Source organism: Gopherus flavomarginatus, chromosome 1 (genome assembly GCF_025201925.1).
Source record: "Gopherus flavomarginatus isolate rGopFla2 chromosome 1, rGopFla2.mat.asm, whole genome shotgun sequence".
NCBI lineage: Eukaryota > Metazoa > Chordata > Testudines > Testudinidae > Gopherus > Gopherus flavomarginatus.
In genome coordinates, this window is record NC_066617.1 from 208,658,827 (window position 1) to 208,726,201 (window position 67,375).

Sequence of the window (67,375 nt, forward strand, 5' to 3'; positions counted from 1 at the left end):
CGTTGGGTTCTTCGGCGGCAAGTCCCTCAGTCCCTCTTGGAGAGAAGGACCTGCCGCTGAATTGCCGCCAAAGAAGAAAGCAGCACTGTGGAGATGCCACTGATTGCACCTTTTTTTCGCCTCTTGGGGCAGCAAAAATCCTGGAGAAGGCCCTGCTGAGAGGTGGGAGTTTGCCCCCCTCCATGATATAACTTATGGCAACTTAATCACTGGTGTGGACAGCGCTATACCAGCGGGAGAGCTCCTGCCAACATAGCTACTGGTGTTCACAGGGGCTGGAGTAATTAAGCTGACAGAGCTTTCTCCCATCTGCTTAGAGTGGCTACACAGAGAGCTTGCTGCAGCGCAGCTCCATTGGTGCAGCTCCGCTACTGTAAACTCTCTAGTGTAGCCATAGCCTTAAAGTCGGTAGGTCTAAGCCTGCGCAATTGGTGATGAACTTTAGAGATGGTTGAAATATTTTTCCCCTGAAAATTTTTATGAAAACAAAAGAAAATATTTGCACCTAAATTTCCCCTCCCCTCCTCCCCCCCCGTTTTTTTTTTTTTTAGAAGAAATTGAACAGTTTTGCCCAAAACTGAAAAAAAAATCAGCTGAAAATTTAAGTGTTTCTATTTCCAAATCAACATATTTTAGTTTTTGGTCAAAATATTTTCATTTTCAGGCATTTGTTTTTTCAATAAAAAAAATTAACATTTTCTTTGGAAAGCTGACACTTTTTGTGAAAAATATCGTTTAGTCAAAAAAAACCAATTTTCTGTTGAAAGACAATTTTGGTGAGAAATTTTCAACCTGGTGTCCCTGAATTGTTGTTATGTGGTTGGCCAACAGTCACAGTAACCTGGGCTGCTTTATCAGCACTCTCAGCAGAAGCAAAGGACTGAGTGGACATGAAAATGCAACCAACCTTTCAGTGCCAGAGACTGTCCCTTGAATTATGAGTTGAGGCACAGTGGAGAGTAGATTGCACCACTGCTGCCCACAAATGGGCTTTAGGCCTAGCTCCTCAAAGTAATTTAGGCTCCTAAAGTCCATTGAAATCAACAGGAGTCAGATGCCTAAATACCTCTGAAGATCTGGACCTTAGTGTCCGGGGCAGTCAGCCTAATGCTTCCACAAACACTAAATTCACTCAAATGTGTTTTGAAAAATCTCAGACATTGCATCTTTCTTCATACAACACATGAAGCGCATCAGCCACTAGTGAGAGGAGACAGTGGAGAAATGCAGCAATGAAAAAAATGTTTTTGCCAAGGAGCATCAAGAACATGAGCAGAAAGCTGAGCTGAGTTGCCAGGTTGCAGTCATTGGTGATGGAGGCATGCTGTATCAAGACCTGTGTTACAAGAATGTTCAAGCTGTGAGAGAAACTAAACCAATGCAAATAAAAGAAGGGCAGTCCAAGAGGTGGTAGATAAGAAAGCAATTATAAAAATTGAATAGAACCTATCTGACAAAGGTGGGAAGAGCAGTAGGATGAAGCAAAGCTGGAAGGTACACACACACACACACACACACACACACACACACACACAAATCTACTAGTGCTACTTTACCTATTGCAGTTGCTGAGCATCAAGGACAAAGGGGCATTGGGTGGAAGGTAACAAACTAGTTTGTCAAAAACTTCAATAGTGCTGCTATTTGGGCCCCATGAATAATGCAATTAGGTGCCCTCACAAACAGCTGAATAATTGACCTCTTTGCTGTAGTGCCACAATAGTTCTTTTCCAGCTTGTCCTCCTGTCATTCTGCCTTCCCTCCTGGTTGCTTCCTACCTACACCCCCAAAATTCATGGTCTGTACTCAGGATGCCTGCCCCTGCCTTATTTTTCCTGTGTGCTGCTTCTTCCCTGTTGGCTTCACATCTCCTTACTAACATTTCACTTTGTATGTAAATGGATATCCATTGTGTTGGCTTACAATGCTTAATCTGCATCTTGACAGAGAGATGCACAGTCCTTACCTCCTGCCTGGAGGGAAACCTGTTTTCCACCTTTGCTGGTGACTAATACAATGATACAGACTAAAACATGTTTTCAGTGTATATATGCATAACTCCTTCCATAGAATCTGTGCATACAGTTCACAATGATATTAAGTATCAGAGGGGAAGCCATGTTAGTCTGTGTCCACAAAAACAACACAGAGTCCAGTGGCACCTTGAAAACTAACAGATGTATTTGGGCATAAGCTTTCATGGGTAAAAAACCCACTTCATCAGATGCAAACTTAATGATATTAAGGACCAGAGTGACCCCGACTTTCATTTGAGACCTCACATGCCATTCTTTGGTGAGCCTGAATATACACAACAGAATCAAGATATTCCTGTAACCCCTTTGCCAGTTGGCATTAAGCGGTTCTTGGGTCACACCATTATGATTGTACAGTCTGACTTCTGCATAACACAGGCCTTAGAATCTTCCCCAGTAATTCCTGCATCAAGCCCACAACTTCTGTTTGAGCTAGAACATCTCTTACTCTCACCATTAACAGTGTGCACCTTATTTCTAGTTTGAATTTGTCTAGCTTCAGCCAGATGTATGTAATCATCTATTACTATAGTGTGTGTCATCCCAGCTGTTGGCCTTTCCCAGGCAGGGTTTGAAGGAATGACTCAGTCAGTACAGGCTGTATGAGCTGGAAATAATTTATTTTTGTTTCTTGCATCACACCTCAGTATTTGACTGCTACGTGGTCAGCTTGGAAGGCCACCATGCCCTCCCTGCTGACTAGATTCATAAATTCTAAGGCCAGAAGCCGGGGCAGCGAGCTGTATGGGCCAGTGGTGCCTGGGCTCTAGCAATCTTCAGGGCCCAGGGCCCAGCTCCACCAATGTTTGGTGCCAGGTCTCTCCCCTAGCCCTGCCTGCCACCCCCTGACACCTTTTATGAGTGTCCCCGGCCCCACTTGCTGTCTCCTGCACGCCTCCCTTGTGTCTCCCTGCGTCCCTGCCATCCCCCCGCACCTCCCCCGAGTGTCTGCCAGTCCCACTTGTTGCCCCCCGCACACCTCCCCGTGTCTTCCTGTGTCCCTGCCTCTCCCCTGCAGCTCCATGCTGACTCTGCTCTGCTGGCTCCCAGAATTAACTGCCGCTGTAGGGTCCTAGTGCCCCCCCATACAGGAGTGGCAGGGCAGGCTGCCCTTCCGCCTTGGACCCTTTCCTTTTCCGGCAGGACCCTCCACCAGCACAGGGCCCTCCCCACCTGCAGTCACCGCTCCTGACCCACACTGAGCAAGGGGCAGCTCCATCCCCCACCCCCAGTGAGGGGCAGCAGGGGAGGAGGTGCACACGTGATGACAGCCCCCCCCCCCAGCACGCACCAGAGGGAGGCAAGGGGGCTTCCTGGACCTGAAAGGGGCCCTAGAAGCACATGCAGTGACAGTGGTGCAAGGTGAGTGTGCTGCCGGGGGTGAGAGGAGGGCCTCTCCCCCAGAGCTCGCTGTTGCCAGGGGGCAGAGGGCTGGGGGGAGCCCTCCTCTCTGGTCTGAGCCCCAGGGCAGCCTGTCTGTACCCCAAGCGCCTCATCCCCATCCCCACCCCAGAGCCTGCACCCCCAGCCAGAGCCTTCACCCCCCCACACCCCAACCCTCTGGCCCTAGCCCTGAGCCCCTACCACACCCAAAACCCCTCATCTCAGCCCCAGACAGAGCCCTCATCCCCCCACACCCTAACCGTCTGCCCCAGCCCTGAGCCCCCTCCTGTATCATGAACCTCTCATCCTCAGCCCCACCTCAGAGCCCTCACCCCTGCACCCCCTCCCTCTGTAGCCCCTCCCCCACCAAACTCCCTCCCAGAGCCTACACCCCTACCCCCTTCTCACACACCCCTCCCATCCCCAAACCCCATTGCATAGCCTGCACACCTCACCTCCCCTGCACTCCCATCCCTTGCACCAGCCTGGAGCCTGCAACCAAACTCTGTCCCAGAGTCTGCATCCTCACCTGTCGCCCCAGCATGGAGCCCTCTCCTGCACCCAAATTCCATCTCAGAGCCTGCACCCCAGACTTCCTCCCCCACCCAAACTCCCTCCCAGAGCCCAATCTCTCGCTCCTTCTGCACCCAAACTCCTGCCCAGAGCGTGCACCCTGCACCCCAATCCCCTTCCCCAGTCCAGGGCCTGCACCCCAGACCTCCTTCCCCCACCCAAACTCCCTCCCAGCACCTTAGGCAGGTGAGGGGCAGAGTTTGGGGGGGGTTCTGGGCACCACCAAAATTTCTGCAAACCTGCCACCTCTGTCCAGAAGGCACCATCGTGATCTTCTAGTCCGACCTCCTGTATAGCACAGGCCATAGGACTTCCCTGAATTAATTCCTGGTTGAACTAGAACATCTCTTTTAGAAAAACATCTAATCTTGATTAAAACATTTCCAGTGATGGGGGACGATTGCTACCTGGCCTGCTTTTTTAATAGCTTGGATGAAGGGCGAGGGGTTACGAGAAGCTGAAGGTAAGCTGTAGCCAAGGGACTTTTAAAAACATTCTGTAATAATGATGTATTTAAAAAGTGAAAATTATATTGTCCCTAATGTTTTTGTGTTTTGGTATTTTTGAGCTTAATTGTTTTGAAACTGCAGCCACAGAATATAGGGGAGTTTGTACTAGCAACTGACTTAGAACCCAATCCCTGCTCAAATTCCCATTGATTTCAATAAGAGAAGGACTGAGCCCACTGACTCATAAGGCTTAAAAAGTGCTGCTGAACTTTCAAAGAACCATCCCAGGATTCTCGCATATTTCGTTAATCAGGTCATCCCTGCCCCTCTCTCCTGCTTCCCCCAACTCTAGTGCACAGGGTCCCCTCCACAGACAGCCCATTTGCAACATCTGACCGCTATGTTCCCTCAAAACAGGCAACTCTGGAAAACATAAATGGCAAGCACTTATTATTGTTTAGTTTGCCATAGCACCTACATTGTGCCTGGCACTTTCTGAACACAGACCACGACACAGTTCCTGCCCCAAGGAGCACAGGAATGAAAAGGAGAAAGACACATGAGGGGGTGAGGGAAAGAGCCGTGGTGTGGTTTTGAGCAATACTTGAACTGCATGCATAGTTGACATGCACAAGCTTGTTTCCTTGAGTGTGATGAATAACCTGAGTGCAGCATGCTGCCACCCATCAAAGAACACAGCAGGCTGTTGGAGAATCAGAACATCAGACCCTTCATGGAAACTAGGGCTAGTTTTTAAGTGCCTGGCTTTCCCTGGTGTTGTTTCCATCACTTTCTATTGGCCGAACACCTTCAGTAGCAGCTTGAGGACACCAGCTGAAGTGGATTTGGGTACCTTCTAGGAAGCTATCTGTCTTGGCACATGCACTAGCATATGTCCACCCCCTCGCTGTCTGGGAGTGGATGGGGCTTGCCACTACCACTCCCCATTCTGGGGCTTGCCTTGAACACTCCCCACTTGGACAAACATGCAGCTACACCCAAGACTGCAGACAGCAGGCTTACAGTCACCTATGGTTGATCAGATGCCATGGACAGGGCTGAGTAGTGCAGGCATTATACACGTAGGAATACGTAAGGATTCAGGGTGAGAGCCTCTTCTTGTGAAAATTAACACAGCTCCATTGAGAGCAATGGTCCAGCTGGCAAAGGGGCTTTCCTCTTCCATCATGGTCTCCAATTTATTTTGTTAGGATGAAAGGTTGCATTTGGCAGAGGATACAAATCTACCTCTTTAGCAGACAGTCAGGGAGTCAAACAGATTGCAAAAACAGCAGCAGGCGGGGAAAGATTTGATTTGTGAGTATTTATAAAGTTAGTATCGAACATTAAAGGTAAATGTTATGCAGAATTTAACCAATTTTCTTACAGAATGTTAGAAAACAAGTGTCAGAACTCGGACTTGTTTTTCTCATGTCAGGTAGTGGCATTCTCCCTCTGCCTACTGCACCTGGAGTACAGTGTACGCTCCAAAACACATGCCTTTTCAGTGTATACTCTCTCTTCAAAGCCACTTGTGTATACATATCTTTTCTATGGGCCAAATTCTGTTCTCCAATACATACCTGAGGCTTCCGCTAACCCTCCAGGTCAGATGTTGACCCTTCAGTAAGTAAATGTTAAAGAAAAGATTGGAACAATCTGAAACAAATCAACATAAAAAACAACAAAAAATTAATAACATTTTTAAAAAACCCGAAGCACTAACCCTACCTTATGAAGAGTTTTTACCCCAAAAAGGGAGCCATGCCAGAGACTGCACTAGGGACTTCATGTATTGCAGCTGATTTCACAGAGAAACACGCAGGCCCAGATCCTCAAAGGTATTTTGATTCAGAGTTCAGCATTTAAATACCTTCTAGTATCTGAGCCTCATCTAGTATGATGATGGGCACCAGTATAAAACCCTAAGATAAAAGGGGGACACGACAGAGGTTACATACATTATTTTATATCTTCATTACCCTCTTTCATAATAAAAAACAAAACAAAAGGACATTCAGTAACATTGAATGACAACAAATTTTGCAACTGACAAAAGGAAATACGTCTTTATACAATGGATAATTAACCGGTGGAACTGAGCTACAGGCTATTATTGGTGCCAATAGCATAGTAGAATTCTAAAAAGGACCAGGCATTTATGGAGATAATGACAACATCCACACTGACTGACTGGGATGAGAAAGAGAGACAAGGTGGGTGAGGTAATACTTTTTACTGGACCAACTTCTGTTGGTGACCGAGAAGAGCTTTTGAGCCACACAGAGCTCTTCTTCAGGAAAATATTTTGAGGAAGCCCCCCAACCTGAAGTAAATACTCACCAGCAACCACACAACAAAAACACCAACCCAGGAACCAAACCCTGCTACAAACCCCAGTGCCAACTCTGTCCACATATCTATTCAAGGGACACCATCATAGGACCTAACCACATCAGCCACACCATCAGGGGCTAGTTCACCTGTACATCTACCAATGTGATATATGCCATCATGTGCCAGCAATGCCCCTCTGCCATGTACATTGGCCAAACTGGACAGTCTCTACGCAAAAGAATAAATGGACACAAATCTGACATCAGGAATCATAACATTCAAAAAGCAGTAGGAGAACACTTCAACCTCTCTGGTCACTCAATAACAGACCTAAAAGTGGCAATTCTTCAGCAAAAAACTTCAAAAACAGACTCCAGCATGAAGATTAGGCCTACTGTTACTTACACCTTCTTGTCAATTGTCTGCAATGGACCACTCTCTTACCACTTCAATAGCTATTTTTCCTCCCTTGGTATCCTGCTGTTAATTGATTTCTCTCATTAGCAACCCCCATCTTTTCATGTATTTATACCTGCTCCTGTATTTTTCACTCCATGCATCTGATGAAGTGGGTTCTAGCCCACAAAAGATTATGCCCAAATAAATTTGTTATTCTCTACGGTGCCAGAAGGACTTCTTATTGTTTTTATTCTTGAGGAAGACATTTCTCCTATGGGCAGGTTATTCCATAACCACCTAGAACAGGGCTTTCTGCCTCTCTTAAGCTTCTAGTATTAAACACTATCAGAAGCAGGTTACCGAAGTAGATGGACATTGGTCTGATCCAATATGGCAATTCCTGTGTTCCTAGGTAAGGAACCTTAAAATGTAACTGCATTATATATACTTAAAGCATACACAGCCTCATAACTGGCTTGCTTTTGCCAGTCCTTCCCACCATGAATTTCATTTCTTTGATGTGCCTGCTAGCAAGGAAAGGCATCCTGTCTGCATTAAAATAATGGCTGTCTCTCACTGGGAAGGCTTAAAGTGTGCTGTGGTCACAGCAGAAATATATCATGTAGTTGTTGACTTTTATGGTATATGCAACATCCCAGAGTGATACATTCTGAGGCATCTTTAGTGAGTCCAGAATTTGCAGTGGACCCCATGACACCTGGAAAAAAAAAACTTAAGGTAAAGGTATAATATAGTTATGTGCTGAATGCTTCACCTGGCCTAGTTAGATGTGTATCCAGCACCTATTTCAGTACTACACTCAGGTTTCCTTTTGGACTTTGCAGTTCACCTGTAAAAGCAAAGAATGACAACACAGGTTTTTGGTTTGGTTGGGGGTTTTTGCACCAATATAGATACACTAGTCTAGTGTGAAAACCCCCTATGCTGGCTGGGCATCCAAGATGTGATTATTTCTCAACTGACTGACAGGAAATTGGTATGCAGTGTTGTAGCTGTGCTGGTTCCAGGATATTAGGGAGACAATGTGAGTGAGGTAACATCTTTTTTTGGACCAACTTCTGCTGGTCAGACAGAGAAGCTTTCAAGCTTACACAGCTTCTTCAGGTCTGGTAAATGTCAGAGAGTCTCCGTCAAATATAAGGTGGAACAAATTGTTTAGCATAAGCAGTTAACACATATTTCAAGGGTTTAAGAGCGTAAATTCATAACTTTTCTAGACACTAAAAATCAGACTGAATTTATGGCTTATTACAACAATAACCCACTAAACCTCCCCCCTCAGCTTTTATTTTTTCTTCTTTCTCCCCTATGACTGGAGTGGTGTTAACTGGCCACTACACCTTGCATTGTTCCTTGAGATATATGTTAAATATTTATGCAAAGCAACCTGTTCCACCTTGTATTTATCTGTGACACTATGTTTCCCAGATCGGAAGAAGAGCTGTGTAAGTTGTTTCTCACAACAACAGAAGCCAGTCCAATAAAAGATATTACCTCACGCCCTTTGTCTCTAACTGGAAGTTAATATTCAGCTTCCATTATACACAGGGAGTGACCAGACCATCCCTATGAACTTTTAAAAGGATCAAAGTGAAGAAATAGCAACATTTAAAAGTCTAATATATTCAACAAGAACTAAAGTCATGTCCCTGTTGCCTCTGGTTGTGTTACCTCACCCTACTCCACCCTGTCCTATGTCCCTATGAATTGTTTGCAAATAATAGCATGTATGCATGTGCAGCCAGAGCCAGAATTCTATACAGAATTGAACAGAAGTTCTGTTCCTCCGTCTGTGTGCTTTAAAGACCTGTTGTAAATCTCTGGCCTGGTCTACACTGGGGGTGGGCGTGGGACAGGGGGAATTGATGTAAGATATGCAACTTCACTACAGGAATAGCGTAGCCGAAGTTGACAAATCTTATTTTGACTTACCTTCCATCCTCACGGCGCAGGATCGATGGCCGCAGCTCCCCCGTTGATTCCGCTACTGTCACTTGCCCTGATGGAGTTCCGGAGTCAACAGGATTGCGTTCGGGGATCGATATATCGTGTCTAGGTGAGACGGGATATATCAATCCCTGACAGATAGATTGCTACCCGCCAATCTGGCGGGTAGTGTGGACGTACCCTAAGATGCATCTTAGCTAGAGACAACACTCCTAATCAAGCATTGCTTTCTGTATACAGTGTTATTTACACAATGTCTGTACTACAAAATTTAGTCAACTTAAGTTAAATCAGCATACAGCCACCCAAATAATTACATTGCATGGGCATGTCTATGCTTTGCTCCTTGTGTCAGCGGTGAGCATCATCACCAGGAGTGCTTGTTGTATCGATTGTGCTGTCAGTATGGGGCATTGTAGGATAGCTCCTGAAAGCCAGTAATGACGTAAGCAACACAATGTCTACCCCGACACTGCCTCGACCTAACTATATTGACCTTGACTTTACGCCACTCACGGAGATGGAGTTATTGAGTCAGCATAATGGGGCAGTTACATTGGCAGGATCAGGTGGTACAAGGAAAATGGAGACAAATTGGGTAATAAGACTCCCAGCCTTTACACTCATGTACAAAGAGCAAGGAGCAAACCAGTGCCACATGCTAGGACTAGTGATGGGTGAACTTCAGAAGGTACAAAGTTGAGATATTTAAAAACAAGCAAATATCCCTGAAATGCAGGTATTTTCCAGCTGCTTGGCGAGTGTGGGTCTATTATCTCCAGGAGGAACACAGCAGAAATCTATTGTGCAAAAGGGTAAAACAGCAGTGATTTTCCATGAGTTGTTGGGGAAAATGAGGACTCCAGCAATATAAGTTAATGCAGGAGTCAGTGGCTCAGAGGCGACACCTATAGGGATCAGTCCTTGCCCTGACTAAAGGTCGAGAGACAGACAGGTGGAGGAAGAACTGCCGTGTGATTAAAGCATTACAGTGGGACTCTGGAGATATGGGTTCAGATGCTGGCTCTGCCACTGACTTACTGTATGAACTTGGGCAAGCCATTTAGGCTCAGATCTACAAAGATACTTAGGCCCCTAACTTCTATTGATTTCAATAGGAGTTAGGTGCCTAAATATCTGTAGACTCTCAGCCTTAATCTTTAAGCCTCAATTCCCCATCTTCAAAATAGAGATAATAATGCTTCCTTTCTCAAATCCTTTATCCAGATTGTACATTCTTCAGAGTAGGAACAGTTTCTTCCTATTTGCATCTATAGTGATTAGCATAATAGGGTGGGGGAGGGGACTAGGTGCTAATAATAGAAAGTAGGAGAGCCTACCTTTGGGGGGGCTCCAAAGAAAGGAAAAAGTTAATACAATGTTACCAGCTAAACCAAAGCAGGACCATTACTTTTCTTCTGAGCCTTTGTATTTGGACAGCTTCTGATTGAAAACATCTGCTTTGTCAAAGACCACCACCTAACTCATTAATGGAAGAAACACTTCACCGGAACGCAAGCACATTTCACAAGATTGGAGAAAGAACAAAACTTATGCCTCTACATTCTTTTTCATAAACACACCCAGGCAAGAGACAATTAATTATCTAGACAACCAAAGAGCGGCTCAATAGAAGGAAAAGGAGAGGAACAGGGAGCTCCAGCCCCCACACAGCAGGAAAAGTTGATTATGTACCATAAACCCATAGCTATTGAATAATGTTGCTTTGCCAAATTAACTAGTAACTAACCAGTCACACCCCTGATTAACTACTAGGGAGAAAAACTTGGGGGGGGGGCGCGGCTTAATTAAGAAATTGCTTTTGATAGCTAATGGTGGGGAGGGAGAAATGAACTGAGGAAAAATGGCAACATCTGAAAACAATCTACTCATGGTACAAAAACTAAACTCTGCTGGAAAACATTTTTTAAAAAAGAAGTAACCACTGACCCTCCTTTTTAAAGGCAGGATTGTTTACTGTTACTCATAGCCACCTGTTGTATTCTACATGCCAGTACAAGCCGGATATATTGCCAGTGTTAGCTTGCTGCCCAAGTCAAAGGGTTTGTGTGAGAACAACTGACACAACTGTGTGAGGAACTATGGTCTTGTGATGAGAGCACAAAACTCAGTGTCAGGAGTTCTGGGTTCTGTCCTAGCCTTGCGCACGTGATTTTGGGCACATCATCTCACCTCTCTGCTTTAAGGAAGTTTCCCAGTTGTAAAACAGGGCTAGTTATAGGTCCCTACCCATGGGGGCAGGTGGAGCCTTAGTGCTTTAAATTTTGGAAAGTGCTATGGAAGTTTGTACCTTTTTAGAGCAAATATCACATCCATAAAAAGGAGGATGATGATCACCCCTACACAGAGTACCAGCACAAGACCTGAGTGTTTAAGTGGGTCATGGGCATTTGTGCCAGGGTGAATTTCACCAATGCATTGAAAAATGTTAGCACTATCTCATGAACAACAACAAGGGGAGAAAAGAGCAGGCCAGAAGGACTGGTTGGCTTGGAGACTGGTAATGCAATACAGAAGCTTTTGCTAGTAGGTCATTGTTCAAACTTGGACCAGGTCAGGGTGAGACAGAAGGTCATCACCTGATGGCTGTTTGGTGGTCTACCATCACAACTGGCACTTATGGTATTCTTGCTGATCTCTCAGCAAAGAGACCAAGAATGCACAACTACCTACTCATCCCAAGCAAGGTCTCTCTGGCTCTTAGCTGAGACACTTCTGTGGGGGTGTGGAAACTTGCTCTGTTGAATGAACAAACAAAAGACTTCTGTCTCAAGGGCTGTCTTCCACTTTCCATAAGCACTAAAGCCACTTAGTAAATCAATGACAGAAGAAGAGCAACACAGGGCTAGACTGAGCATGACTGGGATTGTTACATCATTTGAAAATCAAAATCAAATGGAAAGATACTATGGAACAAAAGGTCTTATACATACCTTGGGAAGTTAATGGTTAGGTTAAGTCAACCTGAAGCCTTAGTCAGCTTCCTTGTCCAGGCTATGATGATGGCATCTGCTGATTAGATAAAAATATTTAAAAATGTAATACAAACATGAATGAGATCTCTGGGGTTTTTTAAGTTTTACCTCTGTATTCCCCAGGAATGTAAATCTAAATGATCATATTGTAAATACCTGAGACCTGCTACATCTTGTACATTTGGGACCGGTTTCTGTGACAAACATTTGTGCCAAACGTTTAATAGAATTGCTCCATATGTGACTATCACAGATTACACTTGGACTAAACATTTTCTTAGCTGGGTGCCTTTAGCAAACACAAAATAATGGGAAACTAAAGCATGAATTTCACCATTAAGGGTCAGAAGATACTGCCACTGTGTTACATGACAAATGCTTAAATGTCATCCGTCTATCCACTTGTGGAGCAGCTATATTCAAAAATCATATCCAAAATGTTTAATGGCCCAGGGTTGGCCTTTTAAATAAGTGAAGGAAGGCAGCCCCAGAGCTGAATCTTAAATCAAAGTTCACGTGGTCAGGATTCATTTCCATGGACTATTTCTGAGGCATAAATGAACCATGTAAGAATAGGAGTAATTTGCTGGTTGGATCAGTTCCTCCTCTTTTGTTCTAGGTCTGATTTTGCAGCCCTTATCGACCCCAAGCAGCACTTAGTCACATGGAAAATCTCATTGAACACACTTGAATAAGGTGAGGGTTACCCAAATCAGGCTTCCTGTTTAAAAAGAAAAAAAAATGTACACACACAGCCAAATTGTGCCTTTAAGGGACTGGCCTGCATTGAAGCGGGAGGCAGGTTGACCCAGGGAGCACTTGGGCAGGAAGTGTGCCTCAGGAAAACAAAATCTGTCCTTGAGCAACCTAATGAGTGTCCTATAGAATTAGCGCAGCCTGTGCCTGCTAATGCCCCTGGGTTGCTGCACTTCTGGTATCCTTCCCTTCCCTGGTACCTCTGTAATGGCCAGGGACAACCTTGCACAGTCTGCCCTTTGGAGAAGAAAGGCCTTCACCCTTGAAACTTTTGTTTTCCCTAGCAATGGACCTGAGCCATGACATTGAGAAATTCCAAGTTAGATCCAAAGTTGACCGGTGTTTGGGTTTGGGTTCCTGGTTCAGGCCATTAACAAAGTGAAACCCAAATTTCAGTTTCAGTTTGGAGGTGTAGAGGGAATCCCCCAGGGAAGGATGTGGAGGGTTGGTTCAAGACTCTAGCTAGTTGTTTTCCAAGGAAATAACAGTGCTCAGATTTAGGCTCTGGTTCAGTAGAGGGAAACGGAACTAATGAAACCTGACTCAAAAAGAGTGCGGAGAAATTTCAGTGTTGCCAATGCTCACAATTTTAACACAAGTGTTGTGATTTTTGGTGTTTTTTTTTTTAAAGCGTCAGTGCATGGAGTCAGGTGATCACATGGAGATCTCAGCTTGATAAAAAAAAAAAAAAAACGGCCGTAGCCCTCATAGTTGCATAAAAAAAAAATACTTGAAAACATGAACCCCTAAAGCTCAAAAACCAGAAAGCAACTAAAAGGAACCTAAGCTGTAGTACTTGTAAAACCTCCTCCTTGTTAAGAGCTTGGGGTTTGTGGTGCTGTTCCCTACAAAGCTCAATGGAGGATTTTATAGCCTGCATATGAATTTGGTGCTCCCCTGGTCCTGAGGAGTAACTAGCCCTGCCTGGAGTCATGTTTACTGCTGGCAGCTGCTGCACAAATACCTCAAGGCTGAACTTTGCAGCGCTGAGTAGCACCAGTTTCCCTACTCAGCAATTCCACTCCTGCCCTGCAACACGGCTGCTAATTCAGGCCCAAGCCTCACTTGATTGGAGGCAGCCAGTGATGCTGAACTGTTGAATTACTGTCAGCGCACAACAAGTTAGGATCTGCCGTACACTCCATTATCTGTTGAAACAACTTCCTGTGTTATTATGGTCTATTTAATCATTGGGAGCTTTGGGCTGTGGTTCTTTTTCTGGCTTTGTTCAGCACTAGGAGCGGCAGAGCTATTATCCCAGGCCTTGCCACCACCTGGGGTTAAAGCATGTCCCGAAAGGAGATGGATCACATGGAACTGGAATGTCACAGTATGGTAACATCTGAAGTGTGACATTGCATCTCTATTGCAAAGGCACTTGGAGGCACAATGCAAGGGCTAATGCATTGATTGATGATTTAGTTGGTGTTGGTCCTGCTTTGAGCAGGGGGTTGGACTAGATGACTTCCTGAGGTTTCTTCCAACCCTGATATTCTATGGTTCTATGAAATGCTCCAGCTGCTGAGCTTAAGGGAGATGGAGTACGATTTACCCTCATATGGGAGGAGACATGGCAAAGTGCCACCCTCCCTTGAACACTGGCCACAGCTATTTACATATGGAGACACTGCACACCCCTTTCCTTCTTGGGGCACAGCCAGCCTGCAGCCAAACCAACCACTCAGAAGTAAAATAGAAACTGGGATTATTTTCTTATCGCAGGCACTCAGTGCTGTTAACAAGGGAAAAAACCCCTCAAAATACTGTTCTTAGTCAAAGACAACAATGGAGTCCTTAAAAATGTGATGTTATTTCCATATAACAGGAGGTTCAGCCTCCCCCCGGAGGAAATGGACAAGAGCACTTGGGTTCTCTAGCAGGTGAGCCAGAGCACAGGGGGAACAGAGGCACCAGGCTGTGTCAAAGAGGGCATGCCCCTGGAAGGAGCTGTGGTGTCAAAAGAACGGGAGGGAGCAGAAGAGCTTCGGTCAGGAAAAGTGTTAAATTGGAGAAACCACCTTCACATGAGCCAAAGTACCACAGAATGAGGAAGAGCATCTCTCTGCGGGAGGACCCTGCTGTCTTAAATAGGGGGCGTATACCTTGCTGGTCCTTGAGGAAAGGCCTCCCTCTCTCAAATTTGGAAAATATACTCTGAGGGAAGGTGGCTCTCCAGCAGCCAGATTTTAAGGGATCATTAAGATCTAGTCTGACCTCTTCCATAACACAGGCCAGAAAACTTCACCAGTGATTCCGTCACCAAGCCCAGGATGTCCAGCTGAGCTAGACTAAGTCTTTTTATTAAGTCTGGATATAAAACCTTCCTGTGATGGAAAATCTGCCACATCCTTAAGAAAGCTGCTCCTAAGCCTCTCACCAGCCACCATACTGTCTCTGGATGGGCGGGGAGAGTTGACCTTCAACCTCCCCACAATCTCTTCTATAGCACAGCCCTCAGGTGTGACTTGTTTTTCTTGTAACCTGCCGTGCAGAATCAAGATGATGCAACAGAAGGGAAATGAATGGAAGGGTTTAGATTTGCCTGTGGGGATGTTAGCAATAAATTCACATTCTTTTCTGTTACCACAGAGGAGTCAAAGCATGTTTGAACTGCAAGCCTGATGCTTCCTTCTGAGGCCTGTAGCAACAATGTTCAACAGCTTTTTGCTTTATGCAGAAGCTAAAACAAAACTGTCAGTGACCAAGAACAAACTGAACAAGCCTGGACTGTGGATGCTGCAGAGGCCAGGAGACTTCTTAGGCACCATCCCAGTGCAATCAATCCCCCCCTACACAGAGGAAGTGCACATTCTGCATAATTTCTTAGGAAAGTGCAGCAGACTTCATCTAGCCTTAACCCAACCTCCTTCCCATCCGCTTTGGAGGAGTGGGAGAAAGCAGCTCTGTGCTTCGCAAGCTGCAGGGAATGCTCTCGTGCCAGGTCCTGGCATGAGGTGCAAGAGTGGAGAAATGTGCCTTGTACCATTCAGCTCATTCCTAAATACAAATAATTTTCATCATTCACAAGTTTGCATCAATGCCAACAAAAGGAAATACTGAGTCTACCTATGCAGTGCCCAATTTTCAGTGTGACTTCTACCCAGCCTGTTGTGTATGTGCAGCTTCATACATATGCATAGCCCTGAATATGTACTTCTGTGCACTAACATAATGCTTGAGCAGTTGATCATATCTCACATGCATGCACAGAAGTTGGCATGGAAAAGACATTTACAACACAATCCTTCATGAAGAGTTGCACATGTACATTGGGAGACTTTTTTAAAAGTCAGGTGCACCGCCTATGAAAGAAAACTGCTTTGAAATGCTGAGGCTAGTATTCTCTAACCAGAGCATATTTCAACATTAGCAAGATTTCAGTCAGTAACTGGATGAGCCGTTTTCCTCCTTGCTACCTCTTGGAAATGAAGCTTCAGTAGCATTGTGGCCTGAGGATACACAGAACCAGAGGACCATGCATTGAAACTCTAAGGATCACCTTTGCCATTAGCACCATAGCATGAGGTGGAGTTGCATGCAGATAATGCTGTTTCAAGAATTGAAAGCCTGAACTCTTTTGACAGATCGACTAAATAATCTCTGGAGAATCGCAGGAGGATAGAGGTTCTCAGCAGAGGCTCTCAAGCAACGTTTGATTCTAAAGAGTCCAACTTTATTGACTTTCAAACTATCTATTTTCCCAGGTTTTTGGGGAGCCAGAGGGTTGAGTGGGCAGAGCCTCCAATTTGAAAGACTGTGTGTGTTGAAGTTGCACTTGTTTAACTTCCAAGCTGATTTTAAACAGAAGTAATTTAAAGTGTGCGAAACACTGTGTGGATACTTATTTTCATTTTTTCAAAAATTGTTTTGACTTATTAGGAAATCATTTAAGCTAAGCCAAAATACATCCTTCTTAAACCAAGATAAGAGTATTCACACAACGTTTAGCACTAGAGTATTAAACTAGTACAATTTTCTTGTGTAGACATAGCATAATATTGATATTGGACAATCTGTATTGATGATCCCAATCTTTAAAGAGAGAATGATTTTAAAGAGACATTAGTGATTTTGTGCACTATATAGGTGCCCAACTTGACACCTTTTAAAGGGCCTGATTTTCAGAAGACAGGTAGTTGGCAATTACTGAAAATCAGGTCCCCTCAAAGGATCATGTTTGGTATCCAAAAAACATGAGTGCAAACACACAAAAGTTTTGGATATGCACATTGTACTAGCTGAAATATCAAAAAGTTCCCACTCATTTGAACTGAACTTTTCCCTCATATTCCGTTAGTGGACATGGAGCAGCATCTCCGAGTGACAGCACGTCACCCTTAATTTTTCCCTTCCCATAAGCCTTTGCTGAAGAGTTAATTTTGTCCCTCAGGAATGGCTTCAGTGCCAGCCTCACTTACTCTTTTGCAAGGTGTAGCCAATGCCTCTTATTGCGAAAGGCTGCATGGAAAATGTTCATTAGTATGTGGCCTTGTGTTCAATTAGAAGCTGATGCATGATTATTAATCTGTTTGGAAGGAATGTACTGGCAAGGTGGTGGCTGACAACTTGTTATAAGGAGTTACATGAGTGAGCCTTTCCTTCTGCTGCAACTTCTGGTGTTTGTGGATAGCAGCTTTCTAGGCACCTTCCACACTCTGCGCTAAGTGGTTCAGATGCAGTAGGTTACAGAATTCCTTTTCTGTGTAATGAAAAAATAAATAGTTTGGGGACATATTGCAAAATACAGGATGTTGTCCAGTCAGTCAAACTATTCCCAAAAGACAGATTAGGTAACATCAACCCTCAGGGTCACTGCTAATGGGAACTAGATTGCTGAGTAGGTTATACCAAGCTTTTCAAGTCTGACTTGAAATCTAGTTCAGATTTCAGGTAAAAGCAAGTTTGAGATAGCCCCCATTTCTAGTGGACATCAGCAACTATAACCAATCACAAAATGTAGAATGATCACCACCAACACTGTTCAAAAGGATTACAATTTAAGTAGGGTGCTGGTGATTAGGATTGAGGCAAATTACAATGGACCCAGAAATTTCTCTGATAAAAGAATTTTCATGCTTTTGCATTTTCCACAAGGATATCTATTTTACAGGGAACACATTGAAGGGATTCAGAATAATCAAGATATTGATAGGTGCATCTATTCAGGAGAGATTATGAAGAACAGAACAAAGTTAGAACTTGGTTTATTTTAAAGTCAGTTTCTTTCTGGCCTCTGCTTTGAAAGTGCATTCTGAGGACTCCATGCTCTTAAACATGGCAGAGATTTAAAGGCTGCATTGTATATGTAATCCAGAATACTCGCAGGACCGGCGCTAGGGTTTTGAGTGCCCTAGGCGGACGGCAATTTCGCTGCCCCGCGCCCTGGTCCCACGGCTCCGGTGGAGCTGCCAAAGTGGTGTCTGCAGGAGGTCCACCGGAGCCGCGCGAGCAGCCAACCGTCCGCAGGCACGACTGCGGCAGCTCCACGGGAGCTGCCTGCCGCCCCCTCCGGACACCCTGGACTGCCAGCTGCCGCAGTGGCGCCCTGAACCAGGGTCAGTGCGCCTCTGCGGCAGCTGGCAGCCCGGGGTTTCCCTGGGCCAGGGGACCCCCGCCCCCGGGCTGCCGGCTGCCGCAGTGGCGCCCTGACCCAGGGGACACCCTGGGCTGCCGGCTGCCGCCAGCAGCTCAGACTCCCTCTCTGTCCTAGCAGCAGCGGCTGCTCAACCATTTAAAAAAAATTGGGGGGTGCTTTTTGGCGCCCTCAAATCTCAGCGCCCTAGGCAACCGCCTAGTCTGCCTAAATGGTTGCACCGGCCCTGAATACTGGGTAATAAATACTATCCACTGGCATGGAGTAAATAGCTACGCTCTAATATAACCAGCATGAGCAGTCAGTGAAGTATCCCATCCAAGCAGGTGATTTTTAAAAGTGCTAAGCAGCCTGCAGTTCCAAATGTAAGTGCTACGTATGGATTTGGAGCCTAACTTCAGACTCCTGGGGTTTTTTTTTTTTTTGTTTTGTGTTTTTTTTTAAATCTTGGTGTTAAAGAGAAAGTAACAGAATTCTTCTCACTGGTACATTCTCTAGAGTAGCTAACAGTTTGAAACAGTTGAATATGTATTTGGAATGGTTTAGATTTTTTCATCCGATTACTCTGTGAAGCACTTTGCTATACGGCACTAATATAAGCACATTCAGTCATTTTCCAGGACTGTCATATGGCACCTTTTATGAGCAACAAATTCAATCTAAAAATATAAGTGAAGAAAGCTAATATGACTGTCTAGCCTTTTATTTGTTTTAATTAATGCCTCAAGCTTTTAAACTTAGACAGGCAGCATTAAATCATGTATATAATAGCAAAATAAACTGTTATTTTCCTCAGTCAGTCAATAAAGAGCTACTTAACCTGTCCCCGTTGATCAGTTTGGTTTATTGCCCCAAAACAGAACAAAGCCCTACTCCTTTAATAATGGAAAGGTAGTAATTTGTATATTCCCCCCCCCCCCCCCACACACACACACACACACCCCTCCACTCACCCACCCTAGTAAGGTTTAGTAGTTCAGTTTGTTTAACTGCATGATGTACTCTACCTTGTTTTTCTACTAATTACAGCAAACTTTGCCTAAGTAGAAGAATTTACATGCAATAGATATAGAACATTATATTTATTGATAAACAGATCACATTTGAACTTTGAAAAGCGTGAACATTAAGAGGCGTATTAAAACATACCCAAGCCTAAACAGTGTCAATATTTTCTGCTGTAGAAAATGTATACAACTGGTAGAAATACTATATACACAGTATATTTATATTAGACAATTCACCACAGTTCATTCATTTAGGACACATAGCGTGCCACTGTACACGTGGTTCTATTACATACTAATCTAAACAAACTGCTTGTGAAGAGTTCTATAATGTTATTAGAATATAACAACAACATTTAACTACAGTTCATCATGAATTAATTTCAGCCAAACAAAACAAAAACAAAAACCCTAAAACACTTAGTTGCTTCTAGTTTCACATTACACACTAACAGATCCTTATTTCACAACTGACTGGTAACAAAAAATAATCTTATATTTTACTGATCTTACACTATATACAAGTTACTATTGTATATCAAAAGTGAACATCTGTGCTTCACTCCACCAGCCAGTCTGAGAATTCTTCTACCATACGCATTGACTGAAGATAGTCTCTTGACCATTCTGAGTAAACAGAAATGTGTGGCTTTATAATCAACATCTCTATATTACAATGAAAGAAGCGGAGCATTTTCATATATTCCATTTTGTATCTTCTGAAAATGAAATTATGACACTCAGCCATGTGGTCCAGGTTGAAACAGGTCTATCCTAAAACACATTTTAAATAAATAGCTTGCGTCTTTCTAACAATGCTCATTTCAAATTGATTTGTGTGCTGTCAATGCCTCTATGGTAACAAGTGATATTAAAAACACAGACAAAGGATGGATTATGTAATAATCCAATCATCTGAAATAATATGCTTGTCCCACCATGTGCCTGAAGAAATCAGAAGCCAGGAGGATAATACTTAAATTTGGGTATGGCACATTGAAAAAATTAAGGCACTATTTAAACCCCATCTAATTAACCCTCACAACATCCCTGTGAGGTTAGTTATATAAGTACTTTCATCTCCACTGTACAGGTTGGGAAGGAAACAAAATGCCTTGCCCAAGATCACACAAATGACAGACCTAGAATCAGTACTCAGGAGTTCCTGGCTCTTGGTCCTACACACAGTTCATTAGGCCATGCTACCTCTCTAAAATGCAGTTTCTGATTGGCTGGAATTCAGACTTATCTGCAGACTGAATAGAAAAGCAGGTCACTGCGCAATTCCAGGACAACTCCCCAAGAGAGTCAAGCTCCAGTAAAAACCTCAAGAGTCAGAGTTTGTTCAGCTAAGTCTCACTTAGCAGCATGACAACAGAGCTATTCCCACTTTGCTTAGCCAGCTGCAGTGGAGTCTGAAACTTGAGGCTTTGCAAGTTATCAAGGGCCCCATGTTTTAATAGAATCTCAACTGTTTTTGCATGTCCGCCTCTCGCTGCCAGATGAAGAGCTGTCAGCCCTTCCTCATCAGAATCATTCACATTTTCCAAATTTATGAGTTCCTCGACTACTTCAGCATGTCCATTTTCAGCAGCAAGGTGGAGCGCTGTCCTGTTCAAAGGGCCTCTAGCCAGAGCATTAGCCATTTCATCTAGCAACAGTTTGGTAGTTGCTAGATGTCCATTGCGAGAGGCTAAATGAAGTGCTGTGCATCCCTCCGCTGTCGCTACCTCTATTTCTGCGCCACGATTAAGAAGCAGCCTTGAAGTGCTGGTATGGCCAGTTTCAGCAGCTACGTGGAGAGCCGTTTGCAGAAGCATGTTCCGTACGTTGACATCGGACTGTAATTCTATAAGAATGCGGGCAACTCTGTAATGCCCTCTTTGTGCTGCCAGGTGTAATGGGGTCCTTCCATCCACTGTCTGCGCGTTCACATTCACACCCGGCTGTTTTGCCAGAAGCTTTACAATGGAGAGATGACCTTGCCACGCAGCATAGTGCAGTGGTACCCAGCCATCCTTGCCTTTGATATCCACATTGACACCTCTTCTCAACAGTATCCGCACTATGTGCTCTTGTCCATGCTGGCAGGCTATGTGTATGGGGGCTCTTCCTTCAAAATCCACTTCATTCAGGGATGCATTTTTATCAAGCAGCACTCGGGTACTGAACTCATCCCCATTCTGTGCAGCAAAGTGAAGAGCAGTCCACTGATCCTCGTCTTTGGCATTCACATTGATTTTCCGTGCCAGAATAAGTTCCACAATGCTCTTCATTTTCTTCTCTATGGCCACATGGAGAGGAGTGGACCCTTTCTTGTTGGTCAGGTTGGGGTTGGCATTATATAGAAGAAGCCACTTGACACATTCTTCTTGACCTGCTTCAACAGCCAAGTGTAAAAGGCTGGAGCTTCCATCTAAGACAAGATCAACATCCTGGGGCTGGAGAATCTTCATCAATTTGCTCGTGTCTCCAGATATAATTGCCTCGGCCAGTTTTCTCTTCTGAATATCTGTTGTGCCAATATCTGAGTGGGTAAAGAGCATCAAAATTCTATTACAATCAAGAATTTTATTTTCATGACTGAAACAGGCTAACAGTGAATAAAGTCATTACCTTTCCTTGCCTAGGAATTAAACTGCAGTTTAATCCACAACACCTTGCAGTATAGTTAGGACAAATTTTAAAAATCAGATTGGGAATGTGTGCTAACTCTGTTCTTGTCTTCTCTCATGAAAGTAGGCAGGAGAGCATGATGGGGTAGGAAAGACATTCCGCAGGTGATCTATCCTCATCCCTGCAATTATCTCAATTTAATCCAGGACTAAAATAGGGTCTTTAGGACCACTAGCTTGGAAGTGAAGAAAAAAAATCTATTATGGTTCTCATCATGTCTGTATTGAACCAACTGTATGACGCTAGGCTCAGATATTAAAAAAAGGAGCCCAATTATAGGTAACTGAAGTCTGTATTTAGGCAACTAAACAAGTTACTTGATTTTCCATAGTAAAGTAAGTGGCCAGACGTCTCCCATTAAACCCATATTTAGGCACCCTGGAACTCAGGTTTAGGCACTCATTTTTGAAGAAAAAATAAAAATCTTTGCCCTAGTTTCAAATCACAATGCTTTCCCATTTCAGGCTGAAGGTTTATACAACATTTACAAACATTGAACAAATTAATAGTGCTAAGGGCAAAACAGTCAATGCTCTGATTTATGGAACAGTGGGGTTTATAAAATACCCCTCTCACTCCCCACCTTGTCTCCCATGGCTCATTCCAGTAAAATCACCAACACTTACCGCTTCCAGAGTTCTCTCTCTCAAAGGACAGTGACAGGGAACCTCTAGAGGAAAAGGCCGAATCCACAGATGAAACCCCTGAAAGCCTCTTGTCACTGGAAGCAAGTTTGGACTCAGAAGCGCTACGATTGAGTTCTTCAGGGCCTTCCATTGTCTGCGAGATCCCTGAATCCAGCTGGGACAACAACTCAGAGAGGCTATAATCCTTAGCAGATACTGGAGTGGACTCCCGTTTTGGCTGGGATAACACAGGGATTCCCTTCAAAAGAAAGGAAAAACACGTGTTTTAAGAGTTTCAATTTCACTTGGCAGTGGGGAAAATTAACAGCATGAAATCAAAATGTGTTCACTTGTAGGTATCTTTAAATGCTGTTAAAGACAAAACAAAATGAAAAGATGTCTGGGAGACTTCAGTACTAGGAAACAATGACAGGGTTATCAGTATTGTCTCCAAATCCAGCTGTTCCTCCACAGCATTTTGAAGATCAAACCTTTCTCCCATCCAGATAGTTAACACTCTCTCAATCAGGCCCTCATCACCTCAGTTACTTCTCTGGCTTTCCTCACACTATGTCTCCTCTCCCTTCCCCCGCCCCACACACCACACTTTAATCTACACAAGAAGCATCCACTGAATTTTTTTTTTGCCCAATCTGCCCTTGTTATCCACCTTTGAAGCCCTTCCACTGACTCCCTCATCCCCCCCCTCCGCCTAAAAAAAAGGTCTTAGCCTTCACTGCCTTGCATAATACTGCCCTCTCAAGCACACTCACCTTGTTTCTAATCACATCACTCCTGCTGTTTCACTAATGGTCCCAACCTCACCCTCCTCTTATCCTTTTTTCCCACAGCAGTTTTTGTGCTTCCTTACAAGTCCAGCCCAATGCATAGAAGGTCCTTTCTGATCTGCAAGTCTGCTGCTCCTGTTTGCATTCAAATCCCTCATTGAGATCCACTTCTACCACAATGCATACACAAAGTTGCCCAACTAAACCACTAGTGGAGGGATACTGGGAGTATTACAATGGTACTATAGGGGGTTTAGGTCAGGGCAGTGTTTGACTCTTGTAGATTTCACTTCTGGCAACAATTTAAGATTTGTTTAGAGCGCATTTCATATTAAACTTTGCATTAAATATGGAAACATGAACTACCTCTGAATGTGGTTCCGGAGATCTTTTGGTGGTCAGGTCCTGAGCTATCATTTCCTTTGTTTCATCTTCTGGTTTTTCACAGAGGTCCTCTGTTTCTGAGGTGATTTCTTTGAAAGAGGCAAGAACAATTTAATAGACAAATCAGTGGTTACTTGTCGGAGAGGCATTTAATGCTAGTGAAAGGTGCTTGGGTCAACTGGAGATTTACTTCCCCTCTCTTTCACCCCGCAGCACACACATCGAGGGCAGCAATGTAAGCTTCCCCCCCGACACTGCCCACTATCAGTGTGCTATTTTCACCTTATCTCAGGTCTTCCTGGACACTGAATTATGGCTTTATCGAAATGCCAGTGGCCAACTAGCCACTAAAAACTGAACAGAGCCCAACAGTAACTCATTACACATAAGCTAATGATCAGCTGTGAGATGGTAACAAATCTGTCAGTACCCTCCTGGTCCAGATTCAGACATGTGACTAAGATGTGGAAGTCTCCTCATCCTCAGGGCTTGTCTACATTTGAAATGCTACAGTAGCACAGCTGCAAAGCCTCCGTATAGACACTACCTCTGTCAACAGGAGGGGTTCTCCCATCAGCATAGGTAAATCCACCTCCATGAGAGTTGGTAGCTAGGTCAACGGAATAACTCTTCCATCGACCTAGCTCTGTCTACACAGGGTGTTAGATAGGCTTAACTACATTGCCCAGGGGATGTGGATTTTTCACACCCCTGACCATTGTAGCTGGGTCAACCTAACTTTTAAGGTGTAGATCAGGCCTCAATCATCATCCAGTCCTGTACTTCATCTGGGCCGGGAGGAAAGAGGGGAGGGGTGGAGATTTAAAAAAAGATAAATCACACTTTAGCAATTAGCAATAAAAACATCTGTAGAGGATTACTGCATTCTCTTATGTGTTTACAGTTGGAGCACATGTGTGTTTGGTTTTGGATATGCTGAAGGCTTTTTTTTTTTTAAATTAAAAAACTGCCAGAAATGTGTCAGTTGTAGAAAGACCAATCCCATTCATTGGTTTATAACATTATGCATCATGGCCCAGGGCATCCAATGCTCTCCTTCACCACACCAAATTCAATCTTGGCTAGGATATGTGCTTTAGGAAGTCAACCTACGCACACACTCCCCAGGCAATGGCTACAGGGATTACCCAGTTCAGTACACGTCTTACTTCTAGGACGTTTACACAACATTTCTTCATGGTCAGACTTGTCTTCATATAATCCCTTCCCCAAGTGAATAAGCTTCCTGTATCCTTGTCTTCACTATACAATATGCTCAATGCATTGTGTTACCATCAGTTCATATAGGATTTAGTCCTCAACACTTAATGATTCACAGGAGAAATGGGTAACTGCATTATCAGGAAAGGTACCTTGAAATGTTGGCCGTTTGCTAGGATCATCCTGCCAGCACTTTTGCATCAGTTTGATCAAGTTATTACACGAGCGAGGTCTGGATTTTGATATGGCAGGTAGCTCTGGGCGGTGGCCTTTAACCACTTTTACCATAATATGCAAAATGTTGTTTTCCTCTGCAAAGTAAGGGAACACAAATAGAAACAGTTTAGCAAAACGAAGAGATTCTTTTCCTTGAGCTGTTATATGAAAGTTCAGTTGCTTCAGTTGAAACTTGGGTTCTTCGCATTTTTTCCAGAGTGGGGAATGTATGTCTATTATGGTATAAAAACTGAAATTTGAATTTAAAATCTAATTGCTAGAGAATAAGTTGAAGTATCCAACCATATTTGCTTTCAGAACGGATGGTGATACTGATGTCACTGAATGACAGTGCTATGTTTCTACCACCTATGTCAGGTCACTTTACAAAACCGCAGGTTAGAGAGAAATACTGGTCTGTGTTACTGTACAGTATTTTGCTCTTGCCTATCTGCAGTAGGCAAAGAGGAAGGAACTTGTTCTCTTATTCCTATGCCTCAGCTTTTCATACAAGGTAATAAGAACACAGCAATTCAGCCTCCAGACATATTGTATATAACAGTTGGTGAATCTACCATGGTCTCCATGCTAATGTGCATGATCATGTGATTCAAGTGATGAAAGCGTGCACTTTTAGATCCAGTGATCCAAAGCAAAGTCCCTTCAGATGATCCAAAACAGCAGTTTCATTCAACACAAGTATGCTTCGTCTAACCACTGTAACATACGCTGATCCCAGGAATAGAATCAGGATTCCTGATACCCAGTATTCCAGTCCCAGTAACTCTGAGGTTCTACTGTATGTTGAAGTTAAGCAAATAGGGACAGAGAAGATCTTGTTCTCCAGAAAATGGATTGGTTGGGGTGGGGAGGGGAGGGTGGAGGAAGAGAAGAGTAACCTGCCCAAACAAGTTTGTTATAGATTTGCATTTCAGTACATTTATTATGGGGAGGCAATTCTAAAAAAGGAGTAGGGGTGGCTCCAGGCACCAGCACGCCAAGCGCGTGCTTGGGGCAGCACGCCGCGGGGGGGGCGCTCTGCTGGTCGCCACGAGGGCGGCAGGCAGGTTGCCTTCGGCGGCATGCCTATGGAGAGAGTCTGCTAGTCCCGCGGCTTCGGCGGACCTCCCACAGGCTGCCACAGAATCCACGGGACCAGGGACCTCCCGCAGGCAAGCCGCCGAGGGCAGCCTGCTTGCCATGCTTGGGGCAGTAAAATACCTAGAGTTGCCCCTGAAAATGGGCGGGGGGGAAGAGAGGGGTACATCAGGACTTGAACAAAAACTCTTCCTCTGGGGCCCTTTTCTTGCAGGATGGATACATATCAATTTAAAAAAAAAAAGTAAACCTGCTAAAAAGTAAAGCTAAAGCTAAATGTAACACTAGTTATGTTAAGGCCAAAAATTATAATCTCTTAACACATTTAAATAAATAAATAAAATAAAAGCTGAATCCATGAGCCTCTATCAAAAATGCTGAATTAAAGGCTGCTTTCCTACATAAAGCAAAAATTAGAGGGAAAACCAACTTGTGAGGTCAAGCTTTACAAATATGGCATAATAGGTCAACCTGTACAACTTCAGAGACTTCTCATTTTTCAGGAGAGTTAGGCAAGTAGGAATTTGTGCTCTAGTCACTTTCACTTAGGCTCATGTGAAAATTTTCCCCAGGCTGATGTGAAATAATCAATTTAATTCATTGACTACAGTCAATCCCTTTGTTTAATTAGTCAAATAGTTATAAATGTGAAATATGTTTTGATGAGAAGTTTATATATTCAACACATTTGAGGTTGTTTTAAATAAAAATAAATTATATACGCTGGTGTGTGTGTAATTTCCAGTTACCATCCTAATGCAGCTTGACAAAGTCATGAGCAAAATAATTATCTAGTAAATTAGAAATATATCATTCATCATTTTCTAATGTACTTAAAAAATGTATAAGAAGAATTGGAAAATATTAGGTTAAATAATTGCTTACATGAAGGTATATCGTTAGGTAGCACAGATGTACAAAATCTAGCCTAAAGGCTCCATTTAGCTGTAAATCAACATTTTAATGGTTATATCAACCAATGAAAATGCATCTCTCTTTAAAAATAACTGAAGTACAAGTTCGTTTTTTTTCCCTTTTTTTTTTAAATCAGTTATTTAAAAAAAAAAAAAATCAATCCACCCTGGATTTCTTGACAATTGCCTTCCATGAACTTCCAATAGCAAAGCCAAGGATCTTTTAGAATACACTGGATCACATGCTACTCTAGAACTGTATGCAAACTCCCATTGGGTCACTGATTGAGGGCAGTCTTACGGGTTACGCTTTCAGAATACAAAGGGGAAGATGGACTTTTTTTTATAATCATACTTGAAACGTGTGAGCTGAGAACTTTAGTTAGGGACCAGCCCATTGACATGCTGTAGAAATTGAGGTTGGTCAGTCAAGACACCAGACACGACACCTCATTTTGGGATATGCACACAGAGGGAGCAAAGAATCCTGTTTTTGTTACATACATCCAAAATACGAAACTCATGAACAAAGTAGCATTGGCTTACCTGCAAACGGCTTTTTCTGCGTGAGGACTCCCCAAATCACTATAGAAAAACTGTAAATAGATATTATGTCTGTTAGTCCTAAGGAAGAAAAATTAGAAGTTCACCTCATAAAAACAGGCTTTTTTCCCCCCATTAGTGTCAATCCAGTGCTTTTGAGTCTTTGAGGCATGCCTGAGCTGCTAGTGTACAGATGGCCCCTATGTGATTAGGTGTATTTATAGGCTGGGCCAAGAACCATGCCGGAATGGCAGTTAAAATGAAATTATGGATCTTATGGCGAGGACTAACAGTGTCCAGGCATTAGTGAGTGACCTGAGAGGGTCAGAATCACGGCTTCATTTGCTACTAGTTTATACCAAGTCACCACATATGCCAAAACCAAGGAAATCTGAATGCAGGCAGGAATTTCTAAGAAAGTTGCTAAGTAAACTTAAAGATTTAAACTGAAGCCCACAGTTTGTCTTCCATTTGCTTAGAACATGTATTATTGTTAGAACAAAATATTCACTGCCAACACACTCATAGCAAACTGAAGATGATTTCACCCCTTGTGTACTCTGTCCTCACAGAAGTCAGTGGTGAAACTCTCACCCAGTAGGGTCAGGAACCGAAGGATACATCTACACTGATAAGGCACCCTGCCACAGCGAGTCTCATACAGACTGGAGTTCAAGCCTCAGTGCTAAAAATAGCAATGGGGACATTACTGCTCAAACTGAAGTTTGGGATCTAAAACCCAGCGATGTGAGGAGAGGGAGTCTCAGAGCCAGACCTCCAGCTGCGGGGGGGCGCTCTGCCGCTCGCCGGTCCCGCGGCTCTGGTGGACCTCCCGCAGGCGTCCCTGCGGGGGGGTCCGCTGGTCCCGCGGCTCCGGTGGACATCCTGTAGGTACGCCTGCAGGATGTCCACCAGAGCCACGGGACCAGCGGACCCTCCGCAGGGACGCCTGCGGGAGGTCCACCAGAGCCGTGGGACCAGTGGAGCCTCCACAGGCACACCTGCGGGAGGTCCACCGGAGCCGCCTGCCGCCCTCTCGGCAACTGGCAGAGCACCCCCCCAAGCATGCGCTTGGCGCGCTGAGGCCTGGAGCCGGCCCTGACTCTACTGATATCTACTGAGAAGTATGCACTGACCTGTACACATCATGTTTAGTGTCAAAGTATCTGTTCTTCTCTTTTATACGTTCTGGAGGCAGATATGCAATAGTACCACACAGACCATCTATGCTGAGATCATGGGAATGTGAAAGTCCATTGCACTTTGCTAATCCAAAATCAGAAATCTGCAAAAAGTAGGAAAGAAAAAAAAGTTACCCATAAAACCAACAATTACACTTCAGATGATTTCACCTAAGCTTCTCTAATGAGTTATATCCCTACATTACAGTGAATTGTCATGTGGAAATATCAAACTAATAAATTTTGAAAATACTAAGATATGGTAGGCTTGCTTTTTTATTGGCTTAAGAAATAATAATTTAAAAGGTTTTTCTATGAAGAATAAAAGATATTATTAGCCCATAAAAGAAAAGTGTCTTTTTAGTTTTCCAGTTAGCCCCATAACAAACATTTGCACTTCTATTACCTCTGTAGGGCTACTTCACATGATTCAGATTGTGAGCTTGGCTAATGGAGCCCACAAATTGATACAACTATCACTTTTTCCCTTCCAAGCAACATCAAGCTAGAAGGAGTTCTGATCATGTATGTTTCAGAGAAACTTTGTAGCTTGCTCAAAGCCCAGAAAAAATTCACAAATGCTATTTAGAGAATGGTTATCAGGATCATCTATGTGATAGTGATTATATCTACGTAGACTAACAAGTGACATGTGCAGAGGAAGACACAATAAATGTAAAAGAAGTAGGGATTTTTCTAGCCAGTAACACACGTAGCAAGTTGGAGTGAAGCAGTGGAGCCAGCTGAAGAGAAAAGAACAAGTAACAGCAAGTTCTTTTTAAGAGGAAACACCTCCAATGTAATCTGAAGGATCAAACAAATGTGCATTAATTTGTCCTCCAAGGTACATCTCAGTCATAAATCAAACACAACTAGATAAAAAATTCTCTCGTTGATATTTTCCCAGCTATTTTAAAGATTCTAGAATATAAGTGAGAATTTCAAAGGCAATTAAGTGATTTATGAGCATAAATCCCATTGATTTTCAGTGGAACTTGTGCTCCTAAGTGACGTTTATGCTTTGAGGGAAAAGAAAAAAAAATTCATGTAACATCTTTTGGCTCTTTATAGCATCTCCCTTGAGAAAATTCTATATGTTTATCATTGATTCGAGGCAATGTTAAAAAAATATTAAAACAAGAAGTCTGTGGGAGATTCTGACCTATACTTTGGGGACTCCTCCTCCCGCCCTATATACATTATAACCAGTTTTATGCTGTTAGAACTCAGACTTCAGTCTCAAAGAACATTTGATCTCCCTGTTAATTTTCAACCAATTTCAAAACATTCCCTTATCATAAGGGTTAAGAAAAGTTTCCCTCTGGGAGCAAAGAATCAGACAGACATTCTTACTCCAGAATTGTCTGGAAGGGTAATTTCTAGTATTCATAATGGTGTAGTAATGACAAGTATGATCCTAACCCACTTAGAGAGCCAATACAACAGTGGAATCAAGCTTGGTACCTAGGAAGATGCAGAGCAGGAGGAATAGGGAAGAGACATCCCTAAAGAGGCAAATGCTCAAAATCATGTTGAGTTTCAGAGGAGCTGAGAACCTGCAGCTCCTATTAACTGCATAGGAGTCCTGATTGCTCAGTGCTTCTGAAAATACAGCCTCAAAAATGTATGTTTAATCAGCGATCTGACTATGCAAGTCTGAACAGATCCAACTTGGAAGAGTCCTGGTACCTGGTATTATATGACTAACACAGTGCAAGGTAGTAGATTGTGCACTTCCCATGAGATTTACAGGGCATGCGAGTGTTTGCTCATAACAGAAGTAATGTACTACCTTAAAATAAACAATGTAAAAATGTAGTGTTCAGCTGAAGTGAAAAGTGAAATATAAAACAGCACACGTGTAAAAGTTCCCAAGTTCAGAACAGCTCCTCATTCACCTTTTCTGTATAGATCCAAGTCAGCAATTCCCAGAACTACAGTATAGATTAAAGGTCTTAGAACCAACAAAGGTAAGGAAACAAAGGTACCATTGGAACTGTACAGTGCATCTCTGTGGGTCTGTTGGGTTTCTGTTTTGTAAACATATTAGCATCAATGTACAAAAGGACAACACAAAGTCAAATGTATATAGATAAAAGGAAAATCTAACAGCAAATTTCCACCTTGAACGTGCTAACGTACTGCAAAGGGCACTGAAAATTAAAGTACTGTACCTGAGGGCTGCAACACCCCAATCAAACAGGCATTTTCTGGAGGGAGCTTTTGTGGGATTAAATGCGGTCCTTTGAAGTAAGTTTTCAACAGTGTGTGGGGTATTTAGTCACCCAGCTCTTATTAACGCCAGTAAGGAGCATACGGCAGGTGGAAAATGCAACCATTCAATGTAGGTTTTCCCCTTTAATTAGCTTCTTAGAGATGTCCCCCAAAACACACCTATTAAGTTATGCAAAATGACAATGTTAAATGTAGTGATTCAGAGTTTGGCATTTGTGTGTGTTCTTGGAATGGATATCTTCTCTAACTAGGAAATACACACAACTACAGGCATCTGGAAACTCCCAAACGGAATTTGTGGGTGACGTCATTGTTAGAGGAAACCTTAACCTTATTCCTTAGAATAGTAATTTACTTTCATATGGAGCCTTTCATTTCAATGTGATTCATGAGCTTATATAATAAAAGCAGTTAAAAATTGCTGCCACTTCTGGGGTGGAGGACAGCATTCTACACAGCATATGTATTGAGATGAGAGACATCGAGAAACATTTTCCTACTCCCACAGGATCTTTCATATTCAGAGCGTTTACAGAACCTCTTCCTTTGAATTTCATATGGACAATGAGGAAAGAGTAGCTAAAGTATTTATACATGTGTTCCTGTACATATATCAGAATAGCATTTGGTCCTGAACTTGAGGATATCAAATCATTTCTCCTCCACTGGTTTCAGTTTGTTCACGGACCTCTGTCGTAGCATTTTTTGTTTGTTCAGCTCACACATTTCTATTGTGATTATCAGTATAATGTGCTCAGAATAACTTTCAGAATACTGGTCTGGTCAAACATGATTTCAAAAGCTACTTTTAATGACCATTCTGGAGAAACTGATTCTCAAAAGAGACATAGTACATTGGCATACCTGGTATTAATCATATTTGCAGATCATTATCCATAATGCACTCTGAGCTGTCAGCTGTTTCATAACAGTACTGAGGTCTGAATACTGGGAATTAAACAGTGAGTTTAAATTGTGATTTTTGCACACAATTTTATGTATGTTATACAAGCCAGAATTGTGGAAGGCACTTGGTGCTTTGAGCCTTTAATCTCATGTGTGTTATTTTCTGTGAATAAAACCAAAGCATTTAGTCATCAACTGGGGTTCATTGCATCACACTAAGTGACAGAGTTCATAAACAGGTTAGGTAATCTAAAACAAGATTAAATATTATCTCTGTTGGCGTGCCTGGTGTTTACTTCATTGTTAGATATGAACACACACCCAGAGAGCTACAGAGATGCTATGTTTTTCTTTGATTACTTTTGGAAACAGATGGGTGTTTAAGCTTGCATTGAATTAGTGCAGCAATCTGCACTTCAAAAAAATTAAACTTTAGTTTTTTGCATTTCTTGCGAACTATCACATATGATGGAGTCAAAGCAAATTGCTATATTAACTAAAACAATCTATCTAGCTATACAGCTCCATTTAACTTCTGCTTTTGTCTCCATTTTCCTGAAATGTCCCCAATTTATTTAAAGCCTTTGTTAACAGAAATATTTCTTAACTGTATGAAGGTGACTAATTTTAAAAGAATCCCAGTTTCTGATATGGCATCCTTTAAACAATACCCTGAAATGTTAAAAACCCTTTGGAAAAAAATTTTTTCTGTTCCTCAGTGAATATTTAGAACAATCTTTTCAGCAAAGGAGAAGCTGACAAAAGAACACTAAAACTAACAGAAAGTAAACTGCAGAACAGACAAAACTATTCTAACTTTTCAGTTCCAGTAATTTGGGACATTACTTGTTACTACAGTAGGCACGCATGACATTGCCAGGCAGAAATACATCTTCCAACTTGACTGTGCCCCTTTAAAGTTCACATTCACTTCTTTAATAGAACAAAATTAGCAAGTGACAGGAAAATGGTAGATGCAACAACATTTAAATGTTTGTGCAACATTGTATCAAAGGCTTGACTAAGTCTCACTCCTAACATTTGTCTAGATAGGAACACTAACGATACAAAAGAAGTGTGTGGGGGGAAGAGGGGGTACGTTAAGGTGGGGTCTAGCTAAATAGTTGTCCTTAGATCTGGTCTTATTAGAGATCTGGAAGGAGGAATGAAGAGTTGACCAAAGAATCCTGTGGATTGTGTTGAGAGAAGTTGTAAATACCAGTCAGGGTAGAAAAAAACCCAGAAGAATCTAGACATAGATCAGGAACTGAATCAGAAAGCAGCAAAATGAAGTTAGCCTAGAGAGAAAAAAAAAATATGAGTACTACATCCAGAGAAAGTGATCCGAAACTGATATTTAATGGGAGGAGAAACCTGGAAAGTGGTAATGCTGAAAAAGACCTAGGAGCAGTAGCTGCCAGAGAGTTAAGAGTAGGTACTGCAGCACAAGATGCCAATGCACTTTATGGATGAACATGAGGAATCAGATCTATTCCAATGGCTCTTTATGGCAGCACCTGAGATATTGCATTTGTTCCTGGCCACCCAATTACTAGACATACTGGGAAATCACAGGGAATGCAGAGAAGAGTTATTTCAAGCCATCCAAATCATAAGATCATCAAAGATTGCCAGAGCCAAATTATGTCTAGCTTGGCTAAGTGGAGACAAAGTCTACAGTCTACATTTGAAGGGGGCAAACACTACGCAGAGAGAGGAATTATTTAAGTTGGTACAAGTGGGAACAACAAGGAGTAATGGGTCAGAATTAAGAAAGTGAAAAATACAGGCTGAATATCAGGAAACGATTCTGATAGCAAAGCTTAATAAGGTGGAATCATCTTCCCAATGGAAGTATCGGAAAGACCCATTGCTTGGAACTGAACAAGACACCAGAAAAGGTGGTACAGGAAAACAGTCCAGCATGAGCAGAGAACTGGACTAGATCTACTGGGTCTTTTCCATCTCTAACTTCTAGGATACTTGTAAATAGCTGCACGAACTAAAAAAAAAATGCTTAGCAAAGCTTTACCATAAATGCATCATTTAAAGATGACAAGACATCACTTTGAACTCTTTGAAATAGATTTCTTATATTCATTTGTTTCCGGCTGTGGTTTACACCACCCTGTTAATTATTCTTCAATAATAAAATTAAACAAAAATATTATGCAACACTTCAGAAATAACTTTATTGTACAAAGGCATCCACTTGATGACTAATGCAATAGTGCTGCACAGAAGTTAATATCATCCCCACATGGAATTTTTAAAATAAATATTGTGCTTGTAAAAAGAGACTGGTAGTTTTTATTTTAGAAAGTCGAAGGACATACAGGAGCATTTCCTATTTACTGAATTTGGGAGCTGTTTTGTTTATTTCCTGGCTTAAGAATACATACTTTGTAAAGAACCTTTTCCCCCAGAACATGAATCTATTCTTCTTTTGCAGCCTGCAACTGTCTGTTCACTCAGGGCAGGCTACACTTGCAGATGTAGAGTGCTGTGTGTTAAACCAGCCCTCGGAGAGCGCAGTAGGGAAAGCACTGCAGTGTGATCAGACCGTCAGCTGCAAGCGCACTGGCTTGGCCACTTGCAGCAGTGCATTATGGGCAGCTATCCCACAGAGCACCTCTTCCCATTCTTTGGAGTCTTTCAGTCGGTGATAACAAGGATGACTGAGATCTCAAGGTTGCATCTCTAAAGGCAAAATGCAACACTTAGAGGCAGCATTGTTCACAACAGACAGAGCAGGGATTCACCCGTACTTAAAGACGAGCATAGTCTACACAATAGCAGAATTTGCCAGTCCCAAAGTGAGTGCACATAACCCACAGGAGCCCCAAAATGGTAAGCAAGCACGGGGCAAGGGGGACTGATTGTTTCATGGCCATACTGTCCTCTGGGTTTCTGCGCCTTGGGGAAAGCTCACAGCTGCACGGGGCCCCTATACTGAACACTGTCCCCTCCTTTTCCACAGCAGTTCGACCTGAAAGATCTCACTGCTGAGGGTGACCTGGGAAGCAAGGGAAGGTCTTTTACTGCAATGCAGCTTCCGCCCTGGCCCATATGCAGCTTGCCTGTGTGACACGGCACAGTGGTGCAGACATGTTAGCCTTACTGGGACAAGGAACACAGTAGCTCTCCCAAGGAACCTGTGCAAGCGCATTTCAAAGGTCTCATGCAAAAGCTGAGCAGAGATCACTGAGGCCAGTTACTGCGATGTGAGGGCACATCAACGCCCTATTCCGCATCTAGGCATGCATGCAACCCTAATCCTCCTCACCCCAAGAGCCCACACCAAACAACTTCCTTCCCACAATAAAAGCCACTTAACAGGCACCTCCTCTGGTGTTTGTCTTTCCCCAAGAACCAGCTACTGCTACTGGCTACCTTCCTCTTGGCTTGAGAGCAGCTCCTGGCTGCATGTATCTAGGGATGCTGGGGGTGTCTCCCTCCTCCTCAGCACCCTCACTCCCACTTTCCTCCTCCTCCTGCCTTGTTGAATTGGGCTCTGAAGTGTCCATGGTGGTCCTTGGAGTAGAGGTGGGGTCATCCCCAAGTATTGCATCCACCTCTTTGTACAAATGGCAGGTCATGGGGCAGCACCGGAACAGCAGTTTGCCTCGCAGGCTTTGTAGTAGGCATCCCGCAGCTCCTTCACTTTAACCCTGCACGTCCCGGTCATGGCCCCTTTCCATCATGTCCCTTGACAGCTGCCCGAAGGCACTGCAATTCCTACGGCTGGAGCGCAGGTGGGACTGGACAGCTTCCTCCCCCGCAAACGCTGATGAGGTCCGGCACCTCGCCATTGCTCCATACTGGGGATCTCCTGCCACATGGAGGCATGGTTGCCTGGAAAAATTTGCTGAGAGCACTCCACGCCTGGCTGAGCGAACAGGAAGGGGATTTTCAAAATCCCCAGAGAATTTAAAGGGTGTGTCTGACAGCTGGTCACCTGGGGGCAGGGCAGTAGAGTTCAAAGTGATGACCAGAGTGGCTAGAACAGGCATTGTGGGACACTTCTGGAGGCCAGAGTGCATTAATAGACCAGGATATCTACACTGGTGCCATGGCACTGCAGCTGGGGCACATCAAGCGTTATGATTCTCTTGGAGGTGGATTACTAGGAGCGCTCCAGCCATGGAATCCGGGTGTTCTACATGCCTTGCCAGTGTGGACGCATCATGACTTAGGGTACCCGGGACGGCTTTAAATGTGCTCTAACTCTTAAGTGTAGCCATGCCCTTATTTTAGGATTCCATCAGGAACCATCACCTGCTAATTATGCTGCCATTTAAAAGGAAAAGCACCTGAATCACAGGATCCATTAGCCTGTCAGGACAAAAAATGCATATTAAGTCAGGCTGCAGGGTGTGTGGCTATGTCTACACTTAAAATGCTACAGTGGCACAGCACCTGCACACTGTAGTATTTTAAGTGTGGACACTCACTACAGCGAAGGGAGGGGTTTTCCCTTTGCTGTAGTTAATCCACCTCCCTGAGACGCGGTAGCTAGGTCAACAGAAGAATTCTGTCTACACGGTAGGGAGGCTGGCATGGCATAGCTACATTGTTCAAGAGTGTACATTTTTGGCATAGACCAGCCCTGAGATTCAGTGAAGGGTTTCACCCCACATAAAAGGGAGCTTTGAGATCACATTTTCTTGAGTGCAGGAACTCACTTACATACTCATGAATTAAGGCATCTTCTGTCTCTCCAATTGATCTGTAGCTATGTGTGTACCACATTTGCATTTGCACGTGCCTGAAAAGTATGGCTTTAACCTTTTGTGTCTGCCTGCTCAGGGTGGAATCCAACTCTCACCGAAGTCACTGGGAGCCAGATTTGGCTCTCAGCTTGCTAAACTGTACTGCATCCTCCAAGCATAGCATGTTACGGACATCAGCACCATCCTCATTTGTTAATGCCTTTAGCACTTTGCCCCCTTCTCATTCTATCATCATCCAAATACATGCCAACTAGTACCCGCTTACTATGCATCTTTCTAGTAATCCTTACATCGAGAAAAAAAAATGCAAAAAACTTTCAGACTGATTACAGATGAGCCAAGAATTTGGGATTCAATAAACATAGGCAACGGAGAACTTTACACTTAATGCTTAAATAAGTAAATGCTTAGGAATAACCTCCAAGCATTTAATAGATATGCAGAGCATGCTTTGAACAGCCATGTATATAGTCCTTTATGTTACCATCCAAGCACCATTGGGCCACTATATTGCAATCTATTTCTTGGGAAGGGGCCACCCAAGAAGTAGGTCACCAAAAGGCTTAGCTACCAGTGAGATGTTTAGACCTTGCTTCAAGTCTGAGGCCATGTGAGCATCAAGGTGCTTTGCAGGCAGGAGGCTACTAGTGTAGTCACAGTTTATATGGGCAAAATTCATTTTTGCCAGCATAACTTATTCCATCACCCTTGAACTAGACAATCTATATTGGCCAAAGGCGCAGTTTGTGGATACCACTGCAGCTACGGTAGGGGCTTTTGCTGGCACAGCTGTATTGCTCAGGATTCACATCTCTTCACACCCCGACCAAATAGCTGTTATGCCAGAAGTCTGTAGAGTAGACACGGCCTGACTTACCTAAAAACATGTTTCCTATAGCTCTGAACCTCCATCCCACCAGTAAGGAGATTTGGGGGGGAGGGGGTTTGCAACATTTAAAAACTACCAGATTTAAAACAAACAAAATCAAAGCCTGACTTTTGTAGGTCTGCCAAATGATTTTCAGAGGAGAAGTACAAGTAAGATCACAATCACCACTGAAGTTATTGGGAGCTGATAACGTTCCACACCTAGAACATATACAGAGCTGGCCTAGTGCACCACTCACATTCGCAGCATATATACAAAGATCTGATTGGGTGAGGAACAGCAAGGAGCTGTGCATGAGCATGTCCTTTAAATGATTTTGTACTACAATTATTGATTTACTATTTAAGAGTTGGGTTCATTCCAAGGTAAAGAACTCAAAAAGGAGCTGACAGACTAGAACAAGCTGTTTATCCATTTGCGGGAGCAGGTCACCACTTTGATACAAGATACACATGACCACCAAACTAAATCCTGCACCCTTGAAGATTAAAAAAAGAGTTTTACCACTAACTTCAGCAAGGGCAGAATCGGGCCCAAAACTAGATAACAAGCACTGAGCCCAAATTCCAAACACAAGGAAAGCCCACATTTTTAACAGAATGGATGACAAGACTAGAAAAATCCACCTCAAATGGTCATGACTTGGCTGATGATTGGGAAATTAAGCAAAAGAAGAGTTTCTTAACACTAAGCCCATGAAAACATCCGAGTGAATGTTATGATGAGTGTGGCTGGCTAGGGGAGATTCACTTTTCACTGTATCAAATCCTAGAAAACCAGTTGGGCGGGTGGAGGGGGAGGAAGAGCACCTCCAGGAATTCAGTCATTCCTGCAAATTCCAGCGTGAAGCCTGCTAATATGACTAGACTTGGGCACTCATGGAGAGGCCCCAGATGGAATAGGGTTGCTAAGTGGGTGCTGTGGAAGATCTTGGAATATACACAAATTACTTGGAAGTCATCCCTTCAAGGGCCACATCGCTCTTCTCTCCCTGTTTGCTGCCTTACCTCCATCACCGGAGTCAGCTATTTGCTAAAGACCTAAAAGCCAGAGAGCTTTCTGCTAAACTTTGATGCTGCTATTTTTTAACTGATCAAGCCCTAGATCTACTGTAACTTGTCTCTTCTTCAGAAGGAGCCCTTATAGCCTGTACCAAGTCAGTTGTGCAACACTTCAGAATAGGGTGGGGGAAAGAAGATTGCTAACTGAACCCAAAAAACAGGTTTCACATGGTACAAACCAGGCTTAGAAGTATTTATTTTGAACCCTCTGGGCACAGTTTTGCTCTCACATACCTGTACAACTCCCTTTGAAATCAGACAAGTCATGCAAAGATACCATCGGACAGAAGTGAGACTTAAAAAGCACACTCAAGTAGGGGTACACCCCCGGCATTACCTTCACATGGTAATGAGCATCCAGCAGGATGTTGGCAGGCTTGAGGTCCAGATGGAGTAGTGGCGGGGACATGCAGTGCAGGAAGTTCATACCCACAGCTGTCTCATGGATAATTCGGAAGCGTAGCTCCCATGGCAGTGGTTCTGAGGCCAGGAGCTTTTCCAGTGATCCTGTCTCCATGTATTCCATGACCAAGCCAACAGGTTCTTTACAGATGCCATACACAGGAAGAATGTAACGAAACTTTGCCATTTCCATCTTCTTGGCCTCTTCCAATAGCTCCAGACGCTCCCTAGATGAAATGGAACATACCATACAGGGTTCAATGGTCATTCAAAAACACTCATACACACAAATGGTTCTCGTTCTGACAAAGTACCTCTGCGCATTAGCTCACACACTGAATAATGCATTTAATCATCCTTATTTGGTTGAGCCTCAGATGATGTCCAGTATCCACAATTAGTGTTAAGTCCATTCGTCCACTGATTACATGCACAGCACTTGCTTTTAACAGAGCACATTTAATGCTTAGATTTACCATAATCATAACTCCCTTGGCTATTAAAATCATTAGCCTTTTGTGAATCATAAGACAAGTTCATTTCTAATCATGATAGGACAGTATTGCTCAGACTGCCTTGCTACATTTAAGTAACCAAAGCTGTATTAGGTCTGGGGACAAATGCCTCAAACTAGCTCCTTAGAGAGGGGAGTTTTTCCAATTAGATGAACACAGTACCATGAAAGTCCCATTTGTTACTACAGTTCTCCAGCTAGCACTGAAAATGTTGACCTTCATTTTAAGTTAACAGGCCCAGTAGAGTAGGTATCTAATGTATCCAGACTTATCACCACACTGTGCAACACAAGCATTATTTACAAATCATGTGCCGTCTGACCCCATGAGTTGCTCCTTTTAAAGTAAACGGGAGTTGAGGCCATTCACTACCTCCCAGAACAAGATCCCACTGCAAGCAATGAGGCAGAAGACTTACTGCTGATTTCACAATCTAGTCATTCATATTTGTTTACCTGAAGTTAAGACCAAATCTGACAATACAAGGGTCCCCATTCTAAGTTTATATAAAGGACAGAGAACCAGAAATAGAGAGGGTCACCTTTTTAGAAAGGAATACAACCAAAAATTAACAATAGGACAACATACCGTGCAACTTTGGCTCATGGATAACAATAAAACCAGGTTGCTTCTGTTCTCCAAGCAATAAAGAGAGGTATAAAAAAAGTCATGTATCATCTGAAGCTCTTATTCCATGCAAGCCCTTGCAACATACACAAGCCATCCAAGTTGGGAGGACTTAAACTTTCACTCCTTAGTGCAGCTAGAGTTCAGTCATTTCTAAAATGAAACATTATATGTTCTTAAAACCTCTGTGAAGCATTTTGGAAGATAGGCTATAAAAAAAAATAATAAAACCAACATTCAAGAATAGATAAAACTTCTTCATTTTGGTTCTTCAGCATGGTGGATTTGACGCACTAGTTTCCCCTTAAAATGCAATGAAAACGTGGACTTAGTTTAGACATACCCTAATTCTTGTGCAGTTCGTCACTTCAGTCAATTAGAACCAGCAGGTCTGATAAATGCCCAGGGCCAGATCCCAGAGTGATGGAAGTCAAAGCTCTGTTGACTTTAATTGAAAAATACCACAAAATTTCTATGATCTGATGATTTGGTCCTAAGTGTGTTGCACACCTTATGAAGCTATTATATAGAAACTGACTTTTTTTTAAAATCACATGATTCAACTACTACTTAGAAAAGTTAAGTGCTGATAGAGCTTATAAAGAAAAATCACAAAGAAACTTTGCTACTTCTTATGCTCTGATCTGAAGTGCAAAGAATGGAAAGATCCATAGAATTCCACAGCAAACACCACAGCTGCTAATGCAACCTTGTAAAATTTGAAAAGAGGTATTGAGTTGAGAAAGATCTAGTCCACTACTCTTCTACAGTAGGAATTTAAATTCTTCTGGCACAGAAGAGGATCATTATTCTGCTAGAAAAAGGACAGTTACTTTATGAAACCAGTTTAACAAAATCAAGACAACATGCCAAACACTTTCTGTGCTCCAAGTATTTACCCACTGATTTTATGAATCAACTTCATAAGTAAAAGGTGTTTTACACTGTCCAGTATATCACAGCATAAGGCTGTGTTGAACCAAGCATTCTAGCTACGTGAGCCATGTGACTCTCTTTGCCCAACATTCTCAGCGAGCTCTGGGAGGAAGTTTGGGTGTGGGCTCTGGGGTGGGGCAGGAGTGCGGTGTTTACCTTGGGTGGCGCAGCTCCCAAAGAGACCAGCACACTCCTCTGGCAGCAGCTCCTAGGTGGAGGGTGCGGGGAGACCAGGGGGTCTCTGTGCTTCGCTGCCGGCAAGCACTCCCCCCACAGCAATTCCCGGCCAATGGGAGCTGCAGAGCCAGTGCTCGGGGCAGGAGCGATGCAATGCACGGAGACACACACACACACACCGCAGGGACATGCTGTCTGTTTCTGGGAGTGGTGTGGCGTAGAGTGAGAGAGGCGGCATGGGCAGGGAGCCGCCTTAGCCCTGCTGCTGGCATGTCTCTGCATGCCCCTTAGGGGAAGGGGCAGGTGGTCTCCCTGCACTGCCTGGGACAGAAGCAGTGCACGGAGCTGCCTCCCCTCGGTGCCAGGGGTACGCAGAGATGTGCCAGCAGCCAGCCGCTTCCGGGAGCAACATGAGTCCACTGGCCAAGGCATGCAGGTAGCCTGCTTGCCTGAGCCCTGCTGCACCATTGGCCGGGACTCAGGGGCAGGTTGTCAGATTATATTTGTGCTGCATTTTGGGGGTCCCCTGTCATGGTAAATCCACCTCTGGACCCAAGCAAGATAAACATCCACTACAAAATTAAATATCAACAATGTTTCTTAACAGATTTCAGATGCTAGCCATCAACCTACAAACTAAGCCTTGAGGCTTAGCACTTTTCAGTTGAAGAGCTTAACATTTTATCTTGAAGTATTTCTCCACACTCTGGGGCAGGAAAAGATTCCAATGGGTCATTCATGGGAACGATATGTGAATCAACATCAGTCATTAAAACTAAAAATGCAAGTGGTAACTAAAAATCCTGTCTAGCAGATGTAACAATCTGGTGTGGTACTGTTGAGTGATGAGTGACTCGCAGTTAGCAGGAAGACACTAACCTAATAGCCAACTTTTTAGAATTGGAATCCATGAGAATTTTTTTTTTTTTGGGGGGGGGGAGGAGAAAAGTGTTGTTTTTTTTGAGACGAAGGAAGGAAAAGCTGGAGTGTGGGCAGGAACCTCTCCTCTATTATCCATGTTGGCTCTTGTTGCTGCCTTCAGCAATTTTCCTTTGAAATAATTGCCTTTGTAGAGAAGCACGGAGGCTCCTCTTTGGCATGCTGGAAGGGAGCTCCCATGAACAGAACCACCAACTCCTTGCCCTCAAGCCACATACATAGCCAGCATAATTCATCAGGCTTGAGCTAGCTTTGGAGTCTAAGAGGTGTAAAATCTGTCTGAACACTCAAAGGTGGAGTTAGCAAGAATCATCCAGCAACCACTTAACCATGTAAACGGAGCCATGTGAGACACATTCACAAATATGGGGTTTCTTGGTTATGAAGGGGTCTGAAGTTATAGCAAGATCAAAGATTCTGCCTTCCACCTCCTCCCCTACAGGAGAGTAACCTCCCTATATAGTTAGTGCTCAAAAAGTTTTTAAAGAGTGACTAGTAGATTTGAGTGCCCAACTTGAGAAGCGCTAAAGGATTTTCAGAGGGCAGGAGCTCAGCATTTCCTGAAAATAAAGTGCCTAAAAGGGTCTCTCAGTGCACCCAAAATCATTAGTCAGTTTGAAAAATCTTGGGCAGTGTTTATAGTTAGCCCATTGATCCAAATAAGTTCTTTTCAATAACAGCAGTCAAAGATGAGAGATCTTTAACTAGTCCTTTCTGATAGTGCAAAATTTGATGGGCAATCAGAATACAATCCTCAGTGTTCTTAAAGTGCTTATCACCTGAATATCTAGGTGCTAACAGTACCACACAGAGCAGTAGGTGGGGGGGGGGTTGGATTAAAATTTTTTAAACAGATCAAGAGGGTCTTTTATACATGCTCTTAGTTATTCAGCTAGACATTTAGTACAAGTTGCTGGTGCCGGGGGAACACCACCACTTTTAAATGCACCTACATGAAGAAACAATGTTCATTTTAACTTATTTAATCATAGGGCACAAGACTAATCCCAATTTATTATTACCCTCATCAGCTGCAATATTCTACATTACAACCTGGGAGATCATTATCCTGCCGTAATGATCTTCTTTATTCAGTGTTGTGTTGCTTGTCTCCCTATATGCTAGTCACTACTGGGGGTAGAATAAGAAATGAGCTTCCATCAAGGACTCTCTCACATAATTCCAGTTAATAAATATATATTTTATAGTACTGCTCAAAATTTTATTATTTTTTTATTTGATGTTCTGTAACTAGGACTACCCCAGCAGAACGCACTGTATCAAAACAGGTTTCAGAGTAGCAGCCGTGTTAGTCTGTATCCACAGAAAGAACAGGAGTCCTTGTGGCACCTTTAGAGACTAACAAATATTAGTCTCTAAGGTGCCACAAGGACTCCTGTTCTTTTTGTATCAGAACAATATACTAGCAGCTAATTAGATAAATATGCATACTGCTTGAAGGTCTACTCTAACAACTTGGACCTTTGGCATACCTAAAAAGGTTGTTGCTGATTTGCCTAAAGGTCTTTTTCAAGATATCAATTAGAGAGATCAACTCTGACGTCACTTCACTATTTAAGTTTTATTTTTTTGCAACCCACTCCAAAAGGAATGAGGCGGTGTCAAATACTTCCTCTATCACAGTAGAGACCCTCCTTCAAAAACACACAAGAGACAGACCCAGATGTTAATTGACATGAGCCCACAAGGGCTGATCAAAACCAGAAGTGATCGTCAGTGATTTGAAGAAACCTGATAACCCATTGTTCAGTTTTGTAAGTCTCCCTCCCAGTCTTCTTCTAAAGATAACCTTGATTATTTCCCTTGTGTTGTAGTCAGGATGAAAGCCATTTGAGAACCTCTACATTGGCATTTATCTCCTTTTGTTATGCCCCAAGGATTGCACTCTGAAGAGGAATACAATTTTAACATTGACCAAGTAATCCTTGCAGTTATGCATTTCCTGAGAGGAATCTAAACAAAGTTAACTATTACTCCAGACATACATACTGATCCAGAGGGAAGTCAGAAAGAATCAGGAGTATTAATCTCTGGACAACCTCACAAGCAAAACAGCTGGAATGCTCTCAGGCAAGGAGAGACCCGTCCCATTTACAAAGACTTTCACCACACAACTCTCTAGCAAGGAATACAAGTAATATCAGAACCAACTGCCACTGGCTGAGCAGTGATCCAGAAGCAGGACAATTACTGAGCAGCTTTTCAAATTTGGGTTTTACATACTAATCCTTTCAACTGTGTCATGCCACAGTACCCACTTCTGACACATCCATCTTCCACTGCTCATTACAAGCTTCTCCACCAATTTTCAGCAACAATGTTTTCAAGGACACTTATGATTGAATAGATGGTATTACTAACATCTTATTGACCCTCAGAATGGTATGTGGACAAGGTAGATAATACACACTTTATTGGGCTACCACATATTTGCGGCCAAAAAGATTCCTTCATTCACGTTAATATAGTTCTCAGTCCATTCTACACCGGCAGACAAACACTGTTGACCATACTGGCTCACTATGGCATTGTAACTAACCCCCAACCCCCCTACCCCGCAACTTAGTGATAGTTAAAGATAGGAGACTGAACCGTTTATAAGCAGTGAGAGAACATTAACTAGGACATTTAGGTTCTCTCTCAAGGAGCCTTACATGAACATTGAATTTATACCCACACATTCAGCAGAGATTGACAGAAAGGAGCTTTTTTCAAGAAGTTAACTTTTACATCCAAGCAACAATGCAGCATTCTCTACCAGTAGGATGTTTCTTAGTACTATGAGGATCCCACTGTAGGATGTGCGTGTGGTTTAACTAAGGTTCCTTTTCCCCTAGAATCCACCACAAAAGAGTCAGATACCAATATGTTCAGTCAAAAAGTCCCCTTTCATGACCTTTACGTACACAACCTAGAATGGGAATGAGATATATTCAACAAGAGCATATAAGAACTTCTGGATTTCTCCCTGTGAGTTTGTTCCTCTTTGCCTCTGATATCCCCATATAAAAGCCATTCTAGGCACAGGGCTAATAAACTTGCTTCGTCCATCACTAGTCCTTCAGATTAGCTTGCTTTTACTTCTCTCTGGTGCATACCCTCTTTTGATGCTTTGCTTGGACTTCCATTGATCCTCTCCCCTCTTTAGAGAAGAAAGTCAAAATAGGCCCAGTTCTACCCCCAGATACATAGGTGTCTTCCATGAAAGTCAACTGGGAGGCTCAGACAATATGTTTCTAGGAATGGAATTTGGCTCAATACCCCCAAGATGACTTAGCTTTAAAGGAAAAGTGCTTTTGGCTGCACACTCACTCCTCATTAAACCTCACCTAGAGCTCAATAATCAGAGAATTGCCAACTACCACCACCAGAATTTGTCTACAGAAATGCAGCAAAGACCGAGATGTTCCTAATAAGACCACATTCCATTACTACAGACCCATGTTCTAAATTTGGTACCAAGCCAGCTAAAATAATTCTATATTACAGACATTTCCTGGAGCTTTTCCAAGGTTATTTTTAAGATTTCAAGAAGATGACTAGACTAACTAACAACAGTTGTTGATCCATGGATTACTCAGGCTAGTTTGAAGTAGCCTTAAAATCTATAGCTGAAGAGTTAGTGTTTATTTAGTATTGCCTCCACCCAAACCCACCCCAAATTTCTGAGCAGTACAGCTACTTAGAAAAGCTTCAAAAGGAAATCCATTCGTTTATTGGCAGCTTCTACAAGCTCCTGAAGGAGATTTGGTGGCATGCTGTGAGACTCAAAGGAAGTCAAAATTCAACTTTTATTTAAAAAAAAAAAAAAACCCACACAAATCAATCTTTCAATACCCTAGCCACCATAAACATTTCTACAATTCATTGTAGAAAACTTGCAATGCAAGAAGAGGTTCTAAAATAAGTACAATCCATTGCAACTGTGCGTACCATCTAGGAGCACTAGTCCTGACCCATGGCCCCATTGTGCTAGGCATAGTTAATCCATTTCCCTGAAAGCCGGTAGCGATGGGAAAGCTTCTCTCATCGACTAGCACTGTCTACACTAGGGGGTGGGAAAAATGTCTGTATAACTAGATTGCTCAGGGATGTAGATTTTTCACACTCCTAAGCATAGGGTGATCAGAGAGCAAATGTGAAAAATCAGGAGGGGGAGGGGAGGAGTCTAATAGGAGCCTATATAAGAGAAGACTCAAAAATCGGGACATCTGGTCACCCTACCTGAGCCACAGTAATTATACTGGTGGTTCCCAAACTTTTGTACTGGTAACCCCTTTCACACAGCAAGCCTCTGAGTGTGACATCCTCCTCCCCTTATTAAAAAAAACAAAACCACCCAACACACATTTAACACCATTATAAATGCTGGAGGCAAAGCGGGGTTTGGGGTGCAGGCTGACAGCTCATGACCCTCCATAAAATAACCTCAACCCCCTGAGGGGTCCCAATCCCCAGTTTGAGAACCCCAGAGTTATACCAATACAGGGCTGTAGTGTAGACCTGGCCTAAGTGACAACAGATAATTAGCTAGACAGACAGCCAGAGGATTACAAGTAAACAATGAGACAGTATTGATCGGCATTATAGACTGTGATCTCAGCACGTATCAGCAGCCTAGTTGTTAAGTGTTTTTGTAGGCATTGCGGCAAAACATTGAAGCACTGAGAACCTGAAAGTGAAACTGACTTCATATATTTTTACCTTACAATATGCAAAGATACAGCGAGGAATAGAAATTAATATCCAATGTAATAATCTAAAAAGATGTTACTACTAAAGGCTGAGGTTTTAAGATCTAGCTAGGAAATACATCAGCTTTGAAAGGCTTAACCAATACACATGCAACTTTCATTTACAACATATTTTTTAAGTTAAGAGCATCCATTTAATTGTTTAACGACTTTGAAATCACTGGATGAAAGATGTTATCCAATTGCAAAGTATAATATTAAATATGAAGTCCAACTTAGTTAAAACTCATATTAAGCTAAGAGATTTCCCCATGTCAAACCAGGAGACAATTTTGTTTATTGTTTCAGGTTCCTTAAATCTAATATTTGAACACTGCTTCTCTCCACACTCCTGAGCGCCTGAAGAAAAAAGCAGTAGCAGGTTGAGTAAATGGAAGTGACAGTCCTTTAGCCTAGTCCAATATTGAAAACAAAACAGGTTTAGCAAATTCACCAATTTTAAGAGAAAGTTATTTTCACTTCAGCTGAACACAAAATAAAAAAGCCTAAGCAATTGTTTGAGTATACTTAACCAAATTTACCCTTTTAAGTTTTTTGTTGTTCTCTTTTATTGAATCATCTGCAACTTTTTGGCCTATTTTAATCTTAATTCTTTTTTTCTGACTTAACAATTACCACATCAGGACATTACTTGATGGGGGAGACCATGGGCTTCTACCCAACACAGGGCTACCCACCTCTGGTCTCCTCTCACCATGCAGAATCTTCTGCAATTCCTAGGAAGGGAGAGAGTGCCATGGAGGTGGCTGGTGACCCTTCTCACAAGAGAGGAGAGTGCTCCCTGCACCGAGGGTCCACACCATACACTGATCGTAGGGGCAAAAATCTGGCCTAGAACAGTTGCAACACTCCAGCTAAGTGCCCTATACTATGTTACACCTAAGCTAGGGCCTTTTCTACAGAAGAACCATTTTTATTAGGGAACAAATTTGTTCCCTAATGAGGGCATGAAACAACCAGAATAAAAGGAAACAAAACAAAGCACAAGAGACAGCTGACCCCATCTACCAGGTGGGGCTCTGTCTTCTTCTATTGCCAAGAAATACATTGTCCTTTTTCCCAGGGGATGTGGCCCCTAATCATGCATAGACCCCAACCCTGCAGACTTGTGCATACCAGTCCAGTGAAGCAAAGCCACATTAAGCAGATTTAACGCTTAACAGCAGCTCTCAGAAGTGGCTGCAGCTAGCACAGTTTACAGCTGTAACAAACCACCACCTGAGGTCCTATCCAGACTATAAAGTCAACCATGCAAACTAACCCGGTTACAACATGGTAAGTCAGACCTAGTTAAAATATGGCTTGTCTTGAAGCTGGATGGGAACAGATTCTGCAGTAGACACACCCTAACCCTACCCTAGTCACAATCAGGTCCCTCAGCACAATGGGTTTTACCAGGAAAATGAGACAAAAGAAGCTCCACCTCACATCCTGCTCCTCCCTCATTTGCACTTTGAATGGAAAGTGTCAGAGCACTTCCCGTTAAATGCCGCCTTTTGTTGATCTCTTGAGCATGGTGGGTGGAGCCCATTAGCAGTACTAGCCAACACATGCCTCATTAAGGCAGGGCAGAACACTTTGGCAATGGCTCCCAGCTAATAGGCAAAAGCTGGACTGAATTGGAGCTAATGCAATATTCTTAGCCTGCCTCAAGTGGCAAAGCAGCATAGGCAGTGTCTGAAGAGGCCAGCCCAGAACAGCGCACACAAGACAAAAGCTGTTGGCCTTGTCCTCTTTTAAGTATGACAACGGCCACATATACTCAGGGAAAGTTTAGCAGCTGGAGGTATGTCTTCACTGTGTTTAATTACAGTCTCTACATACACTGTTTGCACACCAGGTTACTATATAGGCTCCATTCACATTTGTTGGCCACATTCACTATATTATAGCCAAGTTTTCAAAAAAGTCAGTATTCTGGCCCACAGCTCTGGCCTAAATTGCTTTTCATTTAATATCAATTTACAGTGGTAGAGCAAACTGTGTGATAAATCCAGTCTGGCCACAGCAGTACTGAAATTGTGCTTAAATGCAAGTATGGTTGTTTATCCTGAGTAGCCCAAGTCAAAAATGTAAGCTCTTAAGGGAGCTAGAGTGTCAAATAGGGTCTTCCTATTTCCTCTTATGTTTCACCACTACATTACATACTGCACCTGCAAAGTCCCAAGTTATGCTCTCATTCATAGCAATAATTTCTATATACAGGAAAATATCAAGAACTCTTATTCATTACAATAAGCCTGATGCCTATACCAAAGAAATTCTGTAAGAGCTATGGCAGTCAACCTCTAGCGGACGGGAACAGCTCTCAGCCCTACTGAAATTGCTCTATATTTTTAAAGAGCCAACCTGCGTCCCTTATTCTGAAGCCTAAGTGATTCACTTCTCCCCCCATGGGAGATTCACCCCGCCAAGACCAGGGCTGGGTCTTTAACATGCAAAGAGTTAGTATGCAAGCATTCCACAAGGACCCTCACTTTCCTAGTCACATGCTTAAAATACCTTCACAAAAAAAGGGACGGACAGTGGAAGCATCTCATGGAAATAGAGAGGAGGAAGCAAGGATAAGAAGCCTGCTCTGGATGTTGAAGAGTTAGACCAGTGGTTCCCAACCAAGGGTACACATACCCCTGAAGGGGTACATCAACTCATCTAGATATTTGCCTAGTTTACAACAGGCTACATGAAAAGCACTAACAAAGTCAGTACAAAACTAAACCTTAATACAGACAAAATGAGAAAGCAAGCAATGTGTCAGTACTAGTGTGCTGTGACACTTCTGTATTTTTATGTCTGATTTTGTAAACAAGGAGTTTAAGTGAGGTGAAACTTGGGGGTACACAAGCAGTGGCGGATTAACAAATCTGGCGCCCCTAGGCCCTCAAAAAATTGCCAGTCCCCCCCTCACGCCAGCTCACCTCTGCTCCCCCCGCAGCAAGCCTGGGAGGGAGGGGGGAGAAGGGGAGTTGCAGCACACTCGGTGGATGGCAGCGGTGGAGCGCAGGTGAGCTGGTGCGGGGAGCGGTTCCTTGCACCCCCCGGGTTACTCCCAGCGCCTGCAGGCCCAGCTCACCTCTGCTCTGCCTCCTCCGAGTGCCACTACTCACTTCTCCCTCCCAGCACGTTCACACGGCAAGCCTGGGAGGGAGGTGGAAGGAGGGAAGCGCAGCATGCTGGGGGAGGAGGTGGCAGGTCAGGGATTTGGGGAAGGGGCAGAATTGGGGAGAGGGTGTGAGCAAATTTGTCGCCCTAGACTTAGGCCTAGGCGATAATACGCCGCTGTACACAAGACAAGTCACACTCCTGAAAGCAGCAGTGGTCTGGAAAGGTTGAGAGCCATTGACTAGAGCATCTAAAAGGCTGAGCCACAGGAGTGGACATTACCAGCTGAGGTCAGTGTCCCTATTCTACAATATCTATTGTTTCAGAAATACTGGTACTCAGCCCACAACGGCCCTTATTTCTGACAAGCGCACTCAAACCTTGCAAGTTAGAAATAGTGACCAAGAGACCAGCTAAGCATTACTAAATAGCAATGTAACCAACTCATGATTTTAATTACATCTCATGCTTTGTTTCTTCCTAAAGTCCTAGCTCAGAGGCTCTCAAACTTTTGTACTGGTGACCTCTTTCACATAGCAAGTCTCTGAGTGTGACGACCCCCCCCCCTTATATATAAAAAAAATGTATTTAACACCATTATAAATGCTGGAGGTTTGGGGTGGAGATTGACAGCTTGTGACTCCCCCATGTAATAACCTCATGACCCCTTAAGGGGTCCTGAACCCCATTTTGAGAACCCCTGCAGTCATGTGATTATTAGGGCGGTAGATTAATCACAGTTAACTCACCAATTAACTCAAAAAATTAATTGTAATTAATCAGTTTTAATCACAATGTTAAATAGAATAAATTGAAATTTATTAAATATTTTGAATGTTCTTCTACATTTTCACATATATTGTATTGTGTTGTAATTGAAATCAAAGTATTTTTTACAAATATCTGCATTGTAAAAATGATAAAAGAAATAGTATTTTTCGGTTCATCTCATACAAGTACTGTAGCGCAATCTCTGTTGTGAAAGGGCAATTTACAAATGTAGATTGGGGGGGGGTTACATACTTCATTCAAAACAAAACAATGTAAAAGTGTAGAGCAGGGGTAGGCAACCTATGGCACGCATGCTGAAGGTGGCACATGAGCTGATTTTCAGTGGCTCTCACACTGCCTAGGGCCTGGCCACTGGTCCAGGGGGCTCTGCATTTTAAATGAAGTTAAAATGAAGCTTCTTAAACATTTTAAAAACCTTATTTATAACAATAGTTTAGTTATATATTATAGACTTATAGAAAGAGACCTTCTAAAAATGTTAAAATGTATTACTAGCATGCAAAAACTTAAATTAGAGTGAATAAATGAAGACTAGGCACAGCACTTCTAAAAGGTTGCTGACCTCTGCTTTAGAGCCTACAAGTCCACTCAGTCCTACTTCTTGTTCAGCCAATTGCTAAGACGAACAAGTTTGTTTACATTTACAGGAGATAATGCTGTTTTCTTATTTACAATATCACCAGAAAGTGAGACCAGGTATTTGCATGGCACTTTTGTAGCCGGAATTGCTAGGTATTTACATGCCAGATATGCTAAACATTTGTATGACCCTTCATGCTTCAGCCACCATTCCAGAGGACATGCTTCCATGCTGATGATGCTTATTAATAAAATAATGTATTAATCAAATTTGTGATTGAACTCCTTGGGGGGAAATTGTATGTCTCCTGTTCTGTTTTACCTACATTCTGCCATATATTTCATGTTATAGCAGTCTTAGATGATAAAATGAACAGCATGTGCTGGGTCAAGGAAACTTTCACTGCAGATTTGACAAAATGCCAAGAATGTGAGATTTCTAAAGATAGCTATAGCACTTGAATCAAGGTTTAAGAAACTGATGTGCCTTCCAAAATCTGAGAAGGATGAGGTGCGGAGCATGCTTTCAGAAGTGTTAAAAGAGCAGCACTCCAATATGGAAACTACAGAACTCAAACCACCAAAAAAGAAAATCAACTGTCTGCTGATGGCATCTGACTCAGATAATGAAAATGGACATATTTCGGTCCACACTGCTTTGGATTGTTATTGATCAGAACCAGTCACCAGCACACATGCATATCCCCTGGAATGGTGGTGAAGCATGAAGGGGCATATGAATCTTTAGTGCATCTGGCACAAATATTTTGCTACCCTGGCTACAACAGTGCCATGCAAATGCCTGTTCTCACTTTCTGGTGACATTGTAAACAAGAAATGAGCAGCATTATCTCCTGAAAATGTAAATAAACTTGTTTGCCTGAGCGATTGGCTGAATAAGAAGCAGGACTGAGTGGACTTGCATATTCTAAAATTTTACATCATTTTTAATGCAGGTTTTTTTGTACATAATTCTACATTTGTAAGTTCAACTTTCATGATAAAGAGAGATTGCACTACAGTACTTAGTATTTTTTAATTCACCTAATATATTTCCTTTGTTTTATTACAGTGCAAAAACTTGTAATCAAGAAGATAAAGTAAGCACTATATACTTTGTATTCTGTGTTGTAATTGAAATCAACATTTGAAAATGTAGAAAATATCCATAAATATTTAAATGGTATTCTATTAACAGTGGAATTAATCATGCAATTAATCACATTTCATTTTTTTAAATTGCTTGACAACTCTAGTGTTTACATGAAAATCTCCACTTCATTTAAAAAAAAAAAAAAAGTTTTGAAACCTCTAGTTGTGAAGAAAAGCTTGAGTGACATGACATGAATATAATTTAAGGGCTCCATGACCAAAACAAAGCACACCTTTATCTCCTCCCTCCCCCATCTCATAATTTTTAAGCTAATCACATGGTATTTTGGTGTCTGACTCAGGATTTCTATATGCACTACAGCTGTAGCTGTGTCAGTCCCAGGATATTAGAGAAACAATGTGGGTGTGGTCATATCTTTTACTGGACTAACTTCTGTAGTGAGGGAGACACCAACAGAAGTTGGTCCAATAAAAGATATGACCTCACCCACCTTGTCTGAGGATTTCAGAACATTTGAGGGTGACAGTAATGCAACAGTTACTAGTAAGTTTTCTGCAGTACATTTTCAGAGTAATGAAGTCTTTGTAATGAAAACCTACTACAGCACTTTACTAATAATTCACAACTCACTCAACAGTAAAATTCTTCTGCTGCACTCCCCCACACCCCAATGTTCTCAAAGAGAGTAAGATTTCCAAAAGTGACTGGTGATTTTGAGGGCTCAACTTGTGCTTTTAAGGACCATGATTTTCAGACAACTTGGAGCACCAGTGACCAAAAATATGGTCCTGTTAGAATATCTGAATTTGGGCACTTAAGATTTTTGCCCATCTATCTACAAAAGCAATCAACCTAATGGTGGGTAGCTCTTCCTAACATATTTGACTCAAGCAACTTACATTTTGTCAGTAACTACACACCAACCCTTTAGTACTCTAAGTGGTATGAAAATTACCAAGTGATATATAGAACCCTTTTTTGTAACAAGATAGGCCAAAGGTAGATTTTGAAGCAATTTTTAAAACCTGCACATCCTTCACCAGGAGACTGTGAACAAGGAATGTGAATGGCTACCAAATGCCCCTTGAGCGTAAGGACAGAGAAGTGCCTACAGGATATGGACTGTCACACACAGCTGTCCAAACAGGACTTTTTTCTAAATCCCAGGCCTTTTCCTCCAGCACAAACTCCTTCCTGCCAAAGCCACCCCATCCCCACCTCTTTCCTTCCAGCTCTCAAGTGCCCTGCTGAAGGGGCAGGCAATACTGTACTGCACTGCATGCTAACAAGCTTTTTCCTTTTAGCATCTGTTGTTCTCCTCAAAACATTTTGCTTATTAAAGCAAATTGGACTTTCCTATTAGAAATACTGTTGTAATTTAACTACAGTATTTACACTCTTGCCTCGCCCTGCCGACTCTGTAAAGCTGTTTCCAGTGATTATTTTCATAGGTTAACATGCACAGCAGAAGCACTATACCAAGAACTTCATGCAACAAATAAATAAAAAATCCAGGGAAAACAGGAGGGTGTGGAATTCTCTTGCAAATCACTTTCCGTTGCTAATCAGACATTTCATCGGAGATAAGATTTCCATTTTACTGTCAGTTAACAGAAAGGAGTTAGATTTCAGAGTAGCACCCGTGTTAGTCTGTATCCGCAAAAAGAACAGGAGTACTTGTGGCACCTTAGGGACTAAAACATTTATTTGAACATAAGCTCACGAAAGTTTATGCTTAAATAAAAGTGTTAGTCTCTACGGTGCCACAAGTACTCCTGTTCTTTTTAGAAAGGCGTTAGATAGCTTCAGGTACTACACTTGCTCCTACAATCCCTGGCAGTTTGTGATTTTATAGTCATTTTTCTGTTTTAAGCCTGGTTTTTCTCTCCACTCTTGCTGCGTTGAAGTCACACGCAAACAGGAGAAATTGACTAGAGCCAGAGGAAACAGTGGAATTGAACTATGTATGAAGGGCTTTGCAAATACACAGAGCAAACAAACTCAAAAGAGAGATTAGAGGGAAAATATTTCTCTCTTTCAGTCCCAGCAACCTTGGGTGTTACTTTGAACAGCAGCAGAAAGATTGAGAGAGAAGTGTGAATTGGAAGTTGGCTATCCCCCTTTCAATGGAAGTAATTGCACACACCTTTTTGTAGACTTGCATGGCAAAAATCTCAAACTACACATTTCAGCAGACGAGTCACTTTGCGTGCGTCAGTGCAAAAGAGCTGCACTGATAAACTGGCTTCATTTGTTTCCAAATCAAAACGGGCGGAAAAAACCCCGATCGTGCTCTACCTCCCTTACCGCCTTCAGCTTAGCGCTCCAAGTGCAAGTCTCAATCAAAAAGCATTTCAGTTTTTAAATGCATTGGTGAAATGAAGAACGTGCTCCTCGGAATAACACAAGCCCCAAAATTGTCATTAAAAAGCCCTTCTGGATTTTTGCATATGAACTGCAACGCCTGTAACTCCTAGCTTCTGTAGCGACTATATTGCAATGAGAAAAAAATTAAACTCGATGCACAATTTTTAAAAAAAAAGTCACATTTAATCTACTTTGTTTTTGGCTAAAATAATACCAGCTCTTTTTCATTAATCATCGCAAATCCTCACTTACTACAAGTAAACCTTTTATTTGAGAGAGCCCGCTTAGGGCTTTTCAGCTGTCAGCTAGAACTCTGCATGCCAATTTCCACAGAGACGCCTCATCCCGTGCACTTGTGCATACACATTTAATAGGAAAGCATGAACAGTACACATTGTAATTGGGACAGGCACTTACTTTTCATCCACATGAAGGCTTGGGGAGCACTTGATTGCTAGCCATGTTTTCCAGTGTATATGTCGCACTTTGTAAACCTGCCCAAATCCACCTGAACCAATCTTCTCCCAGCTAACAAATTCACTGGAATCGAAGGTTTTCAGCAGCCCCATTTCCCAATGGGAACTGCTTTCCTTTTCCATGGTGTCCTCTTATTCCTCCCAGGGTGATTTCTCTAGTCACTTGAGAATTTCTGACAGACTGCTTCCCTCTCTTCCAGTCCCCACTTGTTTGCTGCTCTGCCTTTCCCTACCCAGGTGACTAAGGTGTATTCATTAACCAAACAATTACATCACTTCCTGAGTTCACTTCTTGCTGCTGTGCTATGTAATCTGAGCAGACACAACAGTTCCAATCAAACAAGCCGTTCCAAGTGTGGGTGTAGTTAGGAATCTTTACTGGACAAAGGTTATAAAACTGTTCTGGAAAAAGTAAATTCACAGCTATCCTTTTGTGTATATTTGCTTTATCTGTCTTAGTTATAGACAAACATCCCTACATTTCCCTGGAGCACTAAGCAACTTTTTCTCCCTCATTGTCACATCCCTAAAAACAAAACAATACTGAATAGCCACCTCAATCCTAACTCATCAGCATAGTTCCAGGTGTAATTTATAACTGTTATATAATTTCTCCCTCACTTAATAGAAAACTACATGCAGTATGCATGTGTACATCATCTGAAACCAATAGAGTATATTAAATATGAAAAAGTAACTTCTTCCTCCTTAGATTTCAAGGCTCCTTATCCCCCAATAGCAATATCAGTTAAAAAAGAAGCTTCTGATCTTACAGTCTTACACATTTGCTTAACTTTACGCACTTGAGCAATCCCATTGATTTAAACAGGATTACTCATGTTTAAAGGTAAGCAGCTGTGTTAGTCTTTGCAGCATCAGTACCAGATATATTAAACAAAACTGATTTCCTTGCCTAAATTACACACCTTATGCTATTAAAACTTAATAAAACTAGTTCAATGTTCACTTTTTATGTTGCATGTTTCAAAGAAAATGTATTAGTCTATTTTGTGGATTTTTTATAGCCATTTTCTAGAACATTTCACTTCCCAGTTCTCAGGTAAGAGCACAATGCTGAAGTGTTTGGTTTGCAGATATTGCAAGGAATAGATTTTCTTCCCACAGATTTTATGGCCGGAAAGAACCACTGTGGTCTAGTCTGACCTATTGCACAACACAGTCATTGTTGCCAACTTTTGTGATTGTATTGAAAATCACACATTATTTGCTGTTTCATCTTATCTTAAAGCCACAGCTCCTGTAGTCAGGTGGTTACATCAGAATCTCAGGCTTCATTTTTAAAATAAGTTAAGTTTGCAACCCTCATGGTCCTGGAGAAAAGTTTGTAAATGTGACCCCTAAACACTCAAAAACTAGAAGGAAATAAAAAGAACCCAATATTTTTAAATCTCCTTATTTTTAAGCCAATGATGATTTGGGGAGTCTGACACATTAATTTTTAATAATTCGAGTTGGTAGTATTGTAACAGAGCATACAGTGTCACCCAGGGAATTTTGTTCACCCCTGATTCTGCAAAGCTCTCCATGATGTATCCATCCATGAACAACAATTTGTTGGATTAGGTGTTTAAAAAAATATATCAGGCTGAACAATGTTAAATATTATTTAACTGGTCTTAGGTTTCATTAAAGCTTATTTTTAAGAAGTGTCAATTTTGGCCAAATTTGATCTGCCAATGTCAGGTGAGAATGTTTAATGTTTTAAACCTCTTATTGCCAAGTACAATTTAGCCAAATTATATTGTAAATACTCTATCATTCATAAGATATCTCATCCATTACTTACCAAAACAGAACAATTGTCATTGATATGTCTGCATATACATTTCCTAGGACCAACCCCGTCATTTTAATAAAATTGTGGGTTTGGTTCAGCTGAGTTGTGACAAAAATAAATTGAGATGCACACAAAAATGTAACGTTTTAATCATAATGGGACAAATCCTGAAGTTGTTGCTCATGACCTGATCCTGCAAAGACTCTGAGGAGCACCATTGACTTCAACAAGCATAAAGTTAAGCCCTTTTCTGATTAATTGTGGTCAATGGAAGTTTTGCCTGAGTAGTAAAACTGGGAACCAGACAGTAGCTGTCTCCTCTGAGTCCGGTCAACCAGGTGGGATGCTAGGTGCCCCAACAGCCCCCATGGGAGAGCCACCCACAAACTTACAACAGTATGACTATGTCACTGTGGATTTGACAACTCTACTCCTCTGAGTGACATAGTTATACCAACCTAACCCACTATGTAGACAGCTCTATGTCAACAGGAGACGTTCTCCCATCAACTTACAAGCATCTTCACTAAAGTGCTACAGTGGCAGCTTTTTAAATGTAGAACTGCCCTCAGTCAGTCTCTGGGCTTTCCCGAGGGCAGAGACTGCTCAGCTCAAGGGGTAGGAAGCAGGGTCATGCTCAGTCCAGCCGGGGAGAATATGAGCTACACCCCCGAAGGAGTACAGCAGAGGGCGTGTTTTCATTGCTTGCTTAGTCACTGGAAACAAAGGGCTAGATCCCCAAAGGGACTTAGGTGGTGTTGCAACACTGCATGGGAGGACAAGGCAGGAGTCACTCATTTAACCTTTAGCCCAGTAGTTGGCGTATTCACTGAGGATGTAGGAGATCCTGGTTCAGTCCCTTCTGCTGCCTGATAAGGAGAAGGGAATTGAATAAGGACCTCCCACTCTCAGGGAATGCCTAACCACTGGACTACCAGAGTGAGTTTTGCTCTGCCTCAGTTAGAGACGAATGGCTTCAACAAGAGACACGGAGACCATGTCTACAGTAGCACTTACGTTGGCAAAATTTTTATTGCTCAGAGGTGTGAAAAAAACACCACCACACACCTGAGCAACAGATGCGAGCAAAACTTAGGTGCTTGTGTGCACAGAGCTATGTTGGTGGGAGACGCTCTCCCACCAACATAGCTACCGCTGCTTGTTGAGCTGGATTTATTATGTTAATGGGAGAGATTTGTTGATGGGAGAGTTCTCTCCCATCGGCATAATGCAGGTACATGAGCGCTCTTACGGTGGCACAGATGCATCGGTACAGCTGTCCCACTGTATGCTTGTAAGCATAGACATGGCCTGAGAAACCCCCACAATCAGAGTATCCCATACCCCCATGGTTGGGGCACTCACCTGGGAAGCAGGGAACCCTGTTCAAATATGTTCTCACCAGGGAAATTGAACTGGGGTCCACAGGCACTGACTTTCATTTTTCTGGGTGGGTGCTCCACCCCCACTCCACCCTGAGATCCTGCCCCAATCTTCCCCTTCCTCCACCCAAGACTCCACCCTTGTTACATTTCTTCCTGCCCCTGAACAGGCCCAAAGCACCCACAGAGTCACTGCTTAGGCTAGGATCTCCCACATCCCAGGTGAGCTCTCTAACCACCAGCCTAAAGTTTATTGGGGTGGGTCTTGCCTCCCCCCACCCCTCCAGCTGTTGTGTAAGGAGCTAAGTATGCCCCACAAGCATGGTACGTGGAGGCACACCTATCTTCCCCTGATTTGATGATTGCAGTGGGGTTTAGGAAGGAGACTGAGAATATGTACTGCTACCTTGGGCAGGCTTCCACATGCCTGAGGCAGAAATGTAGGTGCCTAGAGAACTGTTATAGCAAAAACTTAGGTGCCAAGAGAGTTTAGGCACCTAGAGTTAGGTGGCAGCCAAGCAGGAGTTTTGTGGATACCAGTGGCGCTTAAATCTGGCCCTTAAGCACCCAAGTGCCTTTGCAGATCTAGTCCCAGTTCTCTCACTCATATTGTTAAACTCAACGCCATCTGGCAAAAAGCTACCAGTAGGCCCAACTAAAGTCCTTAGAAACTGGCTACCAATTTGGTTATTCTTCAAAATGTCCTGCTTTGTTTTCAGTTAAAAAAAGCAAGGGTCTGTTCAAGTGACAGCAAAGGTTTTATGGTCAGTCTCACACATCCACCCCTCTCTCATGGAGAGGTAATCTCCAGATCCAGCAGGGATATTATCTTGCAACCTGACTGGCAAAGGGCCAAATCTTGTCTCTACTCAAGCAACATTCTCAGTGAACTCACTGAGAATATGGAGGTTTTGCTGGAGGAAGGGCAAATACTGTGGGATTTGACTCAAAGGGATGAAGGAAAAGATATGAGGCAGTAGCCTTAATCCAAGCAGTGATTATCTGAGATATTGGGGGTGGAAGAAGGCAGTTGGTAACCTTTGTTATAGATTCTCTTTACTGTGGTGCTCTGCACATGAAAAATATAAGAGGTGTGAAGGTCACATGATGCAGGGCAACAATCAACATGCAAAGTCTTCTCACAAAACAAATCTCTGATTTTTAAAGTGAATACCAGACTATTGAGGCTATTGTTCTGGCAGCTAGTGTTTGAACTATTTAATCTGGCAAATTAAATATCAAACAGAAAATGTGTGCTACGTCTATTAATTAGGGATAGCAGCCCAGTAGTCACCCAAATGAAGCCCTTTTCCATTTTGTCTTTGCAAAGATCTGTGTTTAAAAGGCAATTGTTTAAGGCATTTTAAAAAACAGCCTTAAAATGATTCAGAAACATCAAGTTTGGGATTTAAGGGCTTGTCTATACACAGAGTAGTTCTTGACTAACTCCACATGTGATAAGCTCATTCTGAAATGACAATGCCTTATTTCTGTGGCAGGACCCTAATATTGAATCCAGGCCCCCAAAATGGCATCCCTAGACTCCATGTCAGAGCGGTAACACTTTGCTTCTCCCCTTGATCAGCAGCATTAATGCTAAAGGTCTACAGCACCACAGCAGCCAAGCCCCCTGATTGGCTGGGCAGAAAGCATTACCAGTGGATACCTGGATTATACAACATCCCAACAGGCAGAGGAAGTTGTCTGAGCAACAGGCTATTGCTGCCCAGACCGTCTTGTTGTCCTGCTGTCTCGCCTGACTGTGCCTTGCCAGCTTGACTGACCTTGTCTCCCTGTCCTGCAACCTGGTCACTGACCCCTGTGAGAATTCCAGCCATTGCCCCAGGCTGCCTTTAATACCAATTGATCTCCCAGCTTCCAGACCACATGCACACCACATGACCATGGCTCCAGATTGACTCTAGCCTGCTTTGGCCACTGGGCGTTACATCCTGTTACTTTCACAGCATCTAAACAAAGACATTGGATAAAAACAAATACTTTTACTGGACACTTGCAACATAACAATACTAATTACTTAGAATTCAGAACATCACCTGAAAACTCCAAAACAGAGAGGGAGAAAACAGCCTGCTCTCCAATGCAGGGAAACATCAGTCACCATGCTTTAAACTCCCTTTCCAGACTGCCTGCTGGACAAACTTTGCTACAAAACCTCTAACATGCAAATAGGACCCAGAAACCCCTCCCCTCTTAATATGATAGCTTGTAATTCTAACCGTCCACAATGCTCCACAGTTCCCGCTTGGATTAAGAGTTAATCAGGAACAAATCCATGTGTAGACAAGCTGTTATCCAGCCTATGTAACCACATTATCTTATTAGTGTTACTCTTGCCCTCCATCCTATTGTTTGTTGGGCTAACTTGTTTCTTGTCTTGAATTGGACCACAGTCATGGAATCAGATAAGACATTTGTGCCCTAAGAGAGCCCCAGTAAGTCAGAGCAATTTGCAGAATCAGGGGCTTAGACTGACTGTACACTCTTTGTGCAGCACTTAGTACAATGGGGCCTGTGGGCCCCAGTCCAATAATAATAAAGTAATATACAAACATTTGCCTGACTGGAATAATTGAGAACATTGTTAGAACTAAGCCAGTTACGATATTTTAGCAAAAATACGAGTTAACGGGGGGGGGGGGAGAGAAATCCATCCAGATGTACTTAGCTGAGAGCTAAAGAATGGCATACTGCAGTAGTGAAGGGTCAAAGCCTAAAAAAGCAGCCATATGAAACCAGGTCCTGTCTATTTTGGGATCAGGTGCCTGCCAGCTCCAGTATTGTTTAAACAGGAGTGTTGCTAACCAGGTTCCATCAGCATTTGTCTGATCAAAGCACAAAAGTCTTTTTCTGCAAAGAGCCATGTTATAAAATCATGCCAATAGAATTCAGTTAGCATGACTCTGAACCCCATGCAACCAAAGCCCTAGAAAACTACACATACACACGATTATTATGCACCAAAGCGGCTTTATTGTTAGTAGAAAGCTCTCTAAGGCCTGATCCTGCAACAGCACCTGCTTAACTTTATGGTGTGACAGTTACAGCAATTTCATGCAATATCTTACTACATTAAGTTTGTGTAAAGTTGTGGGCCAGAGATTAAATGTAAACCCATGGGGGAGGGTGATTGCAGTCCTCCAGGAACTTAAAACAGTGGGGAGTGATTAGGCAAATTCATTCAGGTTGTAACACCTCTAGAAAGATACCACCACCTGGAGAGGTTCACGTATATTGGTTTGAAGTGTCTTCTCCAGATACCAACAGACAAAGAAAGGACTTTTGGATAAAGAGTTTGAATTGACTCAGGACCTTCTTTCTGATCCAGCAAATGGAAAGAATTTTCTGTCCAAGGCAGATCCTGAATCCTTAATGAAGGGTTGGAAGGACTGACACTTGCCAGAACCTGAGTTTGGCGTGAGGGGTAGGTTCTTGCATTATTTTTAAAATGTTCTCTTTGTAATGCTTTTTCCTTAAGAATAAGTGTGCTTGCTTAGAAAGGCCTATGTGATAATTTATAACCACTGGCAATTACAGCAGTTCATAGCCTTCAAAGAGAAAGCAAACCACAGACACGGTCCTGTTTAAGCAGTCTGGCTTGCTGGGGAACTGCCAGCATAGGCAAGAAACTGTGCAGTCTTGAAATACCCATCAAGAAGAAGAAAAATGAAGGTCTTTGTCCCCAGAAAGGTGATGCCAGAGGAGCCAGAAACCTAGAGCAGATGCCCTTGCTGCACCACAGAGGTGAATACAGGTGCAGTTGTTCTGAACTGTGACATATGCACTGTGATAACTTTACACACTGTGAGGCTAAGCACATGCAGGACTGGAGCCTAGAGAGCCAAATAATTTTGTGCACTCTAATTAATCAAGATTCATACGCCATAACATTACTAGTAAGCAATTACATTAAAATTAGCAAGGAAAATTCCTCCACCTTACTCCTTACAACACATTCATATTTCACTGTATCCAAAAATAAAAAGTGATCTAACACTGTTCTGCCTCGACTGACTTATTCCCATATTGGCTTTATCTTGAAGATCATGATGGGTGAGTTAGTTGTATAATATTGTTTCCTCCTAAGTAAAAGCCACAGTAGACAGCTTCGTCCTGGTTTCTGGGTAGGGTACAGATGATGGTATGTGCCAGTGAAGGTTTCAAATAAGAGCAAAGAGATTCTATTTTTTTGCCACCTAAAAAGGGAGCATTTTAGTCTTTTGGGCAATTTCATATGTACAATGTAAATATTTGTATGTCTTAGATGAGCATGATATCCTTTAACAAACACTTCACATGGCATTTTGCTGATAGGAAAGGGTACCCTTAACACCCAGGTAATGCACAGGAACTCTTTGGCCTTAAAGCACTTGAATTTTCCAGGATGCCAAACAAGTGAATTCTTTAGGGAGGGGAGGGAAAGGTACATTCACTAACTCTAAAGTGACAGTAGAGCTACCTCACTGCAGTCTGGCCATGGTTCTAGAACTCAGAAACCCACCATTTATGCTGTCAAACCAGCTACTACCTCCAAATTGTCCCTTTCTGGCAATAACCCTGGGAGATAGGACAAGAATTCCACATGGGTCTGGATCTCCTAGGTAACCTGTTGAAATGTCCACTCACTGAGGGCCCTAGCTCCTTACAGCTGCCTGATAATGAGCAGAGGCATTTGAAATCAAAGGTGCAAAAAAAGCCTGGGAACTTGATTTGGGCACTTTCTGCCATTTAATGTTTTGTACATTAACTTTTTTCTTTTGAAGAAAAGCTTATGAATCTAGAACAACGTTCCAGGAATCTCACTCTGAAGCCTAAAATGCCAGCTGAGTCAGTGTGAAGTGATGGAAACGTCTGCAAGTAGGGTTGAGAGCTCTTTGTGTTCAGAGCATCACCAGGTTGGTTCATCATTGGGTTTCACTGTCTGTTAACATCTAGTTTTTAAGTTCTTAGCCATTTTCACTTTATGAATTACACCTGTGCACTGTACAGCTACGATAAGGCAGGTATCCATGCTATGCAAAAGTCCCAGACCACTGTGATATCAGAGGTAACTCAGCCCATCACCACCAATATGCTATGTGGATGCTAGTTTCATCTGTTGCATGAGGGAGACTGTTCTTCAGAATCACCCACACAGCAGCAACACAGCCCAGTGCTGCCTGGGCGGGAGGGCAAGTGGGGCAATTTGCCCCAGGCCCCACAGGGGCCCCCATGAGAATACAGTATTCTATAGTATTGCAACTTTTTTTTAATGGAAGGGGCCCTCAAAATTGCTTTTCCCCAGGCTCCCTGAATCCTCTGGGCAGCCCTGACACAGCCAGCACACATGAGAATTCAAAAGACACATAGCCCCTCACTGCAGCACACACCCCTCATTGTCCACCCACAGAAATCCACACAACACAGCCCACCCACACTCATGCTAACCCCAAATATCACTCTGGAGCCTACTCTGTCTGTTGGGTCAGTGTGAAGCAATAGAAGCAGCTACACACATGGTTGAGCTCTTTGTTTATTTAGAATCCCTCCATGTTCAATCATCACTGGTATTCACAATTTATTACCATTCAGCTGTTAATTTCTCAGCCAAGTTACACCTGTGCGACAGCACAAAAGTTAAGTCATAGGTGACTTCAGTACTTCTGAGACATGCCCCACTGACAGCACTGGAGAAAAGAGCTGCCTCCCACAGAATAGGCATAGCAGGGGCAGCAGCACTGTAAGTGAGGCTCCCTAAGGTGACCAAACAGCAAGTGTGAAAAATCAGGACAGGACAGCCTATATAAGAAAAAGACCCAAAAATCAGGACTGTCCCTATAAAATCAGGACATCTGGTCATCCTAAGACTCCCAAGCAGTACCGTGGGCTACCAACACATAGTCATCGCTATCTACTTGTTTAAAATTCACTCATGTAGCAAAATTCCAGCTTCTGATAGAGTTATAAATGAGTTGACCGGCCCCTTAGCTCTTACCTCAGAGCCTGGATGAGTAAAAGGGCTCCTGATGATCAGTTCTTAGAGGATGTAACTTTGGGGGTCAGGTTGCAGCTATGCTGCTCAGAACTGACTCTCTTAGAACCATCTCAGAGTCAGCTTCCCACACAAAAAAAAAAAGAAAAAAAAAGTCTTCAGCTCTCTTATAAACTGCTTGAGGTGCCCTACCCATGCCAGGTGTTTCAAACTGGGTCATTTAGCAAGCCTGCTCCAGGTCTCCTGCAGGCAGATCTCTCACAAGTCCCTTTAGATAATGTGTCCTGATTTATTTTAATTGCTGTTTTTCTATACAGAAGTGTATAGAAATAAGTTGACTGATTGTCTGACTATAATGGAGAAATAGTGCAAAGGACTGTGTACAAAATGCTAAGTACCTAAAATAAACATACTGAGAGAGAGACAGCAACTACAACAGTTAAGTCCTTGATCTTGCAAGCACTTTTAAATGTGCTTAATTTTACTAGTGAGATTTAAATTAAGTACATGTCTATATGTTTGCAGGATTGGAGCCGAATTTCTTTCAGCTCTAGTCATCTCAAAGGTTACTTGTTAACTATAGCAGGTACAGTATTTTCACACAAGTGTTTTTTTTTCAAGCTGATGTCCCTATAATAACTATAGATGTCAATTAAAGAAACTTTCATCCTGGGGATGATACATGAGCATGTGTTTGCCAGACTGGCAGCTAGACCTTGATGTATATTTAACTTGCACAAACAGTACTTATTCAGCACATTATGTTAGCTTTCCCTAACCCTGACAGGACTCATTTATTATCACATGGAAAAATGGATTTGGAAAACTTTCTCCGGTGTGTTTCTGCACCCTGTATTTCTCCACCTTCCCACTTGCTGTGGCTATTGCAAAGAAATCTCACTCCCTTAGTTATGTTCCATTGTCACTGACTTACATTTCCAAGTCATGCCAAAGAACAAGATTTTGTACTGCACTTCAACCTTTTCTTTCAGGATGATTCTCCTTTAAATATTACTCAATATACACGGAATAAAACAATCTGAAGTTTCTATGATTTCAGCTCTGCCCTATGCATCAAAGATCTGTGATATTAGGCTGCTATACTGTACTGTAAAACAGAATAGCAGGTATGGAACTACATGACCTTATAGTCCAAACCAATATATTGTTATACAGAATTTGGTCAAAAGTAGCCACAGATTTTGGGTGCCCAACATGTGACACCTTGGGTACCCATACATGCAGAGTACTCACATCTCCAGGTTAAGGCCCTAGTCCTGCAAACATTTATGCACATGCTCAGCTTTCCACATACTTAACAATCCCCTTAAATTAAAGTCACGTAAAGATTTTAACTGAACTGTTCACCCGTGTAAAGAAAAGCAAGTGCATGTATCTTTGTAGGTTCAGGGAGTAAGTTAATGGAAGCTGTCTGTGCTCAGCATCCCGAAAACCATGTCCTATATGTTTCAGCCTGAGCACCCAAAAACTGAGGCATAAGATATCAATGATTGGTTTTGAAAATGTGAGGACCTTTATAGGCATTTTGATTGTGTTTTTTACTGTAATATTTGAACAAATAAACAAGCTGAAAGTAGGGAAATATGTTAGAGGTGTGGAAACTGAGGCACAGTTGGTGCAATCCACAAAGGTACTTAGGTGCCTAATTCTTGTTTTTAGACACCACTGAAATCCACAAAACTCCGGCTTGGTTGCCACCTATCCGTGTAGGCAACTAAATTCACTTGGTGCCTGTGTTTTTCCCTTTATAAATGTTCACTGCAGCTTCACTCTAGGTCCCAGGGAGCCTATCTTCTGCCTGAGCATACACTCTACAGCCTCATCATAGCCATCCGGGCACCTATCTCCTCAACTCTAGAGCCACTCAAACACTGGGATAAATAGGCATTTGGCTGCCCAAGATGTGTGGGTGGGGCCTGATGTGGTAGCAACCTCTAAGCATGCCTTCCAGATAGTCTCAGGTGAGGTCATACAAAAGCAAGTTCACCTGAGAGTAACCAAGTCCTGTTCAAATCCCTTCTCTCACTTAGGAGAAGGGAGAACTTGAACTGGGGGGGCTCCCACATCCTGGGTGAATAGCCTATCCCCTAGGGCTATAAGGGAGTTACTCCTCTCTCCCAACCATTTTGTGTCAGGCCCCATATGGAACATAAGCTGCTGAAGGCCTATCTTCCCCCAGTTCCCAGCACCCTGGACTTATGCACCTATCTCTGAGAGAAGGGCAGAGCTTGGTGCACACCCCTCTCACCAGCATCTCCCATCGGCTACCTTAAGCAGCTCCCCACCTAGTGTGCTGGCTTTGTGGATCAGAGTGTGAAGCCTCTACCCCCATTCATTGTATAGGGAGCCTAGACACCTCATTCAGGCTTTGCGGATCGCAGTGGTGTTCTTGTGATTTTCTAGACGACTAAAA

At 42.7% G+C, this 67,375-nt stretch overlaps 1 protein-coding gene across 1 annotated transcript; it reads right to left on the reverse strand.

Moving 5' to 3' along the window:
- Window positions 1-19,594: 19,594 nt before the first annotated feature.
- On the reverse strand, window positions 19,595-55,963 carry RIPK4 (receptor interacting serine/threonine kinase 4). Its single transcript, XM_050934305.1, has 8 exons — window positions 55,711-55,963; window positions 39,306-39,597; window positions 29,100-29,248; window positions 27,967-28,016; window positions 25,345-25,503; window positions 23,954-24,060; window positions 22,800-23,058; window positions 19,595-22,024 (listed from the first exon to the last, which is right to left on the reverse strand). The coding sequence occupies exons 1-8, from the start codon at window positions 55,890-55,892 to the stop codon at window positions 20,847-20,849; spliced, it is 2,376 nt and encodes a 791-aa protein (XP_050790262.1). The 5' UTR covers window positions 55,893-55,963; the 3' UTR covers window positions 19,595-20,846.
- Window positions 55,964-67,375: the final 11,412 nt, after the last annotated feature.

Bases quoted from the DNA above. Each gene is read 5' to 3' on its own strand.
- RIPK4 (XM_050934305.1), bottom strand. From the start codon at position 55,892: ATGGAAAAGGAAAGCAGTTCCCATTGGGAAATGGGGCTGCTGAAAACC. The intron at 39,598-55,710 runs GTAAGTGCCTGT...CATTTCATCTAG, and splicing joins AGCCTTCATGTGGATGAAAA to GGAGCGTCTGGAGCTATTGG. The intron at 28,017-29,099 runs GTCAGTGCATAC...ATCTATTTACAG, and splicing joins ACTAAACATGATGTGTACAG to TTTTTCTATAGTGATTTGGG.